This window comes from Podarcis cretensis (genome assembly GCF_951804945.1).
Source record: "Podarcis cretensis genome assembly, chromosome: 1".
NCBI lineage: Eukaryota > Metazoa > Chordata > Lepidosauria > Squamata > Lacertidae > Podarcis > Podarcis cretensis.
The window spans coordinates 48,747,943-48,819,876 of record NC_137170.1 but is presented as its reverse complement, the minus strand read 5'-3'; the positions used below and the strand labels follow the sequence as shown (position 1 = coordinate 48,819,876).

General features: G+C 42.5%; 1 protein-coding gene and 1 long non-coding RNA gene across 5 annotated transcripts in view; both read left to right on the top strand.

Moving 5' to 3' along the window:
* The window catches only part of LOC307224077, a 3,113-nt gene extending 78 nt beyond the window's left edge, over positions 1-3,035 (top strand). Inside the window, exons 1-3 of the long non-coding RNA XR_013842406.1 lie at positions 1-118; positions 728-782; positions 1,472-3,035. The exon at positions 1-118 is cut by the window's left edge and continues 78 nt beyond it. This is a non-coding gene — a long non-coding RNA (uncharacterized lncRNA). The remainder of the gene's footprint in view (positions 119-727; positions 783-1,471) is intronic.
* Positions 3,036-12,212: 9,177 nt separating this feature from the next.
* On the top strand, positions 12,213-69,386 carry SUSD6 (sushi domain containing 6). Of its 4 annotated transcripts, none has more exons than XM_079990364.1 (6): positions 12,213-12,940; positions 39,145-39,336; positions 55,683-55,880; positions 57,121-57,259; positions 61,297-61,721; positions 63,130-69,386. In XM_079990364.1, exons 2-6 carry the CDS (start codon positions 39,216-39,218, stop codon positions 63,153-63,155), a joined length of 909 nt encoding a protein of 302 aa, XP_079846490.1. In that variant the 5' UTR covers positions 12,213-12,940; positions 39,145-39,215; the 3' UTR covers positions 63,156-69,386. The 4 variants fall into 4 exon arrangements, with proteins under 4 accessions (XP_079846490.1, XP_079846488.1, XP_079846491.1 ...); XM_079990362.1 differs by having other exon boundaries at positions 12,215-12,940; positions 39,141-39,336; XM_079990365.1 differs by lacking the exon at positions 12,213-12,940 and adding an exon at positions 32,055-32,264 and having other exon boundaries at positions 39,141-39,336.
* Positions 69,387-71,934: the final 2,548 nt, after the last annotated feature.

Below are 71,934 nucleotides of genomic sequence, written 5' to 3'. Positions count from 1 at the left end.
ATTTCCCCATGTGCCTTTTGAATAACCCTCACGCCTGCCTCTACGGCTCAATGCGAGTGATAGCCAACAGTGGCTCTCTGAGTATGACTAAGGTTGGACATCACTAGGATTTCAGTAGGTAAGAACTTATACCTGAGTTTGTTTATTTCCTCCTCCCTCCCAATCTGTTTTCCTTTTGTGTCCTGTAGGCAGGGACAAGGACTGTCTTATTTGTAGCCATGCACTTTGAGAACCTTTCTTGGAGAAAAGCTATTAAAATAAATAAATGTGAAAAATCCCTTTTGTGAAAACCTTCATACGTGGTATCTCCATAATCCTTACAACAGCTTTGTAAGGTTGGCCAGCAGCACTATCCACATTGCAGATGATGGCAGGGGTGGGGAGACCGCAGCTCAGATGATAGGGCATGTAGCACGTGGACTATATCTTTGTGGCCTGGTGCTGCTGTGCACACTTAGAATTTGTGCAGGGAGCGGGGGGACTTGGTGATGGGGAAAAGTGAGAAAGGGATTGTTGTGTGTGAAACCCCAAATACCCAATACAAAACTCAATTCAAGCAACTGGGGGTTCTAGGATAGGCCACCCCATACAATTAAGCAAGGGAAGGGGCAAACATGCTGGAATATATAACTGTTGTTCTCATGTCTCACTCCCTTTCTCCATTCTCCTACATACAGCAAGACTACATCTTGTTTGACCATATTGCTGTAACATTTGCTCCCAACAGGCTCCCTCTGTTGGCAAAGGACACTCTAACCAATGTCACAACTGGATAAATGCAGGTAAGCATCTCACAGCAGTGGACAACTTTGGGCTTTAAAATTTGGTACAACACCAAAATTCAGTTCACTCCCCCTTCCCCGCCTCTTGCTTTGTTTGCCATTGTTGCTGGCAAACAACAAGGGTCCCTGCGAGACCCTTTTGGCTCTGTGCCCAGTGCAGGCTAACTGGTCGCTCTCCCCTATATCTGCCTCTGCTCACAGCTTGAATGCACAAAACAGACAACCACTTTGCACACAGTTTCACTACAACCCCAACGGGGGCGGGGGGAGGAGGACTATAATCACAGTTTCTATGATTTCTCCCCAAGCCCCAATAGTGGTACAGTGGTACCTCGGGTTACATACGCTTCAGGTTACATACGCTTCAGGTTAAGAACTTTGCTTCAAGATGAGAACAGAAATTGTGCTCTGGCGGCGCGGCAGCAGCAGGAGGCCCCATTAGCTAAAGTGGTGCTTCAGGTTAAGAACAGTTTCAGGTTAAGAACGGATCTCCGGAATGAATTAAGTACTTAACCCGAGGTACCACTGTACTGACAGAGCACCCATTTGGTACCATTCCCTCTTCCCTCTCACCTCCTCACAACACCTTCTATGTTTCTAAGTCCAGGAACCATCTGCTCCAGCTGCTGACTATTGCTCATCGCTCACTGTGAGTCTGTCTCTGCTCATCATAGACTGCTCTCCCCCAGGTACAGGATCCATCCCACCACTTGTTCTGTGATAACGTGAAGAGTGGCCCAGCAACAGTCACCTGGGTGCACCCAGCTGTTCCTCCAAGGAGTGGTTAACCTGCTTGCTCTGGGCAGTTTCCTCTATTCTTGCAAGGTTCGTGAGAGAAGGTGCAAAAGTTGATGGTGCTCCGAACATAAAGCAACAGTATCTCCCCTCTGATCACAGGCAATAAAACAGTCTGGGTTTTATCGTTATAAGATGCAGTAGAGAACATTCAGTAATAACCTCAAACTGATCAGAGAAATATTGAGCATGATATTTCCTACATACACAGGCTGCCCTTGGCTTCATGAAGATCTGCCCTGCAACATGCCCACTCTCTGTGCTGCCAGAAACGCCTGGGCAACACAAGTTGGGGCAACGCAACTTTGAGCCATTTTGATGTTGCAAATGGATGCTAAGATTTATTTCTTGTTCTCAACTGGATCTACATAACTGCCCCTTAACATAAGTTCTCTGGGCAGCCTGCAAAACACATATAACAATTAAAATGCAATATGAAACAGCATTGGGAAAGCTTTGGCCCTCCAGATTTTGTTGGAAAAGAAATCCTGACATCCCTGACCATCGGTCGTACTGCCTGGGGCTGATGGGAGTTGGAGTCCAACAACTTTTCAGGACCTTGGGTCTGATGATGGGCCCCATAACATCGCAGCCGAAAAATGTGGTTCCAATTAGGGAACTGGCCATGTGTCTCCTTGAGATGAGTGAAATGTATCTGGTTGGCCCCTGTGAGAACAGCATGCTAGATTAGATGGGCTATTGGCCTGATCCAGCAGGTGGTTCTTGTGTTCTTATCCCCAGCTCTCTTCATTCACACATGATGAAATCCTAAGCATATTTACTATGAATAAGTCTCAGTGAGCACAGCTGCACTTTCAAGGAAACGTAAGTAGGATCTGGCTGTTAGTTAAAGAAGTGGTTCCCAATTAGGGGTCCAGAAAACACACCCAGGGGGTCCGCGGCCCCATCCCTTGCCTCCCCACAACTAATTTTTTTGTCATTTTTGCATGGTAACATCACAGATTCAATTGTCTTGTTTCAGCACTGTGCAATTTTTTCAATATATTGACCAAACTCGCTTTTTAAATCACACTGTGATAATGATTTTGACCTGGCAATATGCGGCAATATATTGCTCCTTGTGTGAGGTAGAGCAGGGCAGCCGATTTCAAGGCACCTCTGATCTCGGCTGATAAACACTGCTGATCTGAGCTGCCTTCCTTCAAGCTGAGGGAAAACAGAGCTGATTACCCTCACTTCAAGACTCCATGGCACTACCTTCGATCTCTGAGGCTACTTCTTCCCTCATCCCCACACCTGATCTCAAATTTAAGACATCGTGATATATCAGATCATCGCAATGTTTAGCTGCTGATATCTGTTTTCCAACATCATGATATATCACTCAGCCCTAGTCTGTTTTTTAGTATGCCTAAAATCCCTTGCTCATTAGGGGCTACCCCACATTTTTTTCAAAAAAATTGCTTTGCACAGGTAACCACCATAGAGTTATCAAAATTTTCAAAGGTAGGGGGTCTGTGGATTGGCTTTTGAAAAATCGAGGATAAAACAAAATTGCCTGCTGCTGATTTTGTCATTCACATGCTAAGAACAAGAGGCACATACTGAGCTTGCCATGGGGAAGCTTCCAAAATCTAATATTTTCCTGAAATGTTAGATATTTTAAAGTCACAAGAAAGTCAATTTTGACTTGTCAGCATTTGCATAGAACAGGCTTCTTCAACTTTGGCCCTCCAGATGTTTTTGAGACTACAATTCCCATCATCCCTGACCACTGGTCCTGCTAGCTAGGGATCATGGGAGTTGTAGGCCAAAAACATCTGGAGGGCCGAGGCTGAGGAAGCCTGGCATAGAATCTATTAGTCCAGTGTGGTTTGTGTAGGACGGTTTGTAGGATCACTTACTTTGGCTGGCATGCTTGTCTGTGTGCACACGCATGCGTATACCACATCGATGCTTCATTTTCATGCCACATATCTGGGATTGTTGCCAGCATTGGAGATTGCTAGAAGAAAAGCTTTTGAACTATGATAATGTTTGGAACAAGCCTCGGTGCCAGATGTTGAAGAGTTAATCCTGTAGAAATACAGAAATCAGCTGACCGTGGTTTAAATGAGCTGCCCTTGAAATTAGCATGCATTAAGGTTTGCATTGATGTTAATTGGAGATTTCCTCTTTCCTGGGTCCTTTCAATTGCTATATGTGGGTTAACCAGACCAAAAAAACAAAAACAGCCCCACAGCAAACCCCTGGACACAGAGAATATAGTTTATACCAACAGAAAAAAATGTTGTCTTGACACATACTTTTAAAGCGTTCTCTTCTAATTACAAGGCAAAGTAAACAAACAGAAACATCTGCCTTATTAACATAATTTCAAAAATGGCTGGAAGTGAAAGACTTTACAGTTCGAATTGAAACTGACAGTTTCTGCAGCAGTGTGTAAAATCATAGAGCACAGAAAATATAGTTGCCATGTGAAGAAAGGAGTGTCACAGTTTAGGAGCTGGAGGGCCACACATTCCCCATTCTTGGATTAGACAACAATAAAAGCTACTCTGAAAGCTCACGTTCAATGTTGACAGGAAGGAAGTAATTTGCAGAGCAACTCATAACTATAATTATGCTTTGAGAGAAGATAGTGCTGTTGGCTGAATGGCCACAATATCCTGGACAAGCTTATAGGAAGGAAGGGCAAAGTACACAACCAGAAAATACAAAAATGGTATAAAAGGGGCAGACATGACCCTGGCAACCCACGATACACCACTAGTGGCAACCCACCATGGACTCAAATGATGATAATGCTCATATGTTGTCCATAGAGAAAGAGCCTATGAACTCAGGGTGATGAGGACACTGTCAGGGACTGGCTGAATGGTGAGGAAGACCCGAAGACCCCAGGGAAGCCTCAGAAGAGAAGAGCTCTGAGCTGGGAGAGTGGTAGTGGGACAATGAAGACAGAGGAGGAATGGGGGGATGCTGAACAAGAAACAGGCTTGAGTGAGAGAGAGAAGGAGAACACTGCAGACATAGAACAGGAAGCTGAGGAGGAGGTGGGGGGTAAAGCTGAGACAGATTCACAGGAGCAGGCAGGGCCTACTGTGTTTAGCTCTCCTCCCCGCTTGTCTCTGAGGAGGACTCAGAGGGTGTTGCATGCTACAGAGCAGAGAGCTCAGAGAGCCCCTCTCCAGCGGAGTTTAAGACTGCTGGGAAGACACACGGGTGGGGAGGAGGCTTAGGAGGAAGTGGGAGATCCAGAACTCTAGTTCTGTGAATGTCTTCACTAGGGCCAGTCATACCCTAGTAGCATACCCTCCAACATCCCTCCAAATAGGGATGTCCATCATAATCATAATTTTACTATTTATATCCCACCCATCTGACTGGGTTGCCCAGCCACTCTGGGTGGCTTCCAACATATATAATAATAATAATAATAATAATAATAATAATAATAATTACATATTAAACATTTTATAAAAACCTTTCCTATACAGGGCTGCCTTCAGGTGGCTTGAGGTCAGATAACTCCTTACTCTCCAACATTTTTCTGATGAAAATCCTACCATACCCTCCAATATTTCTCGGATGAGAATACGGACATTCTAAGGAAAAGCGGGACATTTCAGGATCAAATCAGAAATTGGGATGGCTTCTGTAAATCTGGGAATGTCCCTGCAAAATAGAGACACTTGGAGGGTCTGCCGTAAGTTTGTGTGTGTTCTATTGCCTTGAATAAAGAATTAACTTTATTATTCATCCCTGAGTCTTCATGCTGAACCAACCCTGACAGACTCCAGCACCTCAGCACATGCAACAGCCACTAGTCATGCTATGTTCTTATTGTCATGAGTTCATTGTCTGTCCCTGCATAGGCAGCTTGTGGGCATTATTGCCAGTATAGTTCCTGATTGGCTTCTGCATTTTCTGCTAGGGTGTTTTCCTCTTGCCCTGGACTGAGCATGGATTGGATATAGCGGCCGTTCTACCAGTGCAGTGGTGGCATATCTCCTGTGCTGGGTTAATATGAATATAAGATTGCTCAGCCCAGCTTGCATTGTGCTTAATTTTGGAGGAAGAAACACAGATTTTACACTGATTCAGATCCAGATAAGATTTCACATTTGGGTTTAAAGGGCGGTGCTTAGAAACTGTAAACAGGCAGACGTCATAGGGGATTTCCAATCTATAGGCAGAGGATTTAAATATTTTTCATCACTAGAGGGCACTCACTGATCAGATATTAGTTTCTTTATTTTTAATTTTTCAATCAACCAACTTTCAAACAATTGAACAAGGGCTGAAAGGCGAATAGGTTTGCCACCTGAGGAGCTCCAAAATAAGAAACTCATGGTGAGACCTTGAACAAATGGCATTACTGTGTGTGTCACCACATTAGTACTTTGTTAGAACGCACTGTCATTGTCATGCATTGCATTAAAGTTTCTTTTGGTTGTAATGAATGGCAATACCATTCATCTAGGAGGAAAGCTCAAGAGCCAACTATAGCAATTACTTCCAAGGCTTTGAGAACACTCCGCAAGCAGTGTGCCTTTTCCCACACCAAGATCTGAAAAGGCTAAATGTTTATATTAGTCTATATTTGCTAAAAATAGAAGGTGTATTGACAAAGCGGGATTGGCATGGTTGGTAGAACTTTTGCACAGTTGACGCCCATGAAATTGCTTCCTGGATCAGGTTAAGCAGTTGGGGGTGGGGGGAAACCTCAGATTTTAATCTGATTTCCATCTGAAACACTGACTACAATTTCAGGGATGTCTCTGAATACCAGTTTCTGGGAGGAGTGCTGTTGCATTCAGTTCCTGTTTGTGGGATTCCCTGAGGCCACAGGGAGAATGGCATGCTGGATTCAATAGACCTTTGGCCTGACTCAGCAAGGCTCTTCTTAAAGGTAAAGGTAAAGGTACCCCTGCCCGTACGGGCCAGTCTTGACAGACTCTGGGGTTGTGCGCCCATCTCACTTAAGAGGCCAGGGGCCAGCGCTGTCCGGAGACACTTCCGGGTCACGTGGCCAGCGTGACATCGCTGCTCTGGCGAGCCAGAGCCGCACACGGAAACGCCGTTTACCTTCCCGCTGGTAAGCGGTCCCTATTTATCTACTTGCACCCGGAGGTGCTTTCGAACTGCTAGGTTGGCAGGCGCTGGGACCGAGCAGCGGGAGCGCACCCCGCCGCAGGGATTCGAACCGGCGACCTTTCGATCGGCAAGCCCTAGGCGCTGAGGCTTTAACCCACAGCGCCACCTGCATCCCCTCAAGGCTCTTCTTATTTTCTCATATTCTTCTGTACATATAGCATGTGTTTAGCCTTTTGCCATTTTTTTTTTTTTAAATCTTGCCACTGCTTATGGGAATGGGCAGAGAATATAGGAGTGGTGAGTTACTCAGAATCCATCAGAGCCAAAGGCTCTCTTTTGTTCCTCAGAAGGCCTTGGGGCATTGTGAAAACTTTCAGGAACCTTTTGGGTAGGGTGGGCCAGATCATGGGCCAACTTTGTCAGGTGGCCAGGACAACACACCTGCCAATCAACTGGTAAAAAGGTAAAGGTAAAGGACCCCTGAACGGTTGTTATTATTATCAAAAGCATCTATGGGGTGCAGTGCTCATCTTGCTTTTCAGGCCAAGGGAGTCAGTGTTTGTCCACAGAGAGTTTTCTGGGTCATGTGGCCAGCATGACTAAACCATTTCTGGCACAAAGGGACACTGTGACAAGTGCCAGAGAACACAGAAATGCCATTTACCTTCCCGTCGCAGCAGCACCTGTTTATCTACTTGCACTAGTGTGCTTTCAAACTGCTAGGTTGGCAGAAGCTGGAACAGAGCAACAGGAGCTGACTCTGTCATGCAGATTTGAACTGCTGACCTTCCAATCAGCAAGCCTAAGAGGCTCAGTGGTTTAGACCACATCACCACTCGCATCTTGCCAATCAACTGACATCATTATTGACAGGTTGTTCTGAATGTGAATCTTCAAGCAGGCCCTCCATGACCAATTTCCCCACCCCCACTGCACCTCACCACACACCCCATGAACCTTTAAACTCTAAAATGGCAGGCCTCATTTCACAGCTTAATGCATTGGTCTCCGGCAGGTGTGTTGCGAGCCAGTACAGGGTTGTGGCCTGAGCTAAGGTGGGTCAAAACAGCAGCACTACCACCATTCAAATATATGGTACACACACACACAACACACACACACACAGAGAGAGAGAGAGAGAGAGAGAGAGAGAGAGAGAGAGAGAAAGAGAAATGGGCCCCCAAATGTATGTTTGAATTACAGTTGGGTTCCAGGTCTGAAAACATTGATGAACATTAAAGGGTCTGTTTGGGTGGGAATTTAGGCTTGCAAGATAGGAAGCTGTTTATTTTCCACAGCCAGGTCCTTTTTTCCCCATTAGGCCCCAAGCTAGAGGGAAGCAAGTGCTTGTCTGCTTCATTGCTTTCCTTCAGCCTAACTCCCAGTGCCAGCTGGCTGACAGCTTCTGCCTGTGCATCTCTCCGCTGCCATGGTTCCCTTCCTGGCAGCATGAGGGCGGCGTGCACATCCAGCTGTCAGCCTTGGATGGTTTTGGATGTGAGGCAGGAGGTAGTTTTGACACCCCCGTTTTCCCTGCAAAACCTAGGGAGTCTCTACATGTGGTAGAGAGACCCCCTGCAGTCCTCTCCTCTGCGTTTTTGCTTCTTGTTGCAGAAAGAAGACACAAATCAAACTAAAGCATATACAGTGGTACCTCGGGTTAAGTACTTAATTCGTTCCAGAGGTCCGTTCTTAACCTGAAACTGTTCTTAACCTCAGTGGCGTAGCGTGGGTTATCAGCACCCGGGGCAAGGCAAGTAATTTGCGCCCCCTAACGCATGGATTTGCGCCCCCTAACCCGTGGATTTCCCTAACCCCCAGATGTTGCGCCCGGTGTGGCCGGCCCCCCCTGCACCCCCCACGCTACGCCACTGCTTAACCTGAAGCACCACTTTAGCTAATGGGGCCTCCCGCTGCTGCCACGCCGTCGGCGCACTAGTTCTGTTCTCATCCTGAAGCAAAGTTCTCAACCTGAGGTAATATTTCTGGGTTAGTGGAGTCTGTACCCTGAAGCGTATGTAACTTGAAGCATATGTAACCCGAGGTACCACTGTACTGCTTACAACAGACCCTCCAAGTGTCCCTATTTTCCAAGGACGTCCCTGATTTAGAGAAGCTGCCCCGATTTCTGATTTGATTCCAGAATGTCCTACTTTTCCTTAAAGGTAAAAGGTAAAGGTACCCCTGCCCGTACGGGCCAGTCTTGACAGACTCTGGGGTTGTGCGCCCATCTCACTTAAGAGGCCAGGGGCCAGCGCTGTCCGGAGACACTTCCGGGTCACGTGGCCAGCGTGACATCGCTGCTCTGGCGAGCCAGAGCCGCACACGGAAACGCCGTTTACCTTCCCGCTGGTAAGCGGTCCCTATTTATCTACTTGCACCCGGAGGTGCTTTCGAACTGCTAGGTTGGCAGGCGCTGGGACCGAGCAGCGGGAGCGCACCCCGCCGCAGGGATTCGAACCGCCGACCTTTCGATCGGCAAGTCCTAGGCTCTGAGGCTTTAACCCACAGCGCCACCTGCGTCCCTGCGTCACTTTTCCTTAGGATGTCCCTATTTTCATTGGAGAAATGTTGGAGGGTATGGAGTTATCTTACCCCCCCCCCAGCCGTCTGAAGGCAATCCTGTATAGCAGGGATGTCCAACCAGTCAACCGCGATCAACAGGTCGACCCCCAGGTGATTGTGATAGATCGCGGTGGATCGCTGGCTCACGGTGGAAAGAGAGCATCCGTGTGCGTGCCGTCCTGACCTGGTGTGAGTCGGTCGTTGCTAGGCCACTGGCACCCTGGTAAATTGGTGTTTAGGAACTTGCTGCTGCAAGTTCACTCCATTAGGAGGCTTCTTGGATCCCCAGCAGTGCAGGTCTACTCATGGCATCGGCCATCATTAGACTGTTCTTGGCATCCGTCCCCTGCTTCCCTGCGAAGCCGTGTCATAGGTGAGAGCTGTGGAGTGTCTATTGGTTTGTGAGCGATTTATGGCGTGCCCCCCCCCAAAAGCAGGAAAACTATGTGTTGCTCCCCCTTTTTTAAAAAAGCAACTTTGGCCTGCCCCCCTAAAAAAAGATCAACAACTTCGGATCCCCCACCCAAAAAATGGGTAGATCACTGCCACTTTTTTTATTCCAGGAGTAGATTGAAATCTCTTGGGAGTTGGACATCCCTGCTGTATAGGGAAGTGGGTTTTGGCTGGGACAACCCAGTGAGATGTGTGGGGTATAAATAGTAAAATTATCATTATGGAATGGGACTTCCTTATTTTCATTGGAGAAATGCTGGAGGGTATGCTACAAAGAGCAGGGGAAATCTTGTGCAGTTCTTTCACCTTTTGCTTTCCTGTCTTAGTAGAAATCATCTAGTAAGTGGATAATACAGCTGTTTCCTGCCTCTGAATAGATGCTGTTTATACACAGAGCATTTTGAATAGGTAATGTGTTGTTGACAGCTAGCATGTAGTCATGTCCTTGGACCAAATTCAAGCAAGTTTTCTTTTTTTATATAATCTTTTTTAAATTAAAGATTTTATTGGTTTACAAAAGTATGTGCATTGTTTCTTTTTTCAGACAAGCAAGCTTCCTGTGTGTTACATTAGTCATTGCTAGTTATACTTCAGTCAGGAATAATAATAATAATAATAATAATAGTAGTAATAATAATAATAATAATAATACCCTGCCCATCTGGCTCACTTGCCCCAGCCACTCTGGACGACATACACAACCAAAATGTTTCCTGCCATTTTGTGCATACTTATACATTGTGTGTTTTCTACACACACACACTTTTTCATTTTATTTCTAAAGGCTCAGGGTGTTTTTTAAGCAGGAACCTGTGAATTTAACGCTATCCTAGAAGGTGCACAGGCTGACATTGTGTCATCAAGGCTGCTAAAAGGGCAGCACTTACAGGCAACCTGTCCTCTCCCTCCCTGACCCTGGTCATTTTTAGCATATGTTTTAATGTTTGCAATACACGTGTAAAATGCAGGAAATGACTGGTTTCTAAAGGGCTGCTGAATTGCATTTGGAGTGTGTTTATTATTAAGGGACAAGCAAAGTGCCAATGGGAGGAGTCCTCTTAGCTTTCACTGAGCCATATGAATCAAACTTGCACTTTGTGTGTGCCTACTGTTCTTGAAAGTTTGAAATACATGAAATACAGGTGTATGTTCTTTATGGGTATTCTTGCATAGTCTGCTTAATACAAACAACCCTGAGTATGCTTAGTTGTTAGGATGTAAAATATTGGCCTCATGCACACCATACATTTAAAGCACTATGATACCACTTTAAACAGTCGTAGCGTCTCCCCAATTTCCCCCCAGAGCTGTAGTTTATTAAGGATGCTGAAGGTCCCTGGGTTCATTCCTAGCATCTCCTGGTTGAGCTAGGAAAAACTCCTGCCTGCAACTCTGGAGAGCTGCTGGCAACCATTATAGACAAATAGTGAGCCAGATGATGCAGTCATCTGACTCTCATCTAACACTTCCCATCTTCCTTAAGAGATCGATGCAGCAGGACTTGAAGGATTTCATGGCCTTTTGGGGTATATTTGGCATGTGGTATCACATGTTTCCTTTGTGCTGTCTATGTATTTGTTTTTCCTTGCTGTTATTTTCCATTTCTTTGGAATCGTTTCTTTTTTACACTGTCATTCTTAGCTCATTAAAAACTATGCTGTATGAAAAGCGCCTCAGAGGGCCTCTTGCTGCACCTCTTTGGGAAATTAGTGACAAAAGCAGGAATTATTAGTGTTGGCGGTTTCTCTCACAAAAGTGTGTTTCTGGATGCTAAAAAGTGTTTATTTAGATAGGGGAGGGGCTGCAAGACTCGGAATTTTCATTTGATAAAGCGGGGAAATAATTTAACCAGAGATTTGGCTTTCTACAGCTTAAGTCCAGTCAGGCACTGGGTGAGGATGGGTTTTGAGCAAAGAATGGGGGGAAATGGGTGTGGAATGGATATGCAGGTTGATCCGATAAAAGGGACGAATACCAAGTGGCAAAAGAGAAAATGTTACAGATAGGTAGCCCTGTTGGTCTGCCATAGTCAAGACAAAATAAAAAAATTCCTTCCAGTAGCACCTTAGGTGCTACTGGAAGGAATTTTTTTATTTTGTCTTGAAAAGAGAAAATGGAGAGGACAGAAAGGATAGGGCAATATTGTGGAAAGGGTGGGGCTGGCGACAGAAACCGCAACTGCCAACTTGTTCTCTAGCGTATATAACATTTTGCATTCGGAAGCTTGTCTCCTCTGACAACCTGGCCCATTTAACGCTGAAGAGGAGAAATAAATAAAACGAGGGCGGGGGGCGGGGGGAGAGAGAGAGAAGTCCAGTACCCGGGCTGCGCTCAGAGTTAAGGCACAATATGAGAAGAGACGAAAATACCCGAAAGCCACAGGGCGCAAAGTGGGCAACCTCGCGCATGGGAAGAGAACGGAGCCTGCCCGCTTCCTCCTGCCTGTTTCTCTTCCTCCCATATTCCCCGCCCCGGAGGAGGGAGCTGCTCTTCCTCCTCTTCCCACAGCCGCCGAGGCCGCGCCAGGAGAGCGGGGAGGCGGCAGTCCACGTGCGGGAAGGCGCTGGCTGATCTCCCGCGTTGTTAAGGCCGGCCGACGAGGCTCCTCCCCTTCCTTGTATTCCTCCGGCCTGGGGAGCCTCGCCCGGATCAATCCTTTCCCTCCCGCGGGTTCTAACTTCAACCCTGCAGGCGGCAGGAGCAGCTGCTCTGCCTCTGCCCCTTTAAGCCCTCGCCGAGGGAGGGCAGGCCGCCCTCGTTCCCCCGCCTCCCTCCCCTCCCACTCGCCAGGCCCGGCGCGTGAGGCGAGCTCGCGCTAGAGCGCAGGCGGAGCAACGACTGAGAGCGGCTGTTGCTTGTGGCGGCGGCGGCGGCGGCGAAGGAGGAAGCGGGACTCGGCGGAGTCGGAGCGAAGAAGAAGAAGGGTCGGACTGAGGAGACGAGAGGAAGAAGGGGGGAGCAGGGAAAGTGCCCTCGCCTTCGCCGCCGCCCTCGCGACGTTACCCCGGAGCTACTTTAGCCTTGGCATTTCTGTCTATTTAAACCCCCTCGCAGCTTGTTTATTTCCCCTGGCGGCCGCGAATGTTGCATTGGCCGAGCCCTGCGCCAAGAGGAGACGGGTCCCTCCCCTGCCGTAACCAGGGCCAGGCAGACAAGGGCACGCGGGCCTTGCGGCGGCAGCAGCCCAGCCTCTCAGTGCCTTGGAGCGAAGAGGAGGAGGAGGAGGTAGCAGGAGAAGAAGAAGAAGAAGGGGCCGCCTTCTTTCCGGAACCAGCCGCGGCTGGGTGAGCGAGCCGCTGCCGGGAAAGGGGGTGGGGAGGGCAGGGCGGGCGAGGAAAGTGTGGGGGGTGTGGAGGGGGCTGGCGGTGGGGCTGAAGGCGCGTCCTTCTCTCCACCCCTCCCCACCTCCTTTGGTTCTTTGTTAGCCAAGCGCGGAAGGCAGGCAGGCAGGCAGGCAGGCATGGGGGGGGGGCTGTCAAGAGTTCCTGGGCTTTCCCCTTCCCAGACACGCACACCTGCTCTGCGGAGCCCGGGGGGTGGGTGGGGTGGGGGACGGCTTCTGGAAAATAATAAAAGAGCCGCCGAGTACAGACGGCGACGGTTTGGGTGGATTTGGGGCAAAAGGGTGGAGGGCGAAGATGCTTGAGCCCTTTTTTTCTGCGGGAGCATCTGTGGATGGAGACTGACAGCCACTCTCTTCGTCTCTCTCCCCCACCCCGAAAAAAATTCCTTCAGAGGATTAGATTCCCAAGGGTGACGGTGGGGGGAGAAATCCTGGGAAGAAACCCCATCATCGCCTGGGAAACTTGTCAGGACAAAGCTGTGGTGGAGATGCCAGAACGCTCAAAGTTGCTGGAGGATGGGCTAGTTAGATGCAGCAGTTTTTGGTGATCTGTGACCCTCTTTTAAGCCACACAAACATTCAGCGAACGTATTATTATTATTTTACCTTCTGTTCCTGTAATCATTGCACTGCTGTGCTAACCTGTCTTAGTCCAGGCCATGTCCCAAACCACTAGTTGAAGACCAGTGGGGAACATGGATTCTCAAATGCACATGTGCCTGTCCTGTGTCTGCATTGGGGGCAGCTACTAAAGAGAATTCTGGGGCTTGATGACATAACGGAACACAATCTTTATTTATGCCATGTCTCTGAAACCTCCTTTTAGCGGGTGGTGTGGGTGGTGAAATGACTCTTAGGCTCTGGTAATGTCTAGTTTCTTTGTGTCTGAATCTGTACTTTGGGTGCTGCTCTACGAATGCTGAATTTCCTGGGGAAAGTTGTGTGGCTGTAAGTAACTACCTCACTCTTTTAAAAAAGAGGAATAGGGGAAGAAAGAAGACTCTCTTTAAAAAAAATAATAAAATTCTGTATCTCTTTAGAAAGTTGTGCTATTTTACAAAAGCCTTTTGGGCTTTAGAAGATGAAATATTGCATTCATATGCTTATCTCTGTTTTGAAATAAGTTTTGAGGTGTAATGAGAAAACAGTTGTGCCTATGAATAAGAATAAAAGTCCATTATTGGATTTAAGAGAGAGTGAATGCTTTGCTTTCCAGTAATGTGCTCCTCTTCCACGAAACTTTACGTAAGAATTGCTAATCGTATATAATCGTGGCTGGTGTGCTGATCCTGTTTGATCCTAATGTTAGCTGCTAGGATGTGTTCTATAATAAACTTAAAGTAGAAAAAACCAGCACAGCCTTCTGCTGACAAACGGTCTTCTCATGTATTAGTTCTCCTTTCCTATAAAATGTATATGCAAGATCAGCTTGAGTGGTACACTGACACTTTCTATTGACTATTTCATTCTAAGTGGTGGTTTCCACCTGAATATCAGTATATTAGTGCTGAGGAGCTGAATTTTTATACAAGGCCTCTGTCTGGTTTAACTTTTGTTCAATATTTGGATATACTTCAAAAAAAAATCCTTATATTAAAGGGTGGAGGATTGATGAGATTCTCAGTTTTTAATTGTTGTCTTATGCTGAAGAATTCCATCATAGAGTTGACATTCACTTTTTGGGTACATGTGTGTGAATGTACACCTGTCCATGTCAGATCTGCCCCCCATTGGCTTTGTAGAATTTTGTAAGCTCTGCTACTATACAGATAACACAAACAATTGAATCTATTTAGTACATAGCTTTTTTGTTTACTAAATCTCACTTTTCAGTATCAGTATACCTATACCTATTTGTTATTTGAAATAACATTTTGATTCTAGGCCTGTAAGCAAGAGTCACCACTCTAGTATCAAAAGTCCAGGGGCTGAAAAAAGCAAAAATGGTTGAGATATGTTGGTCTTTAGATTCTTCCTGAATGGCTATACTCAACTTACAGTACACGGTAATTTAAAATGTGATAGTGTTTGATGAGCAGAGCTCCACACATTTGGATCCCCAAATTTGCAAGCCTTAGCTGACCAAAAACTTTTTGAAACTGCTAGGATTCTTTTTGTGTGTTGTACAATCATAACCTCCTGCTCCTTTCCCCAGCTCAGTGTAGAAGTAGGGAAGGGATCAGTCTTCCCTTCAACCATAGCTGCCTTCTCCACCTTGGAGCTAGAGAGTGGAGTGAAGATCTTCCCTGAATTCGGCTGCATTTCTGAGGCACTCTGGTGTCCTGAAAGTATAGTGCATCCACAGGAAGAATCACTGCCCCATCTGACAGGTTCAGAGGAAGACACCAGCTGATGGTCTCATCAGCAAGTGTGGTAGACGAATTTGTGGGTCCCTGCTGAGGAGTAATTTAAGAGACACTAGTTTGGCAAGCTTCAGTTCTTAGGAAATGTGGGGGTTTTTTTTGAAGTTTTTGAATGTCATCACAATTTATTGTAACCTTGTGTCATACATTTGTCTGAACTGGGAAGGAAGTGAAGATGTTGAAATGTCTTGATGATGCTTGAAGTTGTTTGTATCTCAAGTACTGTCAATTTATTTTATTGTGCTTTCTTTATGTTCCTGTAAATGCTATTGTGTAGCAAGGCTTCACTTGGCAGGCTCTCTTCTATCATGGTAGATATTCAGGGTTTTTCTTTCTTTCTTTTTTTAAATAAAGTGATTTTCTTAAGGAAAGTGAAGAAGTGTTTTTAACAAAAGAGAATGTTGTTTTCCTAATACAAGTTTTCTAAACTCTGCTCAGGGTTGTTGAAATAGTCTTGGAACTATAGTATCTAAAGCCTGATGCTTGGGTGCGGAAGCAGGAGGAGGATGCCACTGTGTCTCCTTCTGTAATAAAATGTACTTGCCTGTCCCAGAACTACGGCAAGAGAGAAACGGAATTGCTTGCATAGGCCTAAGAAATTTTTCAGACAGGGTACTGTCCCCACCAGAGAAAGACAAAACAGTGTTGTGAGTGATGTTCTTTTTTGAATGCTAAACATTGAAGCCAATTTATGTGGATTTATGGACAATGTGTGGATAACTTATACCTGGCAACTAGGGCTACAATGGCACATCCACCCCCCACCCACCCCTGTACTTCTTCACAACATATAAAAACATTAGTTCCCTTTCAAGCTATGCCTGCACGTGAAATTCAAGAGATGGTAGCAACTGAAATTTCTTAAATTCTTCTTACCTTTACCTTAAAAACAGAGTATATTTTCCCTTTTTTGTTAACTAATGGTTTGGCTTTGTTTATACAAGTTTGTGTAAAATAACATGGATATTTGTATTTAGCGTTATCTGAATTATTGGCTAGGACTTGTGCTTGCAGGAACAAAAGAGAGCGTACTTTGCAGTCATACTTGGGGCACCCTCTTAGCTGGCTTCACTACATGGGAACTGCTGCAAACTGTGCAGCTTCTTCCCATGCCACTTGCATAATATAAGAAGTCTAGACTTGAACTGCAGTGTTCTTGCTCCCACTCTACAAAGATAACATCCGGAGGAGCCCTCTGACTCAGTGAATGTAATTTGATTGACTTACAAAATCAAACATGCATTGGATTAAACTACATGCCCACAGTGCCATATAGGTAACTGGGCAGTTTTCTCTCTCTTGCAGGTAGCAGCAGCAAGTGCAAAGCAGCAGCTCCATAAGTGGCCTCTGTAGCAAAAGCTGGAGCCTGCTTAGTCTGTGTGCCTGTCTGCAAGGAGGAAAATCTATGTCATTGCATATGTTTTATTTACAATGTCTTCTGGGGAACTTTGATGCTTAGAATCTTATGAGGGGTTTTCAGTGAGAAATCAGAAAGAGCAAAGAAACTTAGAAGATCGCTACCTAGCATTCCTTCTCTTCACAAACAGTGAGAACAGTCATACTTCGGGTTGAGCGTTTCCAGGTTGCACTCTGTGGCGACCTGGAAGTAATGGAACCCGTTACTTCCAGGTTTCGATGCTCGTGCATGCGCAGACGCTCAAAATGACATCATGCGCGGAAGCGGTGAATCGCGACCCATGCAGACGCGGGTTGCGTTCGCTTCAGGATTCGAACAGGGCTCCAGAACGGTTCCCGTTCGCATCCAAAGGTACCACAGTAGTTGAAGGAGAGTGTTGGGTGTGTCCTGAGTCACATTATGTTCGGGGGGGGGGGGGCAAGAGTGAAGCCCAACAGGGCTGGTGTATGCCTCTTATGAATGGTACCCAAGAACATGTTCCAGAATCCTTTGCATAGTACAGTGGTTTTTGATTGGCAGTTGAAAGTTATGAAAACCAGTTTCCCCCCTCATAAATAACTGAGTTGTCAGGGCTAAGTTTGGTTTAATTTTCAGTTTGTGGTTAAGGCTCAGAAATACATTTGTTGTCAGGTAAGCTAAACTCTACTGCATGTGTGCCGTTGTTGTTGTTGTTGTTGTTGTTGTTGTTTATGAATCACCCTTCCTTTAGTATCACCCCAGGCGGTGTCCAACAAATGATAATAAAATTACTTTAATGGGTAAAGCAAATAGAGAACTAAAATAATATGGTCAGGCTTGTGGCTGGGTTAGTAGTATTATTAGTAGTAGAATTTATTAAATTTGTATACTGACCTTCATCCATAGATCTCAGGGTGGTTCACAGCATAAAAATACAAGATAAAAACACAACATGCATAATAAAAACAATTCAAAGATACAGTATAATATGCAATAAAAGTCCTTATGTTTTGGGCACAGTCAGCATAAAGACCCACAAATATGAAAATTACTTTTTGTGCACTCCAAAGCATAAAAAGAACAATGGACAATGAACAGTAACACAATTAGGACAATAATACTTTGGAACAAACAGTTATAGATATATTTTGACAATTACCAGTAAGTCTTTTTCAAATTTGTCCTAATCAATCCTAAGTGTGGGTGTCAGGGGAGCCTCTCTAAGAAGACATTGTACAGCTAGGGTGCCACCACTGAAAAGTCTTATTATTGATACTATTACTATTAATAAGGGGCTTTCCATTCAAAAGTGACCCAGGCACAATATAAACACTAAATCTAATCATAGCAAACAACCAATAAAAACTTCAGTCGGTAGCTGCCTGCTGGATCTCGTTTGGTGGAACACCTGAAAAAGGTCCTTGATGTCCTTAATGTGGCAGGTGTTATGTGAAAGGAGACTATTGTTCAGATAACATGTCTGCAACCTTTTAGGGCTTTAAAAGCTTAATATTGGAACTTTGAGTTGGGCCCAGAACAATACTTGAAGTAGTGCAAAAGAAAGAAAGAGCGGGATGGAGGGAAGCAAGCAAGTACTGGTGTATTATGGTCATGAGGTCCAGTCCTAGTTGACCATCTTATTTTGGATCAACTGAAATTTCTGCAAGGTTTTCAAAGACTCCCCCATGTATTGTGTGTTTCAGTAATACAAAGAAGAGGTTACCAGAGCATGAATCACTGCAGCTGCTTCCCTGTGCTGTTGCTGTTCTAGCTACCCAATGACTTTGATGTTAAAATTGCTCAAGGCTTTGGCTTCTAATCTAGACAGTATTAAGTAAACTGCAGAAGAAAAAAATGTTTTCTTTCCATTACCTTTTCCAAGTGCTTCTAGTGAAGCAATTAAAGGAAGAGTTTTAAACATGTATAAACCCCAGCAAAGGTTAAGAATGGCCCGCATGCAAATCTGATCAGACTAAAAAATTAGCCCCCTTTACTTAAGCTACTCTGTCAAGACTAATTTGACATCTGCTTTACTACCAGGGGAGCATACAAAAAAAGTGACAAAATGTTTCCTAATTTGTTAGCAGGTCAGGGATTGTCATGAGTTAGATTAGACATGAGAAAGTTGAAGTAAGGAGTGTTGGTTATGCTTTTGTGCACTTTCCAGTTTCCTTGAATATCCCTTGTTTTCTAGTAGTATAATGATATCAGAACATTTATGAGTGTCAATACTCTGCTTTGTTAATTCATTAGATCCAGGGCTGAAAAAATCCCAGGTGCCTAACATTTAAGTATCAGCATTAACTCTTTCGCTTGAATGTTCTCCATACTGAGATGAGGACTGACATTTGCAGGGGGTGGGGGCACTGGTGGAGGTCACAATGCTTCTGCTGCAGTGGTTTAATGATTTGCATAAATTACTATTTTAAGGTGATTTCACTGTGTTAGGGGAAAGTTTCAAAGAAGTGGTAAACATGGGTGTGATTATTTGGCAGTGACTATGGAGAACACTGCCCTTTTGAAGTCTATAACATTTAATTTGATATCAAGATTCTTGCCACCTGACTATGTATTTTGTTAATGTCAGTTTTCGGAGAGAGGAAGGAAAATGTAACTGTTACTACATTGAGTTTTTTTAAATTATTGATGAAGATCTGTGCACAAATCAAATGGAATATAGCCATAGTGACTACAGTTCCAACTTAGAAACTATACTGAATGTCTAATTCTTCCTGAAGTGAATTCATATCAAAAAATAGAAGGACGGCATTTAACTTTCAACATTGATTGCAGCACAAAGAGAGAGTGCAAACAGGAAACTTGTTCTGTGGTGAAGTTTGCAAACAGGAAATTTTCACAGAACAAACATAGCTCAAGTATAACCTAAGAAAGATAATAAAAAATGTTTTTCTGTAATGTCATGATATTTTTACCAAGTATTACTTGTAATTCCTCATGTCAAATTTTATTGAATTTTTTGTGGTACTTGCCCTGCTTTTACTGGAAAGGGGCAGAGGAGTGCTTCTCTTTCCTTATTTGAATTGAGTCAGTTCAACATTCACCAACAGAGCTAGGGATGAGGGACAAAACTGAACAATGGAAGGGTGTCAATTGCAATACCTACATTAATATCACAATGGGACCTTAAAGGTTCACAAAAATGGAAGATTGGAGTAGGAGGCAGATATACTCTAAAATCAGATGTACATATTGAGATCCATCTTCACTGAAGAAAGGATCGTTTTGTCTCCTGTCACGTAAATACCTGCAAGGAATTAGCAGTCTTGGAAACAACCCAACCTTCCTTTAAATCTGCTTCACACACCCAGAGTGGAATGTAGTGGTATTCTTTCTTGGCAGTCTTAAGTGACTTCAATGTTTCTGTTGTTTTAGCTTTATTGTAATGCTTCAGTAGCTAATGAAGCACAAGAGGAAGCAAAATCGGTTTCTACAAATACTCAAGCATGAAAATTCTCTTGTTTAACTCTCTGCCTGTACTGCTTTTTAAACTGATGAATGGCACACAGGCTGAAAGCTATTTTAATATATAGAAAATCCTCTTTTCAAAACTTATTAATCAGGGTGGTGCAACTTTTTTTTCTTAGTAACTAAATGTATACTTACAGATATTGTATGTGTCTTGGATGTCTGATCCTAAATACCATTATCTAAAACTAAGCTAGCATTAGAAAAATCAGGAAGCTTGATGGCTGAATCGGAATTTTGAACCTGTGTTTGCAACATTCAGTCTTGCACTTCTGGCACTGCACTGGATCTTGGGAACAGGGAAATTGTACAGGAGACCTAAAATAATTATGCAACTGGCTACTGAAGATCCATGGGGCTTTTGCCTGGAATACTGAAGCACAGCTCAGTGCATATGATTACAATATATAAAGACAAACTGGACACATAATTCTGAAACTTTGGTGCCTCTAGCATGCTGCAGCATGTAACCATGAAGAATGTGTGTAAGGTGATAGAACAAAACAAAGGCAACTTCCTCCTTTCTTTTTCCTAGCCATAAAGAACAGCAATGTGGCTGTTCAGATTTATTTGTTATCTTTCACTAGCCTTAGTTCTTTTGGCACATTCAAGATAGTTCTTTGGACAGTGGACGCCACAGAAGGGATTTAGAAGTTCCTGCTGTGCTTGAATGACAAAAATCAATGAGGACAGAGAAACCTACAGGCAAAAAGTGTAATGAGGAAAATCTTAATTACAAGGTTTTGGTTTTCAAGTTAGTTCCCTAAAGCAAATCTCTTGGGGGCTAACTACACAGATGCATAAAACAGAGCTGTGATTCTGAAAAGCAGCTTCAGAAGAAAGCAAAGTGGCAGGGAAGGAGGTACATAATCCTCTTCCTACTTGCTGTTTCTTGGCTTCACATGGCACCCCAAGCATTTTCTCCCCTACATGGGGTTCCAGATGCATGAATCCTGCTTAAAATGAAGAAAGAAGATAAACTTGAGCAGCGAGAGGTGATATTTCAAAGGAAGTCTGAGATTCCCTTTAAGCATTGCTTTTTCTGATAGCTGTTTCAAATTTTGAGTATTATTAGCAAGCATATTCTATATGCTATGTGTACCTTTCAGAGTTTACCATAGCAGATATGGAGTAAGTTATTTTCTCATTATCTGAATTACGGAGGGGATCTGGGCTCTGTTTTCCAAGCTTTCTTGTGGGGTGTAAGGGATGATGAATTTGTCTTGGGCATTACAGGGAGCACTGCTCACAACTTCAGTAGACAGATGAGTACTCAGTTTTCTTGTGAAGTTATGTAAGTTGTTGAGCTAATGGAAACCAAAAGGAGCGCAGTGGCTTGAAGTACAAAGGTGGATGTAGGGATTAATGTGCGCATGTTATCCCAGTGCTAATGCAATGTAATGAGCTGCTTGACACACAAATGTAATCTTTGGTCATATTGGTGGAATATGGATGTGACTGCAGGTGAATGAGCAGTTTGGAAGCAGAGGAGCAGGCTAATTTCCCATCTGCTAATATTTTTATTATCAAGATTTGCTGTTACTCATTGTATTTGAGATCCAACACATTGCTTCAGCTAAAATTCACTCCTGTCTTTGTGAAATAGTCGTGCAATAATTTTATTTTAAATGAAGCACAACGTGAAAGGCTGATGTAGATTATATTTAAAACTGCTTCTGTTAGTTCACAATATAATAAATGCAAGAGCAAAGATTGGAGGGAGTTAAGCAGCAATAATTTGTGTTTGTTTCCCGAGTGTCTAATGGTATTTCAGTATGTGCATTTGGTTACTTGTTCCTGAATAATTTGGTCAGAGTGCCTCTTCCTGTGCTATGTTTGTAAGTGAGCTTGTGTACCCTGGAAAGGTTTCCTAATATGGTTCAGCCAACAAAGCTAGCTTATGGTGAGGAGGTGGGAACTTAAGAGCAATGCTAAAAAGAGCATGTTAACTCACATTTATTTTCATCTTGTCCTCGGTTGACACCTCACTAGCTCCTGTTTGTTACTCTGTTGCTAATCACAGAAGACCATTGCATTTAATATTGATTAATTGTAGACTACATTTTACAGCCTTCACCTCAGATCATCAACTTGGGTGGTGATTAACAAATGCCTATACCAGGGGTCAGCAAACTTTTTCAGCAAGGGGCCGGTCCACTGTCCCTCAGACCTTGTGGGGGGGCTGGACTATATATATTTTTTGTGGGGGGGGGCAGAAAAAAGAACAAATTCCTATGCCCCACAAATAACCCAGAGATGCATTTTAAATAAAAGGACACATTCTACTCATGTAAAAACATGCTGATTCCTGGACCGTCCATGGGCCGAATTTAGAAGGCGATTGGGCCGGATCCGGCCCCTGGGCCTTAGTTTGCCTACCCATGGCCTATACTAAGAGAAGTCATTGTTCCTGATCACAGAAACTAAGAGTATTCTAGGTATAGCAATGAATTATCTTTTCAGATGTCAACTGGGAATTATGCAGCATGCCGCTACTAGTAAATTAATGTCCTTGAATCCAGGTGTTTCAGTGTAAGCTTCTCAATATTACTGTATGCTTTTATAATTGGAAACTGTTCTTTCACTTGGCTTTTCTGTATATAATTATGAGGTAGGCTTAAATAAGATACAATAGGCAGAGACATGTGGGGAGGAAGACTTCTTCACCAGAAATCCTATGGCATAAAAGCCTGAATTCTTCAGGTAGAAATAATAGTCTGAATTTTTTTGGGGGGGAGGAAGAGACTATATATGATCTTTCAGATGACGCTCTTACACATTCTGTAGTCACATTCAGTAGTGTGTTATTTGTCAGTCTTCTGTAACCACATCTGCTTAAATTAGAAAAAGACAGACTTTATTTTAGGGCAAAATCTGTTACTCTTCTTAAATGTATAGGCCTTTTGTTTTTCTTGGCACTATAAGATGCTTTAAGATAGAAGTGCTGATGCAGGCTGTGGATAAGAAATGGCCAGGGCTGCTTTCAATGCAAGGCAGTGTTTTCATATGGGCTGCTTTTAAATAGTGTGCTTTTAAGCCTCAGTATTTGCGGTTTTTGAAGTGGCTTCTGAGCATTGAAATGGTTTTGTATTGCACAGGCTATCAGTTTGATAAAAATATAGCCCCAAATTAGGTAAAATAAAGCCCCTCCCTCCTTGCAACATTACTTTTGTTTTTGGAGTGTGTTTGTTTAATTAATGTAAAGAATGGGCAATTGGGAATGGAGAAATGGTGTGGGTGAGAGAGAAAGAAAGAAACCCTTTCCATACCTGTTGTTTTCTGCTTTAAATTACTCAATCCCCCATCCCCACTTTCTGGAGTTATAGAGACATGTTGAAGAACAAGCATCCATTTGGAAATTTGTGGGAGGATACTTTGAATGGGAGGCTGTTCAACCTTTTCCTTGCTGATAGGTGTAAAACATTCTAATTGCATTCTGCCAAATCAGCATTCTGAGGAGCAGGTGATAGTGCACATTTTCTCATGCAGCATTTATGGTAGTTTAGTTCTAAGTAGGCTGTGCCTAGTGAGACTGTTTCTGCTTTTTCATCAGCAAAAAGAGCTATCAGTGTTGTGTCTATAATTTATAGGGCCATTACTTATCAGATATGTGTAAAGACATAGTATAGTCATAGTTATTTATCTTCAGGTTCCTGATAATGTTTTTAAAAGGATTATCAGTTGGGATCCACTGAAAACGAGATTGTGTGTATTTCTGCAGTTAATGTTTGTGTAACTCTTCTACAATGTTTGGAATGCAGGTTTCAGAAACATGTTGCTAATAAGGACAGTGCCCTTAAAATTCAGCGTTGCTGCAATTGGCTACGTTGGATATCTCTAAAGCAAGCTCTGTACAAACCTGGGTTGAGGGATGCTTTCTGGGAAAACCTTAATTTTGTAGCTGTAACACAAGGGCAGTGAAAACTGACTCTGTAGACTTCAGTCATCATTTTCTTTTAGACGTTATCACTGTGTAGGAATAAAAATTTCACAATTCTAAGAGGCAGCATAAGAATTTCAGGCGACTGGAATTTTTCCAGTTTACCTTTCATGCACTGTTCCATAATTTTGCAGTAGATGCCAGGCAGTAGAATAGGAGAAGGCTGAGTGCAGAATATAGGCTGTGAGCCATGCTTTCAGTTCAGTTAGAAGCTTGAGAATCCAAACTGAAAAATAAGCGTATTGCTGATAAATTTCTGCAAACGCGTAGGTCAGGGGATTAAAAAGGGGGCAGGGGGAAAAGAAAACAAGAGTATGGGTTCCATTGATCAGAAACTAGGACCTTCTCACTCTGTAGCAGTGTTAGAAATTCCCCAAGTGCCAGGCACATTTTGCAACTGGTGTGAGTCCAGTTGTGACCACGTGGAGATCTCTGGATACCAGGTTGACAATTGACATCTCCATCTGACTGCCCCCCCAGCTTTTTAAAGCCAGTATGCAGAAAGCTTATTTGTTGTATTTATATCCCACCTTTTTCTTCAAGGAGTTTGCCTCCCCCCCCCACCCCCAGTTAATCCCTACAATGACCTTGTGAGGTAGACTAAGAGGCTGTTACTGGCCCAAGCTCACCCAATGAGCTTCATGACTGAGTGGGAATTTGAACCATGATTTCCCAGGTCCTAATGCAACACACTAACCACTACACCACACTGGCTTCCTAGAGTACTTCTGTTATGGGGCAGCTATATAAATTAAGTAGGTAACTAAATGTGAGGAAAGCAAAATGTCACTTAGAGAAGGATCTGAAATATTTTCCATGAAGATTGAATTTGTCTTATTCTGGATTGTTTTATTTGACGTTTTAATGTGCTGTAAACTGCTTTGAGAATTTTTTCCTTTAAATATAAAGAAGTGTAGAAATGAAAATAATAATGAATTCCATTGCAAAAAAAACCCCCCACCTCTGTTGTGTGCCTAGAAATTCCGTTGTGGCAACTGTAACCTAGGTTTAAGGTGCCACTTGGCAATTAGCTTATATATCTGAGTTTCTAACACTGCTCTGCAGACTTGTGTAACTTGTTTAGGGATTTCAAATGATACTCTTAGAAGCATTCTGTAAAAGTGTCCCATCCTGTTCTATCCTAGCCCCAAACAAATCCCCAAATTTGCAGGAATTATGTTAATAACCTCTCTCACACACACCCAAATATCTGTGTAGTTCCCATATTTGGAGTTTCTGGCCATTCAGTGTTTTACATTAAGTGTAGACTTCTAGATTCAGTTGTATCATGTTTAGGCCCAATTTTCTTCTTTGTTTGTGATTTAGGAGGCCTGCTGTCCTTGAAAAGCTGAGTTTGACTGAGGTGTGTAAGCCAGGAGTCTAATTCATAAAAACTGTATATGTAACAACAGGGTCTTAAACATAACAGTAGTTTCATTTTTGCTTGAATTGAGTTTTTGCATTCAACATTTCCACTTCTTGTTTGTGATAGTTGACTCAGCATTTAAATCTTGGGTTAGTTTTGATCTCTGGCCAACTCTGTTGGTTAATTTGATTTAACTGTTTTGTGTAGCAAACTGTAACAATTCAGCACTGTTGAGCTTGATTTCTCCTTCTCTGAAATATCTTAAAATTTGAACTTTTGGCAGTTTGTCTTGTGTTGCTGAATCATTTTTTAAAACCACTGCAGAAGGAGGGACAAATAGACTCTTTTGTTTATATTTAAAGGATTAAAATGCTGCATTCAAGCCAGGCCCACAACCTTAGTTGGCATTTGTCTGTCTCAGGAGACAATGGAAGAGGGCGTCATTGGAGGTAAAGTCTGTTGGTAAACTGTTGAAGAGTTACAGTGTTGTTGGACCTCAACACTTTTCATCTATCCTCTCTAAAGACCCAAATCGTCCTATGTCAGCTCACTCGTTCCTCCCGTTCCTTCAAGGAGTAGCACTTCTCTCCCTGTCTGTGCGACATAAATTCCCCACCTGGAATCTGCATACTATCTTATCATCTCTATAATGTCCTCCTTTTGAGCTACTCAAGTTGGTCCCTCCTACTATCCTTTAAAGTCCTGTGCCTCATAGCCACTACCTCCACCAGAGGCATTTCAGAACCAAATGCATTGTCAGTTGAGAGACATCGTTGTGTTTTCCACAGAGAGAGATAGTAATTCCTTCCAAAGGTACTTTCACAATTCCACTGCCAACAAGACCTGATTCTTCCATCATTCTGCCATTTTCTGGTGCATCTGTCAGAAAAGGCAGGGCACTCCCTTGATGTTCGTTGAGAAGTGAAGGTATACATTCATCGTACACGGTCCATACAACAGACCAGCTTTCTCTTCAGCTCCTTTCATCCTCTCCTGATGAGGAAAAGAGTCGAATTCACTACTCTAGCTGGATGGCAGAAACAATGCATTTTGTTGGCTTGCGTTTCTCTTAACCTGCCTCCACCTACTCGACTAGGACAGCAGCACCCTTGCGGCCTTCTCCCTAAATGCCCATCTACATACAAGAGTTTTGCAAAGTGGTCACATCGTCAACATCTTCCATATTCCTTTAGCATTACAAAACTGACACTTTGGCTTCAGCTTCAGCTGCCTTTGGAAGGAGGGTGTTGCAACATCTTCTTCCATTCACTGTTTGTCCCTCCCTTCATGGGTCTGTAGGCTTTTGTACATCCCAATCTCACCACATTTGTTTCTGTGAAAGGTTTTTCTGAATCCCATAAAAGCTGCCGCCAGAGCCCACCCAGGCTGTCAGCAGCTGTTTATTCCATTGCACCTCATCACTTGTCTCCCCCTTCCCCCAATTGTTCCTCCATCATACTTCTCTACCTTTCCTACCAGAGTCTCAGTGAATTTTAAAGGCAACCTTTCTGTTAAAGCTGTCTTCCATGCTATACTGGTACCAAATCTTCTTGCTTTCTGGCTTGTTATTTAAAAACTGAAGAAGGAAGGGGAGGGGAGGAGCTAAAACAGCAACTTCCTGTTTGAATTCTTTATTTTTTGCAAGCTTGCAATGTTACCTACTGACTGCTTGGTGGTGCCTATCCTAAATCCCAATTCTGGCAACAGTTTTTACAGGATCCAGAAATACCTTTCATAGTAAGTATAATGGATTTGCTTTTTCCCTTGAAGAAATATGCAGAATCCTGATAGTTATGTGATTTGGGCTAGGCTATCTCCCTGCTTTCTAGAGGGGAAAGGCATGAAACTGTTCTGAAAGGTTGAGTCAATGGCCCTCCATGGTTTTCCATGGGCCCTCAAAATATGAAGAGATAGGAGGCAAAGGTAGATCTGGTGAGCTGATTAGAAGGTAGATAATAATCCCAGGGGCATATGTGCGCTGTGCTACAGACCACCTCTGATTTCTGTTGCTGTCTCTCTCTTGGTGCAGCTGCTATAGAGTAACCTTTGTTAGCCCCCTCTGCCTTGCATGTGTATGTAGAGGTGTTCTAACATAATCTTGTATTGTTTTGCGGAACTGAAAACTCAAATTGGTGTGACTGAAATTTGTTGATTGTTGTCCCTTTTGATTTGCAAGCTGTCAGTTGCCAGGTTTTCTCTTCCACAGCTACCTGTACAGCCCTATGCTCTTCAGCATCCTGTTGCTAATACATCATGTTTTTAACCTAAGGGCATGATGTCCAGCTGCACCATGATGATGTTTTTGGACAATTCCTTCAAAGCAGTGCCCTTATCATGTCAGGGTTTGCAGAAAGCAGAAATGTCTTATAAGAAACATGAGTGGTGATCATGATCTGCTGGTATTTTATTACAGCTCAGTGGACACTTGAGACTGCCTTGGCCTTATCCACTTGGTGCTTCCTTGACTAGCAATGATCTTTGTGATAGATTCCCTATTCTCCCTTCTTCCTTCCAAAGTGGAAAATCTATATGTCTCTGGGTACAGGGCACAATACTTCCTTGCCAGCTTTGTTGTCTGGCTCAAGTAACAAGGCATTCCATATTCATGTTGCTGTGCTACTTTTTCCTAGACATCAGTTAACTGAGTGATTTCAAGTCGGCCTTCTCAAAAGCACAAGTATTATTTTCCTGAGGGTGCTTGGTTTATGTGTACTGTTCTCTTAAAAGTCTGGCCATTGGGTGGATGTGACTGTAAGGAATGAATGCCTCTGTTGTCTTCTAGAACATAAAGGCTACTACTGTCAGTAACAATCTGAAGATTCATGGAGATTGTTGGGTTTATAGCATTAGTCCCTTTCTCTTTGGCCCTTAGTATTCATTTCTGCTTCAATTAATAGTATATTCAGAAAGAAGTTACACTCTTGCTTAGTTCCCAACCCACTGTTTATTTTAGAATGTAATGTTGAAGGCACTTCATTGGATAGTTCATACACTGATACTATCAAAGACAGTGCCATTTCTAGGTCTGGAAGAGACTGGTTCACTTTAAACTATTGGTGCAGATGCACGTGTATGAGACTAGTGGTGGACTTCTGGTTTTAGACCTGGTTGCCCAGTGTCTTTAGTTTTGTATGGGCCATTTGCAGAAGAGTAAATTGTTTAAAAGGCATGCCAATAGCAGGTGAATCAAGATTTGGAGAATCCCAAAGAATCTGATACTGGCACTATCAATCAACTTTTATTGTATATAACCAAAGGCCTTTACAATGGATGACAGAGAATTAAATGAAACTTTAATCTAAAATATGTACATAACCTGTAGCAGTTTACAACATAAAAGGAATTTACAACATTAAGACTTAAGATGGGAATGCATTCACATAGCTGGAACAGAGCTTCTTGGCTGCCAGCGCAAATTTGACAACCTGGTATGTAATATATAGATGTTTATCTGCTAGGTGTTCAGCTGTCACTTCCTGTATGGATCAACCTGGAAGCCAATTAAGAATTGGTGATATAAATTTTCCTCTGGGCGTTGTATACAGGGGAACAAGTCAGCAGGTAGTGTGTGATGTCTTCTACCTGATTGTATCCATTTGCGATCCATATGGGGAATTCCCTGGTATCTCCCCTCTAAATATGCCAAGGGCATGTGTTCAAATCTTAGTTCTACAAAGACCCTGCATACTTGTGGGAAGGTCAGAGTCTCAAGGTAATGTGGCCTTGAGTGATTGGTCTTAATTCGGGGGAACCAAGTAGAGTAGCATGCAGCAAAGATGGATGCTCTGTCTTGGTTGGCATCCTGATCAAAAATCCAATTTCTAAGGTCATGTGGGCTAAGTAATTCTCCATTTGGAGATTATAAGCCCTAAACTTATCTTTGCACTATTGTGCCCAGCCCCTGTCCGTAGTTGCTCTAACCAGCAGAGCTTAGTAAGAGTATGATCTTCAAAGGCATTTAGCCTGCACCAATATCTCAGATAGGCTAGATCAATTCTGGCTGCTAGCGAGGAAAGGCCCAACTCGGCTCTGAGGTGGCTGCCAGTGTCCCACACGGAAACCCCAAAATCTGCCTCATAAATTTGTTTTGTAGGACCTCTATTCCAGATTTGACATGAGTTCCCCATATCTTAGCCCCCATAGAGCATTTGTCCAATGATTTTATTTATTTATTTATTTATTTATTTATTTATTTATTTTTTGGGGAAAAGCAACCTCTGTCTTGGGTCATAGCTCACTTGCTGCTGCTGACATTGATTGATTCCCACCTAACGTAAGTTCACCTAATTTAGCCTGGGTCCAGCCCATTGCAAAATGGCAAAAAGAGATTAACTACTTTTTTAATGTGTTTGCTGCAGGTCTACATTAGTAAGAAAGAGGTTGCTTTTCCCAAGCAAGCTGTATTTAGTAATGGGTCCATTTTTTAAAATGCAGCTGTTTAAAGTGCAGGCTTCAGGGGTGGTCTGGTGTTCCAAATTTGGATGCACAACACTGCAAACTCAAATCATTGAACTCTACTGCACAGCTGCTAGATTTCTGAATTTCTATAGGAACCACAGTGATTTGAAAGAGGAAAAATAGCTTTGTTTTTCTTGAGTCATCTCTCTAGCTTATTCTGAATAACTGCATGGCATCTAATTGTGCTGCTGACGCAGATGATAAGCTTCCAGTCTGTACTGAAGGTTTGTATGAGTGGTTTAAAAAAAGGATAGAGAAGGGTATTATAGTTAGTAGTAACAAGAGAGCCTGTGAAGCCAATCTCAAAAATTTATGGGCCCTTAGCATACTTTAAGGGCCCCCAAGGAATGTTGGTAATGAACTGCAAACTGATTGGCCCTGTGTGCCATCAATCAATCCAACAAGTTAAAAAGCTTGTAAAGAGGCTAAATGCACTTGCCACAACTGCAGTAAAGCTCACAGTTTCTGGCATAGTAGATGAAAGGCAAGGTGGTGGGTGGGAGAGAAGAGCTCATTGCAAACACAAAGATGGACATTATTGGGTGGTGGGACAGCAGATACAGTGTTATAAACTGGGATAGAAAAGCTAGGAACCAAATGGCTCCTGGGATCTGGGTTGTGGGTGCCAAAACATAATGTCTAATCGCCATTTAGTCGGCAACAGTTTTTATTTATTATTTTGATGCGCATGAACTAATATGCAATTCACAAAAGTGATTCATTGTTAATATGTGTGTTTTTTTAAAAATTGTTAATACTTTTTTAATTTGATGTTTACAATAAAAATATTGGTACCATACTTCAATTTTCAAAACACTCTACTCTTTATTGTTAAACTCCTTAACATACTATCTGTCCTTGACATATACTTTGAGGCTTCAAAGACATAAAAAGGTAAAGGTAAAGGGACCCCTGAATGTTAGGTCTGGTTGTGGATGACTCTGGGGTTGCGGCGCTCATCTCACTTTACTGGCCGAGGGAGCCAGCGTACAGCTTCTGGGTCATGTGGCCAGTATGACTAAGCCGCTTCTGGCAAACCAGAGCAGCGCATGGAAACGCCGTTTACCTTCCCGTCGGAGCGGTACCTATTTATCTACTTGCACTTTGACATGCTTTCAAACTGCTAGGTTGACAGGAGCAGGGACTGAGCAACGGGAGCTCACCCTGTCGCGGGGATTCGAACCGCCGACCTTCTGATTGGCAAGCCCTAGGCTTTGTGGTTTAGACCACAGCACCACCCGCATCAAAGCACATACATTTTAGCAATTCTTGAGTGTCAGCCAGGCGCAAAAAATGGCACCCAGAGGGGCTCGCAAATGGAGAATATTTAGGTGCGAAATGCGCCTGGTGCCATGCTAATTTTGAACTCTGAGTATATATGCTTCTCCCTTTGGAAGACCTTCCTTCTTCGCAAAGGACAAGAACTCAAAATTCTTGTTGTTACTCCCTAAAGAGTGGACTAGTTTGGAATATACATTGTCACATGAAAATGGTGGCTTTATTTCTTCATTTTAGCAAATGGGGAAAATCTTGGATGTTTCAAATTCTGCCCAAGTTTGGTAACACTTTCTGCTCTGAACTGTTCTCTTGACCTCTTAAAGAATTTGCAACTGTGGAAAGAGTTGCTTCCTGGCTGGGTCTGGCCAGTCAATCCCATACTTGTTTGCCAAAGTGGAGCCAACAGAATGAGTCTGCCTTTATAGAGAAAAGTATTTTTAGATACCACAGTCTTGGTTCTGAGCAGCATTTCTCATTTCTGACAGCTACTTCGCATACTTTCAGACACCATGACGTCATATGGTCAGCGTGAGTTGAGGAAAGAACTGATTTTTTAAATTTCTAAATAAAAGATGGGGTTTGTGTTTGCTCTAAATGAGTTAAGGCAGGCTCTCAGTATTCTGTATCTGATACAGGCCATATGACATTTCTAGTGAAACCAACAGATGTTTCTCTCACTGTGTCCTTTTCCTCGGTTGCTGCCTGATCTCTTCTTTTGTTCCCACATGTCCTGTCTGCAGAGGGCCGTCAGCAGTAACGCAGGCAGCAATTGTTGCTGTGTGTCAAGTTATTGGTGTGGATTTTATAATACAAAAATTCATGGACAAAGGAGCTGCTCACCATGTAGAAATAAAGCCTGTCTTTTCAAAGAGTTCAGTAACTGGATCCTGGCTTCTCGGTCATCATCTTTACTGAATATCCTCTCCTTTGTGTTGTGCCTGCTGCTGTTCAGAGCCAATTTAATATAAAGCTGAATTTGCTCAGTGGCTTGCATTTGTGGTGAGTGAGCCTACCCTCTATACAGCTTTTCACTGCTTTTGTTTCTGTTTGTGTGTGTGTGTGTGTGTGTGTGAGAGAGAGAGAGAGAGAGAGAGAGAGAGAGAAGAATCTATGTAAGAATAAATTGTGTGGGGTTTTTTCTGCCAGTCCCACTGACTGACTTGTATGTACTGAAGAGGTGCTGTTGGGTTCCTGTTCTAAGTGTAGAAGAAAAAAGCTTGGCATACAATAGGCTGTTCTGAAGAAGTATTTGCAGATATCCATATATATGGAGCAGCTTCTCCCACAACTAACACAGAGGGAATAAATGATAGAGGCTAAGAGAGCCATTGTTCTCAGAAATGGGTTTCTTGAATAGCTGTTATGTTCTTAAGCTGATTATGTACTAACTGAAATTCATACAATATTTAAACTGTTGTGAACAAAGGGAACTCTAGACATTTTTAGATGCTTGCAAATTCACATACCATGTGTTGCATTTGGACATACCATATCAAATATCTGGTTTTAGTTTCTGTCATTTTTGCAGGGCAAAACAGTATCCTTCAATGTTGTCATCTGCCCCTATACTGTAATAGAGGCGGGCTGCAATTACCTCCCTGCATAGATTCTCACATGTAGAAAATTAACATCCCCCCCCCAAAAAAAAAAAGTGTGCTCAAAGCTTCCTAGAAATAAACACAACAGCAAAATAGGGTAAAATAGCAGTGTGGTGCTGAGCCCCAAAGACTGAGCAGATGCTGGAAACTGAGACTTACAACATTTTGGGGAACTTGTATCCTTCTCCAAAACTTTCCCCACCCACAGGTAGTTAAAACAGAGTATTAATGTTTATTTGCTCTTGGATGCCAGTTTACTGAAACATCTATAATTTGCAGCATTATATTATATTTAAATGGTTAGCTTTGTTGTGGACTTCCTTTGTTTTGATGCAACTACCAACTTCATTGTTTTATTTATATGCACAGAGTTTCTGCTTCTTGGCTCACAGCGCTTTAATATACAGTGTAACTGCTGCATTTGACCAATAAGAAGTCATTATGTAAAAAGCCTAGTAATTATAGTATTGGGCACAATTCTGTGGGTACAAATAAATGAATATAAGGAGCAGTCATACAGGAAGTTCAGAGAATCAACAAAGTATCTTCATTCAATAAGCGTAGAATACTGTGCTATAGATCAGGGGTCCCCAACCCTTTTTGGCCTGGATGGTTCATTTGGAAAACTAAAACTGCTGTGGGCAGCACAAGATAATAAGAAAAACTGGTGATGCTGAGACCTCCAAAGAACAATAGGCAAACCACGTGCACACACCAAATCAAAAAAGCAGATACCATCAATTCCAAAGCAGGCAATCTCCCACCAGCAAAACATCCCCCCAAAGTCAAAGAACATCATTTTAAAAATTAATAAGCGAAAGGTGGGTACTCTTGGCAGGTACCACTGGCAGGTGCTATGGAGGGTGTCTGAGGGTGCCATGAGCCCCGCATCTGCATCATTAAGAACCCCAGCTACAGATTGTTCACATAAATTAACAGAATGATACAGTCAGATGCACAGTTTGCAGCTATTGGTATCTCAAGGACCATGTAGTTGGTTTGAATCAAGGGGCGTACATGCTCATAGTCCGGACTTCAGTTTCACATCAGATCACTTGATGAGAGGGAAATCAATGGGGAGGAATTCAGTGCCATGCTCCTCTGATTAGTTTATTTCAATGATTAAAACTGATTAAAACTGATTATCCATGGCAAACAAAAGTTACTCTTTAAAATCTTTACTTGTTGGTACACTGATTCTCAGATTGTCACTTCTTTATTCCTCTTCCTTGTTCCAGGGTCCCCTTTCCTTCCCAAGAAAAGCAATTTGTAAACTCAGGATTTTTCTCTTACACACAGAAAAATGATATTTTGGCCCCAATTCCCCTTGCTCAGCAAATTAGTGGAAGTCAACGCAAGGGCTTCCACTAGTGCCCCTGCCCCACGTCACCACCAAATCCACTCTGGATGGCCAGGAAAACCCCCAGAACAATGCACAGAGGGAGGATAAGGAAGCTTATTCTTTCTGGCAAGCAGGGACAAAATAAAGGACAAAGGCTACAATTATAATGGCTCCCCCAGAAAAGGTGTCAATTGAACACACAGTCATATATTTGATTGTTTTCCGGATGCTTGGTATGTATGAAAATAGGGTATTTCTTAGCTTGCATCCTTTTGCTTGGACTGTTTTATTGGGGCCAGGAGGTTTCCTGATATTTTATAGAGAAGAACATTTGGGTGTTTGAGTTAGTGGTGCGTACTTCTCTCTCTCTGTGTGTGTTTGTTCTTTCCCATTCCTGTTAATAGCTAAACTCAGGTTTGTTTCAAGCTAGTTTTCTGCTGTGGTTTATAAGTATCTATGTGTTCATTCAGAAATCTTCCACCCACTGACATGGCAATTACATTTCCCACAGAATGTTGTCTGCAGGGGTTTCCTTTATAAAATCTGTATAATGTGATCCTTTTAAGCAGATGAAGGGCGGGGAATCCAGCATAAAATTGTTGAGTTTTTCTTTCAAATGTAGATTAGAGGTCTTGTTAAAGATGGGCTTTTACCTTTTGAACTTGGTCTCCTGCTGCTCTCCTCTTCCTCCCCTTTTATGGCCTGTGCCCCTCTTGGCTTTAGAGTGACAAAAAACCCTTGGTGCACACATGTTTGGCCAGAGCTTCATGTCTATTGAAACTGATTTCAATTGAAACTATTGAAGCCTTACTAAAAAAGGGTGCTTCCTGGTAGGTGCTTAGATTTTGGGAAGCAGTCCGCTTTTGTAGATAAACTGTTGACTAATTCAAAATGCATTCTGTTGGAGAATTAGTGCAAGCAAAGAAGTTATGCAGTAGTGAGAGTGAGCAGTAATTATGTGGAATCCAGTTGCTGAGCACTTTACAAGCTTCTGACACCTTGGGTTGAGAGAGGTGAAGAATTAAAGAGAAAAAACAGGAGTATCAGCCCTTTAGGTCAAAGGCAATTAAATACAGGCAATTAAATACAGCCTATCTTGTGACTTGTTGATCAAAGGTAGGCTTCCACCCTAGCTTTTGAAATCAGCCCAGGTAGAATTTGCCTTCAAGCTGCTGCTGAGATTTATGCAGCTGGTGGCTGAATGTTTGACACTTGAGATTGTTCCCGGCAGCTTTTTCAAACCTAGACCTGCTTTGACTCTGTTCAGCAGAATTTTATTGCCTGTAGGTAGGAAACGTGTGAGCCTTAAATTTAATTTGAATAGACCCTTTTCTTTCCCTCTCCCCCCTAAAAATACAGCCTAGGTAAACATTATCCAGCAAAGTAAAGGTGCTTTTGTAAACAATTTATCTCTGTATAATTCTGATGAGTGTGCATCTACCAGGGTTATTTACTGTCAAGAAACTGAGATAGATCATTGAGTAAGAAGGAAAATTTGAGTAACAATAGCTGCTTAAGGAGACATGCTCACATGAATTTGAGAGTAGAAAGCTTCAGTATTTTCAAACAAAGGAATGTGTTGATCTCTTGCTACTTCAAAAGGCAATGATGGAATGACTGGAGTGGTCTGTGGATTAATTCACAAAGGCAGCAGCTTCAAAGTAACTTTTCCTGGCTGCATATTAAGAGAGAACAACAATAAAAGCTTCGAATAATGCCTGTCTTATGTGTATTGGTTTGATAGGAGGTAAATATTGAAATACTTAGAACCTGAAACTCCTGGGACTAGGAAACATCTCCCCATAAACAACCCACCCTAGCTGCTTGGCTTTTGTTGCTTAGTGGCCGTTAGAGGATCAGGGTAAGGATTGGGAATTGTCCGCAGGAGGTGTAGACCTAGACATAGCATTAAAGTGTCATGTGCCTAGTGCTTCATAGGACTAGGAAATAGACACGCTTCTGTTCCATTGTTATAGTGTTTTGGGTGTGTAAAGGCTTTCACCTTCCTTAAACTATTCATCCTTGCAGCAGCCAATAGTCACACTTGTCCCCACTTAATGGTTGATGAATGCTGGCTGAGTTGAGATGTTTAAGCAGACCCTTTTACATTGGTTCTCTTTCATTTTCTCATTTCCCCTGTAACTTCTTCCAGTGGTTTTGAGGTACTGCCCTCTGTAGGAGCTCTGTGCTGGAGGATTATTTTTTTTTTAAAAAAAAAAAAACAACTATGAGAGGAGAGAAATAGCTACAGTGGTACCTCGGTTTACGAACTTAATCCGTTCCGGAAGTCCGTTCTTAAACTGAAACCGTTCTTAAACCGAAGCGCGCTTTCCCTAATGAGGCCTCCCGCCGCCGATGCCCTTCCACCGTTCGGCTTCCGTTCTTAGACCAATGTAAAGTTTGCAAACCGGGACACTACTTCCAGTTTTGCGGAGTTCGTAAACCGAATAGTTCATAAACAGGGCTGTTATTAAACCGAGGTACCACTGTATTTCAAAGGCATTTCTTAAATTATCCACATAATTTAAAGAGTTAACAATTAAAACTATAAGTTCTGAAACAACCGTGTTCTCAAAAAGCTTTGAACTTAACTTAAAACCACAATAAAATAATAAAATAAAATAAACCACAAAAAAGCAGATAGAATTTTTGCAGACTAGACTTTAAACCAGTCTTTCTCCTATTGGTTTACAAAGAGATTTTTAAAAAAGACTTTCCCCCTTGAGATTACTGGGGGTTTTTTATCCTGTTTGGGATGAGTTCTTTTTAAATTAATTTGACTAAGTTCACACAAGTTTGGCATTAATTTTATTAAAATATTTATTGAATGCCCTCCTGGACAAATAAGGGTTGCCAACCTTTTTAGTCCCAGGGAGACATTTGCATTTTTGATCAAGTACCATGGACCAGTAGCGTAGCGTGGGTTGTCAGCACCCGGGGCAAGGCAAGTAATTTGCGCCCCCTAACCCGTGGATTTTAGCAGGGGCAGAGAGCTGCGAGTGTGAGTGCCCCCCAGATGTTGCACCCAGTGCGGCCGGCCCCCCCTGCACCCCCCACGCTACGCCACTGCCATGGACACCAACCTCTCTGGTCGCTTCCCTCCTTCCCCAAGACAGAAAAAGAGAGTGTGTGCATACAAACACAAACTTTGCTTTTCCAAGGGATCTAGGTAAAAATCAGGTACAATACAATAAATATGAGCCTGGAAATGTGTGTCATTCTTCCAAATTCAGTTAACGTAAGAGTTTGAGTGCTGTGTGAAGCCTTTTCTGACATGGAAATGAATACTATAGTCTTTGGAATTATTGTTTGCATACAGTGACTAAATTGTAAATACAGTGGTACCTCATGTTAAGTACTTAATTCATTATTGAGGTCTTTTCTTAACCCGAAACTGTTCTTAACCTGAAGCACCACTTTAGCTAATGGGGCCACCTGCTGCCGCTGCACCGCCAGAGCACGATTTCTGTTCTCACCCTGAAGCAAAGTTCTTAACCTGAAGCACTATTTCTGGGTTAGCGGAGTCTGTAACCTGAAGTTTATGTAACCTGAAGCGTATGTAACCCGAGGAACCACTGTATCTGTGTACAGAATTCTCACAAATGCCTAAGATCTGGGAGGTTCTTCTTGACTGGAATCTTGGAGTTTGGCTTATGTGAGCTGCTGAGGTGAATAAATGAGAAGTCAGTGGGAAAAGGAGCCCTTTTGGGAGGGAACTTCAAAAGGTGGAGGCATGCTATATTTTTTATTACAGTTATTTATACTTCTCCCCCCCTTTCAGGATATAAATTCTGCCAATATGACTCACAAGTAACTTTTCAGTTACATATTTCACCCCGTGAACTTGGGGTGGGGTTGAGAATCAAGTACTTCAGCTCCAGCTGATAACTTGGTTTAATTGGCAAATAGTGTTGATTTGAAGGCCATGAGATCCCTGGTACTGAATAGCAAAGGTGCGTGTTCTTCCTCCTCCCACTCTGATGAATAAATAGCATAGATTTAGTTGTTCCTGTATGCAAGTGCATGTTCATTGAAGGGTTTCATAGAATCAGAGAATTGTAGAGTTGGAAGGGACCCCGAGAGTCATCTTGTCCAACCCCCTGCAGTGCAGATACAGTATTTTGAAATCCAGTTCCAGGAAGTTTTTGTACTGATTTGGGATTGAATGTTTGAGAGTTATAACAGCTGTAAACTGCGTTTGAATACATTATTAACCCCCAGAAGCTACTTGCCAGAGGACAGGTTTTTGTTTATTCATTTGGCTTCCGTTCTGAATATAGAAGGTGACATACACCATTGGCTTGAATCTAATAGTCCACAGGTAGGAATGATGTCACTTCCCTGAATTTAAATAGCTGCACTCTTTTGTAATTCAGAGGTCTGACATTTCTGCTCAGCAGCTTGTTTTTCTCGCTGGCTTCCACTTATACGGCAGTTCCTTTCAGGTAGTGTATATATTCTGACTATTTTTCTCCCTTGGGGGTTTGGTTTCTGTCTCCTTCCAGGTGGCTAATGAAGGATTTTGGTTTATTTATCGTAGCTGTCTAGTCATTTCTGTGTGAGTGGTTCCTTTTAAAGACCGATGCCTCTGTCTAGTAAAACTGGTTTACCTGAGGTCTCTTGAGTGATATCTTCAGATGAGGCAGTTTGCCAGGTGCCTTGTATCTTTAAAACAAAAACAAGTCACCCTCGTAACATATATCATCTTCCTTAACAACAGTCAAGAAAGGTGTCCCTTTTTATAGACTCCTGGCATCTTTATATTTCCTGGATTTTTTCAAAAGGCTTCTTGAATTTTGTTTCATACACACACATACATGTGCCCATATGGAAGTCAATTTAGTCAGGAGTGTATTTATTTGGAGATGTCTAATATTCTTTTTCCATTTTAGAAGTTTAGCTGACCTTCTCTCTCTCTCCTCCCCTTTTTTGTAGATAGAATTGACCTCTGCCAAGAAAACATTAAACATTGGAGGGGGGAAATAATCAAAAGCAGTTGGCGTCTAAAAGATGTGCCATGGAATGGTATCAACAACGAGCACCACCACATCGCTGCTTACCTTGATCAGTCATGGGATATTTTTTCCATTGGCTCTCTTCAGTACCCTCACGGTGGAAGGACTGGACTCAGGTAAGTAAAGCTCTCCCTGCTTAACTTTTGTTAGGTTTCTAGCTCTCTCTGCGATGGCTCAAAGCAAGTAACAATAAATGCATTAAAAAATGGCCTCTTGTCACCTAAAAATTCAGAAACAGAACAGAGAACAAAAATGGCTTAAGGCAGCTTCCTTATCCTTTAAGGATCTTGGTAGGAGCTAGGTAGGGGGTTATATTGCCTGCAGTGCATGCTTGTGAATGAAGTGGAGATTCTAATCTCACCGCATGAAGTATGGAACTGATACACAGAGAACTATTTTGACTGGTTAGTGCAGATACAAGGGTGTAATCTTGTGAGAGTTGCATTAGTTACGTCCTGTTGTCTAAATGACAGGTTACTCTATATTTTAAAGGCATATTGTGGTTTTCTCCGTTGTACTTTTTAGTTTAACCATGAGTTAAAACCTAGCGCTGACTTGTGTAGATAGAACCAGTGGACTGCAGTTGTGTGGTGCAGTGGTTAGAGTGTCGGACTAGGACCTGGGGGACCCCACTCAGCATAAACAAAGCTCACTGGGTGACTTTAGGCCAGTCACTGCCTCTCAGCCTAACCTACCCCACAGGGTTGTTGTGGGGATTAATTGAGGACAGGGGAGAACCATGTAGACCACCTTGAGTCCTTGGAGAAAAATGGTGGGGAATAAAAATAATAAATAATAATTGTGGAGAGTTAATACTTACCCTCCCCCTGCCTTGGATAGCACCGTGCACTGAAACCCCTCTTTGGAGGAGCACACTTTATCATTGGTATAATCACACTGAGACACTGAGTATGGAAAATAAGCAAGCAAATTTTATTATAGGAAATACATGTTAGACAGGAAATATTCTATTTCTCGCCATGTCTCTGGGGGACAATTTCTTATATGAATTGCTAACATTCAGTAAAGGTAATCACTGTTGTTGAGGACACTGGCTTGGTCTTTATTTTGAGTTTACACCCCTTTATTCTAGCTCCCATTGAGAAGGGAACCCTGATAGGGCAAGTGCATCCATGCAATATACAGTACTTGTAATAAAAACTTAGCAAAATATTAAGTGTGTTTCTGGAGGGCAGAAGAGAGGTTGGAACAGAGAGACTCACTAGCTGCTGTCCAGGTGTGGCTAATGGGCAATATTAGTCTCTGCCCCTCTCCCCGGTGTGGATAGTCAGGTAGAATATGGCTGAATTTTAACTTTTAGAAGACATCTGAAGGCAGCCCTGTTTAGGGAAGCTTTTAATGTTTAATAGACTATTGTATTTTAATATTTTTTGGAAGCCGCCCAGAGTGGCTGGGAAAGCCCAGCCAGATGGGTGGGGTTAAACAAACAAACAAACAAACAAACAAACAAACATAAGAAGAAGAAGAAGAAGAAGAAGAAGAAGAAGAAGAAGAAGATTATAATAGCTAGAGAATGGGGAAGGCCTGTTTTTAAAATGCATGCATCCTTATTTTTGAATTCTCCATAGCTTCTTTGGCCATAAGCCTATGGGATGCTTGATTGTAATGTCTCATTCCAGAAACTCTCAATTATTTTCTGAAATATCTATTTATTTTCAATATTTGTAAGGGCAACTCATCTGGCTATAGATATGGAATTTAAGATGCTGTTTAGAGCTCTTCAGTATAGTTTTCCAAGTATGTCTGAGAAAGTTGCCTGAAGCAGCTGTAGCTTGCCTTGGTTCAGAGGTTTGTGCCTTGTGTTAGAAATGGGCTGCTTGTCTCCTACAGTACATCACATTCTTTCCTTTCTTTGGGGTTTGAAATGGGTAAAGAGATTGTATCATACAAGCAGGTGGCTGGACCACAGCATTTAAAAGTACCGTATTTTTCGCTCTATAAGACGCACCAGACCACAAGACGCACCTAGTTTTTGGAGGAGGAAAACAAGAAAAAAATATTCTGAATCTCAGAAGCCAGAACAGCAAGAGGGATCGCTGCGCAGTGAAAGCAGCAATCCCTCTTGGTGTTCTGGCTTCTGGGATAGCTGCGCAGCCTGCATTTGCTCCATAAGACGCACACACATTTCCCCTTACTTTTAGGAGGGGAAAAGTGAGTCTTATAGAGCAAAAATACGGTATTTTTGGGGAAGAAAGGTTTTAGTTTAGGAGTGTTCCTTGACACACTAGAGCAGGCATAGGCAAACTTGGCCCTTCAGATGTTTTGGGACTACAACTCCCACCATCCCTGACCACTGGTCCTCTTAGAATCATAGAATCATAGAGTTGGAAGAGACCACAAGGGCCATCGAGTCCAACCCCCTGCCAAGCAGGAAACACCATCAGAGCACTCCTGACATATGGTTGTCAAGCCTCTGCTTAAAGACCTCCAAAGAAGGAGACTCCACCACACTCCTTGGCAGCAAATTCCACTGTCGAACAGCTCTTACTGTCAGGAAGTTCTTCTTAATGTTTAGGTGGAATCTTCTTTCTTGTAGTTTGGAACCATTGCTCCGTGTCCGCTTCTCTGGAGCAGCAGAAAACAACCTTTCTCCCTCTTAGCTAGGGATGATGGGAGTTGTAGTCCCAAAACATCTGGAGGGCCGAGTTTGCCTACGCCTGTACTAGAGCCTTCTCCTTAAGGATGTGACTGTTTCCAGATACAGCTATTTTGTGTTAGTTGCAAGTTAACTGATAGCTTCAGGGAGATGTGGAAGACGGTAGACATGCAACAAAGTTCACTTGCAGCAGAGTTAGGTCTTTTGTGTACTGTAACCTAAAGTCCGCTAAGGATTTGATATATTGATAAGTACCCAGCTCTGCTTTCAGTAGGCATACCTACCTATTTTTGAGCAGTTTAGTCCTCTCCTTGCTTTCTGGGATTCCTTGCTATTTAGACATTTATACAAAAGAATGCAAAAGTCATAACACAAGTGCACTTGGTACTGGAAAAGGTAAAGTTCGTTAATTGCCTTCATTCCTAAAATTTGATACTGATGCAAAGTGATGTGGAAACGCTAAAAGTTTGACAGCAGATGTCCCCCAGATAAAGCTGACACACAGCAATTTAAATTATTCCTACCCCACACTGAGTATGCTCCTCTGTGAGGGCTAAAGTCTCATAAAGCAGGCACGAATATTGTAAAAGGAGAATTTCCTCTAATTTTACCATCCACGGTAAAGCAGATGTAGCTCCTGAAGAGAGGGGGAAACTATATAATATGTGAGGAAATAGAAATATATGTACAGTGGTACCTCGGGTTAAGTACTTAATTCGTTCCGGAGATCCGTACTTAACCTGAAACTGTTCTTAACCTGAAGCACCACTTTAGCTAATGGGGCCTCCTGCTGCTGCCGCGCTGCCAGAGCACGATTTCTGTTCTCATCCTGAAGCAAAGTTCTTAACCTGAAGCACTATTTCTGGGTTAGCGGAGTCTGTAACCTGAAGTGTATGTAACCTGAAGCGTATGTAACCCGAGGTACCACTGTACTGGTTAGTTGCCTACAGCACCAAATTCATTCTGTGATAGCCAAGTAAAGGTGTACAGTGATACTGACAGATTTTTATAAGAAATGAAGTAAGTATAATGGAACAGAATCTGAAGCATATGGCATATATATCTTGAATGACAATATTAACTGTAATTGTATATAACGGTCCTAAATGATGTGCATCTAGGTTCAAAGCTTAGGATTTTAGATATTGCCAAAAGATCCCCATGGCCCATTTCTTGGCAGCAGTATCCAGCAAAAAATAAAGGTGACATGAGAAATTTTAATTAAATCTGCTTCTGGCTAACTCTACCACTTACTAGAATTTCAGAACTTATCAAGACCACTGTCGTGATAAGCGAAACTGATTTGTTTGAATATGATTTGGAAGATGACTAATAGTTCTTTCTTTCTTAGTAGAACGTTTTAAGTGACTATGTGTCCTTTAAATGGGTAAGAGAAAGGTAGAGGGTCCTTGTTCAGGAGAGCCAGACAAAGGAAGTGTAACTGAGCACTTCATGTGAGCACTTCTAACATTGCACATTTTAGGGATGGTCACCACACCAAACAACTTTATAAATCACAACGTTTGACAAGACTCGGTTGTAGGTAAGATTTTCTGTATGCAAAAGGTCCTGGGTTCACTCTTTAGTAATCTCCAGTTTAAAAGGATCAGGTAGTAGTTTGTGTGAAAGCCCTCTGCCAGGGTCTAGGATAGCTGCTGCCAGGCAAACTAGACAATACTTTGCTATATGCGCAAGCAGCCTGACCTGGCATAAGGCAGCTTACTAATAATTTTAGGCCCTCGCTCTGACCCAGAAGATCTTTGCATGCATGAGTTCTGGTGCAGTTTCCAGCTCAGTTTTAAGGATTTCACTATCAACTGCTGTCGGTTACACATCTTCGGTGCAGGTATGGAGGTGCCCCTGATGTAGCACTAGATGAGGGTGGTCGTTGTGCTCTAGCAGCTTTGAGAGCTCATGGTGTGGAAGGGCCCTGCATTGAGCTGACATCCATTCAGCAGAGAGCACACTGGTTTAAACTGCTGATGCTATCAAACCTTATTCCTGCTGAACTGTAGCAAGCAAATCACTGACTTTGTGCTTGTAATAGTATATTCATTCAGAATGCAGATCTGTTCTCGTAACAGCAAGCGTTGACATGTTCCAGTGTCTGCTGTTTAATTAATACAGGGTTGTTCAGAGAAAGGGCTGTGGGGGAAAGCTTTGGTAAGAACTTGAGGTATTTCTTCTCCACTCTTACCTCCCAAGTTTCTTGTTGGAAGACACTTGTGTATGACCACTTTCTTTTCCATTGCTCTAGTGGGGTATTTCATTCGAAAGCACATCAAAGTGCAAGTAGATAAATAGGTACTGCTCCGGCGGGAAGGTAAATGGCGTTTCTGTTGCTCTGCTCTGGTTTGCTAGAAGCGGCTTAGTCATGCTGGCCACATGACCTAGAAGCTGTACGCCGGCTCCCTTGGCCAATAAAGCGAGATGAACGCCGCAACCCCAGAGTCATCCATGACTGTACCTAATGGTCAGAGGGTCAGGGGTCCCTTTGCCTTTACCTAGGACTTCTTTCTAGAAAAAGAGGTGTCAAAACTTGTTGACCTTTTTTGGGAGGGAGCACCCAAACTTCAACTTTCACCACCCACCTCTGCCACTGCAATCACCCTACCACCTCCCGCCTCTGCAGCGCAACAAAGAGATGCCGCAACTCAGTTGCCATGAGTTCTGGCTGGGGGGAAAAACTTTTCCTTGAAGGCTTGCCCATGCATTCATGCTACAACGTATAGTACCCAGTAATTTTAAAACATGGGCAATGTTTGAGTTACTCAAAATGCAAGCCACTGGATTTGCTTGTTTCTGCGTTAAAAAAAGGATGTACATTTACATGCAAAAGGATTTCTAAACACTTAAATGGTTCAAAAGATCCCATGTCCTACAGATGAAACAGAATTGGAATGCAATCCTTCAGATTTTGTGTTTCTCCAAAACTTAGGATATAGTCCTCTGCTTAGAAAAAGTACCAAAATAAAATTTAAACACATGTTTTAAAAAGAAATGCATTTAGAAATGCACATATTTTGATAAAATAAATACTTAAAAATGAATTTTCATTCAGATATTTTTCACAGATTAATGCCAGAAACAGGATGGGACAGAATTATTTAATTTGCCAGATTTCTGTACTGCTCAATCAAAAATAATCAAAAAAATAAACTCCAAGTGGTTTGCATAAAAATGAACTATCTTACAAACACATATGAAATTGATACAGACTGGAAATGGACTGATCTGTCCATCCCTACAGAGCAGCTTATTTGATCCCAATATGTGAATATGACATTGCATTTGCATTTCTGTCTGTTAGTTCATCCAGCTGAGGATTTGTGGATGCTTCCTTGGTTTGGAATTGCAGGAGGCTGAATGTTCTGCTTGGTAAATTCATCTCTTACATTTTGGGAAAGAAAAAGCACAGTGTCTCAGCTGTCTTCTGGGAGACTGCATTGGACATTTATGATGCTTTGTGTTTGAAGTCAATATTTTGTCAAGTTGTGACTTTCTTTTATTGACTTGAGCAAATAAAATTCATTCTTGCATATGGATCGTTGGAAGAAACAGCACTTTCCCAGATATGTCTGTGTAATATAAATAATGAATACTTATAGATAGAGGAAATTTGGCTAATTTGGTTTTTCTGCACCTTTTAGACAATTGATTTTTTTATAAAATGGGATGACTTTTGTAGTGTCTTGAATTACCCACACAAAACATGCATTTTATAAAGATGTTCAGAACCAGCAAAGCTTGAAATACCCCCAAAACTCCCAACCCTATCTCATAAACTTTAGCTATAAAAAATATAATATCGGCCAGAGCTATGAAAGGTGCCTATGCATTGACAATGAGAATGTACACACTTTTACAGGACTGCAGACATACACTTTAATCAGTAGATAGTTCTGAGGAACATTTAGACAAAGGGAAACTAGCTTACTGATTGCAGGAGGAAAGCTTGTTGCCATCCATCTGTCTCAGGAGACAATGGAGGAGTGCACCTTTAGGGATGAAATCAAACCGTTGGGAGAGTTACAGGGCCGGCCTGCCGATATGGGAGAGGCATGTTTTGTTGTAGCTGGGGCAGATGAAGGCATCTGGTCGTGCTGCTTCAGATGCACCATGGCATTTCTTCTCTCTGCACTCATCCCAGTGGTCATTACTCCTCTAGTCACTGCTGTAGATACACAACCTGTCTCCAGGCACTATGGTTTTCTGCGAGGGATTCCCACACAGCAGGGTTGATGTTCTCAGTCTTCATGTCTTGTTTGCAGACAAGTACACACAGTTTTCAGTTGAGCTGAAGGTGTCTGAGCATGAGCCATCACACTGGGTGGTGCTGAGCATGTTCTCGTGGAGTTGCATAGTAATCTTGTGGAGCTTAGGTGGGCATCCTGTCTTGTTGATCACTGTGTAGTTCTTTTTGGCAAAATACTAATACTAATTCTATTACTAATACTAATATTACTACTACTACTACTAATAATAATAATAATAAATGACTCACCTCCAGGCAAAAGTGAATGGATTTTAGGCGTGGGCACAGCAAAGAAGAGACAAAACTTGGAGCAGCTCAAGAGCAATGTTGACATCATTAGTGTGGGATGGCATGGCATAGAGTGGTGTATTGTCATTCCTTCCAGGAGCTGAGAACAGTATTAGCTTTACAACAGCCCTGAGGAATGATGTGCGTGGGCTAGGCTGAGCAATTGGCATGCTCAAGGCAAGGGTGATCTTTGCAGGCGAGTGGGAATTTGAACTTGAAATTCCCACATCCATACATTCCTGTCAGTTGGCTGGTAAACACTTACCTGGCTGGTAAACACTTCACATAGCTAGTCTCTCCATGGTTCATAACCATGCTTCCCTTGGAATACTGTAATGTATCAGAGGTAAATGAATTGCTGGAAATTCTTTGTATATTGGGGAATTAATGGCCACACTCACTGGCATGGGTCCATTGTGTGCCTGCAGATCCGTATTTCCTTCTTGAAATATTACTGTACTCGCCAGTGGGCCTAGTATGATGAAGCTTGTCTGTCATTTAAGGTTAGAATTGTCCCATTCTGGCATACACGTTATATATGAAGCTGAACAAGATGGTAATTCTTAACACACTTTCACACAAATGCACTATTGAAATAATCCCAACAGGTTGGTTACCATGTACTGCTAGCAGTTTCTACTTAACACTTTACTTGAATGTTTTTTTATTCCCTCTTTACCTTTCCCGCCCCCCTCCCTTGCTGTGGCAGTTTGTGAGCTAGTATTCCTATAATGTTGACTTGTGATAAAATGGTTTCTTTATATGAATCTTCAGCTTACTGCTTCTGCTTTTGGCAAGATGTCTTAAAAACAATCATCTCTAAATCTAGCCAGGGAACAAGCAGTGGAATGGAAACAACTTTTGAACACTGGAATATTCATTCACTGGATACAGTAGCTTGATCAGCAGTGTACTCTGCCAGTTAATGTGTTTTTTCACCTGTTTAAATGTTAGCCTAGTTTCCACTTGACTGAAGGCTCAGCTTGAAGCTCTGTGTGTGGTCTGCTTAGAGACTCATTGAAATCCCTACAAATTGGAGGTGGGAAAACAGCAACATATGAAGAGTTCTTGCTTCATGTCAATGTAAATATTATCTTCCGGTAGTCCTGGGTTGGTTGGTGACAGTTCTGCCTATTGCAGGTTTTTGGGTGGTCAGCTAAAATTCTAACTTGCCTTGTATGTAAATAATTCCGTCCATTTGAAAATGTGGTTCCTGTTTATGTTTGGTCAGGGAAAAGGTTACAACCTGAAGCATGTCTTCTCTGAAATTTCTCTAATGTAAGAATTCATGGCTTTGGGATATGTAAAAAATAATAATCATATTCTTCTGTCCTACATTTTGAAGGAAGGAAAATGGCAATGAGTACTTTCATAATGTTGCACATGCAACTGCATCCTAAGCTCCATCTTGATTTGAGAGTAGACTTTTGAAGAACAATTTGTGATGTAGTGGTTTGAGCGAAATTCTCATTTCAAATGTTGCCTCCACTGAATGTAAGGTAGCCTTAGGCAAGTTGTAAGCATGGCTGAGAATGAAGCTTCACACTGCAGACGGTTGGCACATTTATTCCTCATTGCACTGTTCCCCATTACTTGTTACCAAAACTTTATTTATCTGGACCACAGCTGTCAAATATTCCACAGAGGAGGGGAAGAGCTGTTGAGAGTGGGAGGTTAGGTAGCTTACAATAGACCCTGATTAAACCATCTGTAAAAGGGCACAGCCAGAACGGCTTGTCACCCAGGCTCTGCCACTTGTCTTCTGGTGCTGTGCTTGTAATAATATTAGCATTTCAAAAGGGGAATTACCATAACCCCCAGGTTCTAAGAGGTAGATGGTTTGCCTCCTAATTGAAAAGCTGCTTTGTAGCTATTGTACTCCTGATTGACATGCATAGCAGATAATAAAAGTGAGACTTGGAGAGGCTTTAAAAGTGAAGGTTGTCACAAACCTTAACATTTCAAGGGTCTACAAATGGCACTACTCGTATCCTTTTTAACGGGTCCGAGGGATTTTAAAAGTAGTTCATGTAACTGCAGGAATGATCTGCTATAGAGGATCATTGGAGAGACTGAGAAAAACTAATCATGATCACAGTGTTCTAAAGAATATTAAGTGTGCTCTTCCTTTGCCTTTATTTTTTACTATTTGGATTATATTTATAATACACTGAAATAATGGATGTTTTCTATATATTAAAAGAAATTCTAAAAACTTCACAACGAAGCCTTTTGCTTTCATGACAATACTTGGTACTGTCAAGAGCACCATTAAATAGAAGAAGAGTTTCCAATAACTATTTTAAAGGAGATTCAGGTAGAGCATAAGATCACAACTTTCAAGGAGTTGGAGATGGCGTTTATAAGTGGTCCATGTTTCACAAGTGTACAGTAAGGTTGTACTACAATACACCATGATCAACTCATGATCAACCCTATGTCCCCACTGTGGAAGGACGTGTGGATCCAGAATGGGCCTCCACAGTCACATACGGACTCACTGTTAAGACCGTGTTCATGGAAGACACTTGGCTACGAGTGATCACCAAAGAAGAAGAAGGTGGTCACAACTATTAAAATATACCTGTTCTTAAGAATTGGGCTTTCATTAAGAGTAACAAACTCTTCTCCCTTAAATTGGCTTGCATTTATCTTGCTTTCAGACAAATTCCAGATATACATGGATGTTATGATTTATTTGCATATTCCATGTTATCTAAACACTTGCTCAAATTGATGGATTCTAAGGATACTATAATAAACTCGCTTATAAAAATTATAAAATGATCCAGTAATAAAATGTTCCCAAATAATAAACACAAAATAAGCCAAATGTTAAATGTAGTTTAATACAATAAAATACTCCTAGCATTAATTTTTTAATTACTCCCTTCAAAGGTTCCTAATCTGTAAAAAGGGGCTCGGGCCACTCTAGCATTGCATAGTGTTGGGAAGCCACAGCTACCTCATTTCAAAAGAGCAATTTTAAATAATAAATTCTCTATTTTAGTAGTCTGGATTCATATGGAGAAATGGGAATTTCCTGTGCTCACAGGTTTTATGAGGAGGAGAAGGAACCCCAGTCTCTAGCTATGTTTAGTTTGGACTGACTTAAACCACCTTTCCAAAATATCTGAGCTACACTACACAGCAGACCATAGCATTATTTCCAACACTTATAAAGAAACTTCCCCAGAGTCATACCAGTGAATCTGAGTCACTCTGTTGTGCTCTGGGTTTTTTTTAAATGGGTTGGTTTAATTGTGTATATCCTGTGCTCTGACACATGAGGGGTCAGAAAAGTAGGTTCTGAGAGGTGTGCAGTTTGTAAGACCTTTGCTAATGTACATGTGTTGTACACATGCATGGACAAAGAATGGTAGAGCTTCTATTTCCTGTGATCTCCATGATTCATGTAGGTTTGACTAAACTTTCATGTGGCATTGATTTTTAGGAGCCTAAAATAACGAGCACAGAGAACCACACATAGTCAAATGTACTTTTATTTTAAAGCAATTTTCTATAGCTCTTGTGGATGTAGAGGGAGGATGAAATATGGACTGCATCTGTTTAATAAACCAAAGAGATTCAAACATGGTCAAATGAACTCTGAAAACCTAATGCTCAATATTTTTTTCCATTGGAGAAGATGGATTTCCATGGATGTTTATGGCTAGTCAGAGCAAACCAGGATCAATCAAACCGTGGCTTCGGATCTTGGCTTTTGTTCTCAAATGGTGGTTTTAAACAATTTACAGTTCAGTGTGTGCAAGGTGATCTACCAGGTTGTGTATACTGTTATCTTGCAAGATGCAGCAATTTTGGCATGTTTCATCATGTAATGGAATAGGTTAAGCTCTGGAGTTCATAGGACTCGTCTTGGGACATGAACCTTGAAAGCCTCTGTGTTTCTATTGTGCCAACGGTCTATGGGATCCCTTAATGAATAAATATGATCTAAAATTGCTCCTGTGGAATCTTGAGAATCTGAGGTATGATTTAAGTTAGAAAAGCATCCAGTTCTTATGCCTGCGAAGAGCAGCATAAAATAAAGTGTGAAGAAGTTCACTGAATCTTAAACAAGAATGCTCTAAGTTAGATTTCTATTGATTGGGGAAACTATGATTTAATTTGATGGATCTGAGAGTTCAACAGTGCTTTGCATCATAAGGAATCCATTCAAAGCTCTGTCAAGACTAAAACTTCAGTATAACCATTACTCATAAATGTCAGAAGTTACACAAAGGTTGTATAAACCTTCCATTTCTACAGTGTCTCAGCATCGATCCGGTTACTTAAAGTTATTTCTTGTGTCATCTGGAGAAATGGAACACAATATGCTTTGTCTTTTCGTTCAGTGGCTTAGCTCACTTTGGGGACAGGTTTCAGGGGGAAATCACAGATTTTGAGGAAGATATTCTGATGTTAGTGTTGCATAAATTGGTAATATACAGTGGTACCTCGGGTTAAGAACTTAATTCATTCTGGAGGTCCATTCTTAACCTGAAACTGTTCTTAACCTGAAGCACCACTTTAGCTAATGGGGCTGCTGTGCTGCCGCCGCACAATTTCTGTTCTCATCTTGAAGCAAAGTTCTTAACCTGAGGTACTATTTCTGGGTTAGCGGAGTCTGTAACCTGAAGTGTCTGTAAACCGAGGTACCACTGTACCTTAAAATGATTTCAAAGTGGAAGGCAGGCGGGGGTTTCTGTGCAGTCTGTTATTGGGAATGTACCTGCATCCAGCCATAGAGCGTTGGGGAAATTTTTGAAACCCCCACCCCCAGGTTCAGTTGGCTTTGAACACATGGGGCAAGAAGGTTGAACCAGTGCTATTTTGTTCAGCTTATTTCTGACTGGCATCTAGCAGAACCAGAAATGAAAGTGGCCTCTCTTTAAGAACTCTCTGAGGGGTTTCCCCCCTGAGAACTTTCTTCTTTGCACTTTCACTCTATTTTGGTGAGTAGAGCACTTTCCGAGAATTGTTACAGTGTACTGTTGCAGCAAAACCCCTGAATATGACTGTCATAATCTTGGCCTCATTTGTCTTTGTGAAGGTTGTTGAGACCTGCAAACGTTGCCCAAGGCTTACAGAGAAAGCCAGGGAACCTCAGGTGCAACAGTTCCCATCTATTAATGTGCAAATGTGCTTTGAAAGCTATTTGACATAATATTTCAGGGTGTGCACCCTTTATTCGCCTCTCTGTCTGAGGGATCCCATGTCTATTGGGGCGCCACCTGTGACTCATCACTTCATTCTGTTCTTTCAGCTGTCTCCATGGAGAAATTCCATATCTCCTCCAGCTTCTCCACTGAGCTTATTCTCCTTCTGCTACCTCATCGATTTATTAGATCACGACTTCATTGTAATCATCAGCATTTAAATCTCTCACTTCTGAGTCTTCAGTTTCAGAGGTTGTGATATCCAGCTTGCTTCATGACCCCTTCAGTAGCTCTAGTCATTGTTTGCCTCATTAAAGATAAAGTAAAGGGACCCCTGACCATTAGGTCCAGTCACGACCGACTCTGGGGTTGCAGCGCTCATCTCACTTTATTGGCCAAGGGAGCCGGCATACAGCTTCCGGGTCATGTGGCCAGCATGACTAATCCGCTTCTGGTGAACCAGAGCAGCACATGGAAACACCGTTTACCTTCCTATTTATCTACTTGCACTTTGACATGCTTTCGAACTGCTAGGTTGGCAGGAGCAGGGACCGAGCAATGGGAGCTCACCCCGTCGTGGGGATTCGAACCGCCACCCTTCTGATCGGCAAGTCCTAGGCTCTGTGGTTTAACCCACAGCGCCACCCGCGTCCCTTTGCCTTATTAAGAGAACCATTAAAACATTTGGCTACCTATCGCTTCTGGTTAGAGTTCTATTTTAGTGATGCTTATCTCGCCTTGTGCGTGATTGAAATTGAAGCCTTCATACCATCTGCTAGTGACTTTTCAGTTTGTGTTTGATTTGGAACACTGAAGCTTTTAGGTGTCCTAGTAGTGGACACAAATGTATTAATTGTGACAAGTACTTGGAGAGCCAGCAGACACTTAGTATACAGACTGCATACAATGTTGGTTTTGTTGTTGTTCTGTTGAAGGAAAGCAGATTAATGATAAATGGCCTTTGTTTGCTTGCTTCTGGAATGCTGTAATGAATTATGCTAACCCTGGGAATGGATTGTCTTTTTCTATGCAATTTTCCCCTGTTACATTTGTTGCTGTTTTTGTTAGAAATATATTACAAATTAGAATATAGATTTGACATGTTTTGTGTCACAAAAATAAAGTACACCTTTTCCCCAGTGAAATGTCTGGAAAACTATGGGATATGTGTGTTTTTGAAGGTCTGTCAACATAAGCAAACACACTCTAAATCTGGTTCATAAGTAATACTTTTGCTGGTGTGTAATATTTTTAAAGCCCAATTTTATATTAATACAGAAACCAAATTAAGGCAGCTTATGGGATACAAATAGTTACTACGTTCCATAATCATCAGCTAAGATTTGATACACCATTATTTGACTCTTTAAATTTCTCAAAGCGTTCTTAGGAATGTGGCCTACTGATGAGATGGTTTTAACTGCAAAGTTAGAGCACGCTACAGGACATAGGGCAGGATTAACCAAATGAGTCCCATCAGCGTGAACCCTCAAAATTGGCTTGGGGAGGTGTCCAGAGAACCCCCAGAATAGTGTGCAAAGGGGGGATCATTCCATCTGGGAAGCGGAAATGCTTTTGCGGATGGAGCGTTTGTCATGGCACGGCATTAAAGTCCACCCAATATTTTTAATAGAAAGCTGTACTCTGGCAGGTTTCCTCCCTGGTTTGCTAATCATGGTAGAGGGTTAATGAGGATGCAGTATTTCTAGTGTTGCCGCATGTTAATTAAGAATTCAACTCTGCTGCTTGTGAATCACCAGCTGGTGACTGCATTGGTATAAGACTGTAATTAGTCTTTATTTCTCTTTTGGGGATCTTTTATTAAAAAGCTTTGGGGAAGTCTGAAATGACTGGGCATATTTTACACTGTATAAGTGTTTGTGTCTAATTACATAAATGCACAGCTATGATTACACAGACAAATCCCTTCTCTTGAGCGTGCTCTCATTTATCAACATTAGCTTACAAAAGTAGACTCTTCTTCAAAATACAGGGTTGACAGGGAAACAGTAATTTCCCAATAATGATTTGATATGAAGAAACCAGGAGAACAAACGTTGAAGTTTTTTCTGCTGTGAATTCAGTAAAGTTCATAGTGAAATAAACGGTTGGGTGGGAGTAAGAAGTACACTAAAATGTTCATTTTAAAAATCTTGTACTGTGTTCCTATTGCATTATACATTACATCTTACGTGGTATAGAGACAGGTTTTTGAACAGCCATCAACATAGTCTGAGCTTGATGTCAGCTGCAACCCCCAACTATTGTGGCAGATTTTGAGAGAAGCTCCTTCTGGAACTTGCCCTTCTCTTGACATAACCATCTGCTCTCATGCTGAAGATGCCTGATCTGCAACACTACAAAGACAAAAAATGAAGATGTCTAGTCAGTAAAAGTCCATGTTGTTCAAGGTTTGGACTGTTGAACTTGCATTCCTGTGCTGAACTTCAGCTTCAGCTAACGTTTTACATATTGTGGGAAATGAAACGAGAGCTCACTAATTTATAACAGATGGTTTTGAACATGGAGTGGCACAATCTATTTTCTACACTCCAGTACCAAGTTACCTTGATGAGCACATTTACAAGAGAAATAATGAGAAAAGCCTAGACAGAAGACTAGTGCATGTATCTTTTATTTATTTGAGGCTGTTGTTTCTGCACTTCTGGAAGAGTGAAAGATCTGACACTCATAAATTAATCTATTCATGAATAATTATTGCATGTTTTTATAGACCTAGTCCCGCCCCCCTGCTGCCGAAAGTAATCAGTAGTGCAATTGTACCATTGTGTGAATGGATTATCCACAGTCAGAGTCATCAGTGCTTCTGAACACCAGTTGCTGGAAGCCACAGTGCTCTTGTTTGGCTCCTGCTTGCGGGTTTCCCACAGGTATCTGGTTGACCACTGAGAACAGGAAGCTGGACTAGATGGGCCATTGGCCTGATCCAGCAGGCTTTTTTGTTCTTATTCCAGTGCTTTTCTAAGTTAAATTGTTTTTCCAAGTCCTTAAACTGAAAAGGTGTAATTGGAACAAATGATTTGATTTGATTTATTATATCTCTATGCCGCTTTTCATTCAAATGAATCCCAAAACCGTTTGCAAACAATAAATAAAAATAACATGATGGAATATAATAGAACATCACAAATAGTACATAATTTGTTGTTGTTGGCATCTATCTGTCTCGGGAGACAATGGAGGAGTGCACTTTTGGGGCTGAAGTCAAAAGAACATAATGGAACATCACAAATGCAGCATACATAATATAGGATAATTAACAAATCATCAGTGAAACAGCTACAATTTATAAAACACTGTTAACAAAACAACTAAAAAATAAGCTAAAAATCACCATTAAAGCAAAAGGCATATTATATGATTAGCAAAACAATACAACATTTATCATACATAAAACAAAATAAACAACATCAGTTCATATATACTCTCTCCACACCCTCATGACTCATATTCTTTCACTCTATACAGCTCATTAAAATACACAGTCTTATAATGCCCATGGCAGGAACTCACTTGGGCTGAAGGTGGGGCAGCACAGGTGAGACCAACCACCCTCTGATGGCAAACAGGTCTCTCTCCCTCTCCCCTCCCCTTCTCCTCACAGTTCTTCTTCTGGAAACCCTTATGAGGGCTCCTACGGCTGGGGCGGGTGAGGCAAGGCAGGTGGAAAAAGCCATTACCTGCTGGCCAACACAGAGTCTTTCTCCCCTTACATTGGAATTAAAATAGGTTGATATTATGGCTGTGATGATCAGAAGCAACTGAAGGACCTTTAGGGATGCCGCCTGGCTTTTCAGCTGCCAACCTAGAAGCAACAGAATATGGTGCCTGTGGCAGTGGCAGAGTGCTAGTTGGGGAGTTGAGGTGCTCAGTCAGCATCCATTGCATATGTTCCTCTCACCTGCCATGAGCAAAAAATGGATCCTGATTACTATGCAGCATTTTTCATTAATGGTTGAAATTCAGAAAATCTGTGCTATATGTCTCAATAGCACTTATAAGAATTAAGCTGGTAGAGGGAGGACATCCAGTTTATTTCCTGTTGTTTCCTGCTTCTTTTCTTGCTCTCTCCCCTTGTTCAGTTTGTTATCATAACTGCTCTTTCCCCTCCCTTTTCAGTCTGTCCACAGCCACCCGAGCCTGAGAATGGAGGCTACATATGCCACCCGTCCCCCTGCAAAGAGCCATTGACATCTGACAGTGTCATAGAGTATTTATGTGAGGAAGGCTATCTGCTGAAGGGAGACTACAAATATTTGACTTGCAAGAATGGAAAGTGGAACCCAGACATGGAAGTTACCTGTAGGCTCAGCCAAGGTCAGTAATGCTTCACTGTGAATATATTCATTCTCATTTTGTTGAATGCTTTTCAAGTACTAGCACATAAATCAGCACCTGTCTAGACCTCAGAAAATGCATTGGGTTAACCTTATTATCTAAGGGCACATTGCCACTGCAAACTTGTAATCATGTCTTTCCTGAAGTGTAAGTTGCTGTGTGAGAGACAATTCTGCCAAAAATCTCTAGCCCATTCCTACCCAAAAATTTGACATTCTCACACACCAGTTTTGGTTGGTAAAAAGGTTTCATGCATAACTCTGAATGATTCCCCTTGATCTTCTTTTAAAATAGCAAGCTTATGGTTTAAGAGCAGCCCTGTAGAGGTTGTTTGATTTCAAATCCCATCAGCTTCAGTGAACCTGGTCAAGTTGAGGGAGAGGGGTCTAATTTGGATATTGCTTGATTGTACCCTGCTGCAGCACAGAATGTTCTCTCTGCCTAGTCCTGCCTGTCTCAAAAATAAAAGAACTTTCCCAAAGTAACTTGACAGTTGTGTCTTGCAAGGTTTTTACCAGTTGGATAGGAATTCCTTTCCCATGACAGAAAGCCAAGAAGTCTGCAGGAAAATGTTTGTCATTTAATTGACCATGAGGTATTGGAGCAGAGGGAGGGAGGAGTGTGTGTAATTGAATAAAATGTTGTGGAAAGGAGAAATTCCCTGCGAGCTGGATGATGTGCTGAAAATCATGCATGTTTTTAAAGATTGTTGGGGTGAGTGGAGGAAGGATTGGTGCTTTCTGCACAACAGGAAGACAGGCTATTAAACAGATAAGATGCAGCAGTCTCACAGTTCACCAATATGCTTGATGAGAAGTTGACTTAGTCATCCAGACATAAATAAGGAGAAAATTTCAACTCCTTGTTCCCTTGATAAAAAATGCAATTCAGATGAGAGGTAGGGGTGGGTGGGTGCTAGCTAGTAGGGTTAGCTTGCATTCATGTAACCAAAAAGCCTCAACACTTGAAAGGGGCCCTGGCTGTCAAATGGTTAAGGGTCACTTGACAACCCAATGAATGCATTTTGGACAGGTCTCTCCCTAGGACAATTCCACATGGTACTGACTTGAGGACAAAGCTGGCTTTGTGAAGACCAGAGCATCTTTATAATCCTACTTTCTCTCCTAGCCCAGTTTATTAGGACTCTTATTTGGTGATGGGAAACAGCTGCTTCATAAGAAGAAACCATTAAAAAACAACCTTTTCTTTTGCTCTACAGATAAAGGTTCACCTCCAAGTGTAGGAGTGCCCACCCTGTCCATAGTGGCGTCCACAGCAAGCTCGGTAGCTCTCATCCTCCTCTTAGTTGTGTTGTTTGTTTTGCTGCAGCCAAAGCTGAAGTCCTTTCATCACAGCAGGTGAGCTTCTGGGAGTTGGTGGAGATGACCTGTAACTAGAGGGCAGATGTTTGTGCGTGCAGATGCTGTTGTCCTGCCTACAATCATGCTTATTGCCTGCTCCTTTTTATTATTCTTTTGGTGTTATTTTCACTCTTGTGGATTTCTTCTCTAGGTTGAGTTCTAGTAGGCAGAGTATCTGCATTCTTTGGCAAAAAGTTGCTATCAGGCTGCTGATCCTGCTGCAAGTCTGCACAACTAAGACTGATCACTAAGCTTAATGCAGTCTAGCAGCTCCATGTTGCGACCTGCAAAGGCTTGATAAGCCTCTTTTTCTTATTGCCTCCAGGGGATTGTAGAAAAGGGGGCGGGGGCTGTGAAGACTGCATTGGGCTTGATGGTTCTCAAGTTGTGCAGGCCTCTAAAGACTGCAGTCTCATAATCTGTAGAGAAGATTCAGCCTTGGTAGTTCCTTGGGAAGCATTCCTTAGACACAGCTTTTACTGATGAATTTTGGCAGGGGTCCAAAACAGCCTGCTAAAAGTTGTGGCTGCCAAGATCCTACAATTTCCCTTGCTGGTTTGGTCACTGCATGGCCCAAAGAGCCTTCTCACTCTTACCTGCAGGAAAAGGGAGAGTGGGGGGCTTGCACACTTGACCTTTGTGCAGCTGAGATGCTCTTGGCACTTCAGTAACACAGTAGCTAAACAACCCCTATCCAGCCTCCCACTTTTGGAGCTGTGGGGAGGGATTGCAGTGCAACTACCAGAATACTTGTCCACCACCATAGTTCAAAGGTTGGGGGCTGCTCATGCTCCCCTGATGGTGGCAATGCACTTGCTGAGTGGAAGCTTTGTTTTGGTCTTCACTTAGAGGGATAGGGTAGGGCTTAGTATAGAAGCTTAGTGAGCCTTCCAAGTCTCTGCTGCAGAGGCTGTTAAATGGCAGCAGTTAAGTAGCTATTGCTGAAATACAGGCATTAGTATGTGGGTTCTGGGTCACATAGAATCATAGAATTGTAGAGTCAGAGGGGCTCTGAGGATCATCTACTCCAACCCCCTGCAATGCAGGAATATGCAGTTGCCCCATACAGGGATTGAACTTGCAACCTTGACATTATCAGCACCATGCTCTAACCAACTGAACTATCCAGGCTTACTCACACAGAGCATATTTTGCAGCGAGGTAGAAGAAAGGCATGTTCTTTTGAGAGAGAAGGGACTTTCCATCTTACTAGTTTTTATATTGGAACAAACAGTGAGCTTCTCAGATGCAGAATGAGGCATAATTTTCCTTTCTAAGCCCAGTATCTGAAGTAGCAGGAGGCTTGGTGGTTGGGGAGAGAAAGTCTGCCTCTTAACAAGATAATGAACTCAGGGCAGCAATCACACAACACAGAAATTATTCATTGAGGAGAGCGCCAGAAACATCTGTGGTGCTCTTTTGCAATGTATGTAGGCGATGAGGCCAACAGTAACAGGCACTGCTTTGTTGCTTCATGGCTAATTTCTGCAGCAGTCCTGTCTGCTGTTCTGCTTTTACACTCTCCAATTTTGCATGGAAACAGATCTGAAGCTTAGTCTCAAACCATATAGACATGTTGTCTTTCCTATACCATTCTCTTGGATAATGGACACCCCCCTTCCCCCAAAAGAAGAAAACATTTGTGCATTCTTTTTTAAGGTATGCTGTTCTTTGCAGCAGCAGCAGTTGTGAAATGGAACACCCATTTTAGGGGTGGGCAAACAGAGACCAATAATACTTGTCCATTTCACAATTGTAAAACTCAGCAAAAGCCTATTTCACGGTAGGGAGAGTGTTGATGTTAGCTGTTTCTCTGTTAAGGGTAAGTGTAAAGGGACCCCTGACCATTAGGTCCAGTCGCAGATGACTTGGGGGTTGTGGCACTCATCTCCCTTTGCTGGCCAAGGGAGCCTGTGTACAGCTTCTGAGTCATGTGGCCAGCATGACTAAGCCGCTTTTGGCGAACCAGAGCAGCGCACAGAAACGCTGTTTACCTTCCTGCCTGAGTGGTACCTATTTATCTACTTGCACTTTGACGTGCTTTTGAACTGCTAGGTCGGCAGGAGCAGGGACCAAGCAATGGGAGCTCACCCCGTTGCGGGGATTCAAAACGCCAACCTTCCAATCAGCAAGCCCTAGGCTCAGTGGTTTAGACCACAGTGCAACCCGTGTCCCAGTTTCTCTATTAACCACCATCAATACACATTAGACCACCTCATTACGCTTAAAATAAAAACAGAAAAATGGGCTGCTGCTACTGAAGCTCAGTTATGAGGGCAAATCAGAAGCCACGGTAAGAAGGAAGAGAAGCATGCACACCTCCCTTGGCTGGCCAGAACAAGGAAGGAGACTGCCGCTGAAGCCAGGCCATGTGACTCAGTGGGGGCAAGCAAAAAGTGTGTTATAAGTGATGGAGAGCAGGGAAAGAGTGCGCTTTGGCTGGTGGATGCAAGACGGGTGCTGCTCCATCTGCCCCAATTAAAGAGCCACCTCTGATTCTTTAGATTTTGGTTTTCTACTAGGAATTTGGACATTGCTTGGGATAGCTATCAATTCCATTGTCTCATAAGCTGAAGCCCTTGCTTGAATTGGACATTCGAAATCTTTTTTTTTTTTTTTTATAATAATTTTTATTAATTTTCCACACATAAAATAAAGAACAATGTAACACAATATAACTTCATACTCATCGGTTCATAGCCTTTTTTCTTTGACTTCCCCATACCTCCCCATCCCTGCATCCTTGTTTAATAATTCTTTAGCAACCCTTGGACATTCGAAATCTTACTTAGTTCTGGAGACTTGATGAGGGTTTGTTAAAACAAACAGACACATATGTGGGAGGAACCCCAGACAGTTCCCTGGAAATGCTGAGAATTTTCCCTCCTGCTATGGTCTGACACATGCTGTTCTTAGTCACAATATTCCCAGTCATTCTAGCTGTTCTTAACCTGGATATAGGGTTCAGTGCCGAAGCATTCCTGGTTGAGGAGTCTCATTGAGCAGTTAATCCTCCTGACAGACAACTTTTGCTGCTGTATAGACCATTTCTCTGGCTTCGGATGCAGAGAGCTGTTCCATAGAAGCCCAGCAATATTGCGATACCAGCCCAGGAAGTTAAATGCCATTTTTTTATTTAAAAAAATCAGGGTGCAGATTCCAGAGCTGTGGCTCCTCGCCTTGATTATGGGGTTATGGTATAAGGTGTTTGCTAATAGTTAATAAATTCACCTCAGTTTTCTGTCTGTTGCTTAACACTCATATGATACCGTTTGCTGATGAGGTGAATTGTCCCACTATGTCCCACCACTCTTGAGTAGCTACTATAGTCATTTGTGTCCAATATTTCATGTGTGTGAGTCTTAGGTCCCCCCCTCCCCAGTGTATAACTTACAGAGTTAGTATCGCCCAGTGCTCAGTTATGAACTGGGAGTGTCCAAGTTCAAATCTCAGTTCAGCCATGAACACACAGGGTGGTCTTAACATTGTTCCTTAGTCTCTTCCCTGCCCATCTGCAATGCACAGAGGGATGGTCATATTGCCTGTCTTACCTGCTTGTAAGGGCTGAGGTGTAAAGAGCTTAGAAACCTTAAGTGTATTTCCTTTTTTAACCCAAAAGGGAAGCATGGAGTTTGGCTGCCACATGGCTGATGTGCCCTGGGTGCCATGACAGGCTAGGAAGCCCCTTGTTTCCCTTTCCTGCTCCAGCATTCCAGTTGCTAAATTGTCCCCAGCTTTCCTCCCAGGCTTGAAACTGGGATGGGGATTAGACTGCCAAACAGTTGCTGAGATGAACCTTGCCCACCCACCCCCTGCACCTCCAAGGCCAGGAATCTTGCTTCTTGCTTGCCATTGCCAGTGAAAGTGTTGAAGTCCAGTTATGCTGGCTGATTTCAAGTACAAAGTGTAATGAAACAGCATGTCAAGAAGAACTGAATCTAGGAGTTCTGCAGATACAGCATTGCACAAATGCTTTTGTATTCTTGGGCATCACAGAACATAATGTGGATTCTTTCTCTAAAATTCAAATGCAGGCGTGATCAAGGTGTTTCTGGGGACCAGGTGTCCATCGTGGTGGATGGAGTCCAGGTGGCGCTGCCATCCTATGAAGAAGCTGTCTATGGCAGTGCTGGGAACTGCATACCTCCTTCGGATTCACGGGTACAGATTGTCCTTTCGGAGGGAGCTGGGCAAAGTGGAGCGAGGGAGATGCAGCAGCCACCAGACCAAGTGGGTCACAACTGCTTTGCTGGGGAGGATGAAATCCCTGGACGTTCTGGACTGTGTGAAGCTAGCAGCTCTCACCACTCGGAGGCTGTACTAGTTCATCAGGCGACCACCTCCTCTTGGGTTGCTGGTGCATCTTGTAGCAGACCTGGGCACAAAGAAGCTCCAGACTCAGAAAGCAGTGATGTACAAAGCCTTCTATCACTTGCTTCCTCAGAGGAGTACACTGATGGTAAGCAAACTGAAAAATAAGTCTTTCACCTAAACTCTTGCTAATTGGAATTTTAAAAGTTCATACACCCTAGTATTTCCAAAGTGCCTTTCACTCTTACAGTGGAACAAGGAGAAATACTTTATTAAAAGTACTAGGATCCCCCCCCCCCTTATCTTCCCCCTTTCTCCCACATGGACACACAATCCCTAACAGCGTTCTGGTATAAGTCATTCAGTAATGGACTGAGTAATGATGTTGCTTCTGGTGTGGATCTACAATGGTGGCTATTCATTGGTCATAAAAACTGGCAGTCACAATTGTAGTGCACATTCTGGGGAAGAAAAAACCCTGCACATTACAGTTTTTTCCGTGGATCATAGCTGCTAACTAGCAGCAGCTAGAATGGTGACTGGGAGTGGCCTCTTGGACCATTTAACACCGGTCCTAAAGGATCTTCATTGCAGAGGCAGAGCTAGCTGGTCCGGCACCTGGAGCGGCGTGCAACCGGGGGGCGGGGCAAGCATCCCAGGGGGGCGCTGCCCACGGTTAGCATTCCAGGGGGTGCCCCGCCCGCCGCAAGCGTCCCGGTGCGGGCGGGGCAGCAATGTCACCCTCCCTCAGGGATGACACCCGGGGCGGGCCGCACCCACCTTGGTCTGCCTCTGCTTCATTGGTTCCCAGTGTGTTTACAAGCACAATTCAAAGTGTTGGTGTCGACCTTTAAAGTCTTAAATGGCCTCGGCCCAGTATACCTGAAGGAGCATCTATCTATCTATCTATCTATCTATCTATCTATCTATCTATTTATTTCTAACTTTCAAAAACAAGTGCCCACCAAATAGCCTTCTATGAGGCCCAATTTTTGCTTCCCATCACGAATAAAATTGTCCGCGTTTGAATCAAGCCAAGAACAACAACAAAAGCACATCCTTATCTTGTAATCTGAATAAACTCTACCAAATTAGTAAAGTGTCCTAAATGTGCATAATTGGTTCCTGCTGCTGAACTCCAGACTTTGTATTTTGATGTGGATGACAGAAAGTGCAGGATGTTGTATGTGGAGGGGAAGAGAGAAGTTGATCCTTTCTGCTGTGATTATTTTGCAGTCCTTTGACACCTGCTGAAGAAAGCAGCTTTAGTCAGTAAGCCTTAGTCTCTCATCCCAAGAAAATCCTCAATAGTTAAGAGACTTTGGGGCTTTGCTAGGGGAAAGTCCTTGAAGAAGCATGACTGACAAGGGTTTTAAAGGGTGGCTCATTTTTATAGAAGCTTGACATGGTCAAATAAGAACTTGATAAACGGAAAGGGCTTTATGAATAGCCGAGACTTATATCAAGACTGTGCTGTGTGGTATTTCAGATATGGAACGTAAACACAAAATATTGTTTAACTTGTCTTTTTTCTCTCTTCCTCTCTCCCAATCCAGATATTCCATTGTTGAAAGAAGCATGAGGCTTGCTGCATTTGTCTAGCCTTTTCTCTCCATTTTCCTTCTTCCGGGATGGTGAGCACTCCTCGCAGACTTTCCCCACCTTCATGCGCTGTGCCCTGAATACCTCCAGACACATACCCCATAGCTGAAGATCCAAAGGATGCCGCCAGGATGCCTCCTCGATGCATCAGTGGGGTGTACAGAGTGCCAGCCGTTCCTCCCCACATTTTATCTACATTGAGGGGGGGGCTTCAGTGACGTCAGTGGACTTAAGCTCCTCATACCTCTCCCCTACCCCACCAAATGTTTGAGTGTGGTCCCTGGAGAGCTGCTATTTACTTGTGCCTTGCTCTTTCTCACACTGGCTTGTTGCAGCTTCTCGTGGGCTTTACTAGCTTCTGGATTTCTGCTCAGAAAGCAGGGCCAAAAAACAACAACCAAGCTTGCTTTTCTGGGTGCAAAGAGCTTCCTTCCATTTATTCACTGTCTTATGAAGGCAAGTCAGAACACCTCTGGATGGGCTGTGAGGAGGGGTGGGTCAGAGTCCAGCTGTAGCGACATACACATACTGTTTCCCTCAGTTGTTTTCAGCAACATAGACTACTTAACGTAGCTGCACTTGAACTTGGGCAGTGTTGGCTATGTTAAAGGCCACTGCAACTTGCCAACCTTTTTTCTTTTTCTTTTAAAGAAAAACAAGATCATTAATGGCAAGCTTAGGTTGCCACTTGCTTTTCTTTGTTTCCCAAAGAGAGGGAGAAAGTGAACACTTGCCTGGGTGAAGTGTCTGTGCCTCTGCAAGTTTCCATTTAAACAAAACACAACTGTCCCCCCTCTATCTTGGTTCATCAAGGACGATTCTCTAAACTTGGTGTGAGCTGAAGTCTAGGGTTGTCTTGAGACAAACAGCTTAGAGCAATTCAATCTATGACCAGATTTAAGAGCACTTGCATTGAGAAGCCCACATGGAAAATGACTGCCCTCTTCCTAGAACAGCCAGCCTGCTAGCAATACAGCTGTACCATAGTTGATCCAAAGCCTTTCATCTTGGAGTGTGTTGAGCTCGTTTTCTGTGGAATGACTGTAGGATGTCAGTGTGTGTGCACATTGTGCTGTTCCCTGAGTAGGGTTCATCACCTATGCCTTTACTTTGACCCACCTTAATGAGAGAGCAATTTTGGCCTCACCACTTTATTTTTGTTGCTGTTGTTGGGTCCCATCCTTGCGAAAGCAATGCCAGGGCTTTTAGTGTTTAGCCTACATTGCTTATGTCTTCCTCCTGGTTCTGTTAGAACCTAGTCATTGGAAAATGGATCACCATTAGCAAGTACCTAGCTTTTTGTATCTGGCATGTCCTGTTTGCCTTGAATGAATAACAGTGATAGTCTGCCTTAAAAAAAAAATAGAATGGAAAGAGCCATGCTGCTGTCTTTACCATTTTGGAAGACCCCTTGCCCCAGTTTCTTCCTCCACCCACTCCCATTGCACACTGCTTCTTTCTATGCAGGGAATATGTTCACTTACCTCCACCTTTTTCCATATAAATATACTTACTGCTCTTGTTTATCTAGCCCACTGTGGTCAGTGCATTGCAGTTTGATGGCATCATGGAAGTATAAAATCCCAGATTTTCTCCAGTGAGCCTAACAGTTCTGTGACCTTTCCTAAAGATTCCTACAACAAAAGTGGTTGCCAGTTCTCACACTTGGCCCTGTCTCAAAGCCAGGAAGAGCACACAGAACCACAGTGTGCTTTAAAATATCAAGGGAACTAGAAAGCCCATCCTTTGAAAAATGGAAGTGGCAGAGGTCAACCCCGTTTACTGCCTCATAACAATGCACTGACGTGGGAGACAGCTGTGGGAAAAGGCAGCACTTTGCCTTTCCCCTCCAACCTGCCTACCACCAAAAAATCTGAATGGGAAGCAGCACGATTCCCTGGGCCACTGTCCGTGTTCTCCAGCATCAGATGGGCATTGCACACTGTGCACATTCCACACAAAAGCACACAGTTTGGTACTGAATATAGACCCAAGCATTCAGATAATTACAGGTTGCAGCTTTAATTCAAAGCTGTTTAGCTCCTTTGTGAAAATTGCCTTGCAAATCTGTGGGAGATGTATCTGATTGAAATCAGACCGTCGTCTTTTCATCACCGGCTTATTTGTATGCTGCTTTCTCACAGGATTTTGCTCAGATTGGTTCACAACGTATCTAGGGACTGGCAACCGCAATTAAAAGAACGTAAGAAAAAGTAATTATAATGATAATTAGAAAAACACATCATTTAAAAATCAATATGTACAATGCTGTGGAAAACAATATACACATGCTAACATAACAGTTTAAAACTAAGCAGAAGAGAGAATAAAGTCTCAGGGCTCTGCATAGTTCCTCGTGCTTCATCCTGATTAGCAGAAGCAAACTAAATTGCCCAAGAGTAATCCAATGGATGGCAATTAGTTTGCTTTTCATAATGTATACAGGGCACAGAAATGTGGATTGCCTTGATGCCCAATATTGGCTGTTATCACAGAATACATATATGGCCCTAACCTTAGGCTTTCCAGGCTTGCTCTTTGAGACCCCCAGTGGTAGAGCAGGTTCTCTCACCTTGTTCAGAGAGTGCTGCTCTTCTTCAATGTGGTGTTTAGATCAGCCTTCACTAACTGGATGCCCTCCAGATGATTTGGAGTACAGTTCCCATCAGCCCCAGCCAACACAGCCAGGCTGTGGCTTAGATTCCTCTGCTGTTTATAAAAGAAAGCCCCACCCCCACCCTGTCTGATATATTCGGGATGTTGTTGCATGGGGAGGTTATGTCAGCAATTAAAGAGCACCATTTATGCAGAAGGATTTAGCTGTGCCCATACCTATCATCTTGAGTTGCAGTGACAGAACTCCTGCTAAATGTTTTGGACGGTGTGAAAGAGTGGCAGAATTTTGGGTGACACCCAGCCCAAAGAAAAATATCTGGTTTCTTCCTTTTTTGTTTCAGTAGAATGAAGCAATAACACCACTCTTAATTTCCATTCCCCCATTCACCTGTGGATGGTTCATATTTTTTGTGCAGATACATGAAGAGTCAGATATCAACTTGGGTCTTAAATCTGGAATAGGCATTTCACCTGAGTAATTTAAACAAGGGACACAAAATAACTTTATGGTTGTAATCTTATGGGAGACAACAGAAGAGCAGTTTTTCTCTTTCATAAAATTTGGTTTTTGAAAAATGAAATACAAATGTTACGGTCTTCAGGCTAAGAATGTAGGTGCCCCCCCTTTTTAAGATTTTCTATTCTCAGGTTCTTAAATACAAATTTATGAAGGGCAAGAATAGCAATAGCTATTATCTATAATGCTCAGGGCATCTATTCTAATGCTCAGGCTGGAAATGAAGGGGGTCCTCTGTTTTAAAACCATGACACTTTTTTAAAGAATTCTGAGACATCAGTTGAAACAACCACTGGCCCAATGCTGTGTGGCTGTTAGGTGCCTAATAAGTCAACTAATTTAATTAAATTCTTCCAGTCTTGTGTACAGAATGCCAGATGCTGCAAGGACATACTTTGTGCCTGGCAAGAATAAAACTCATCTAAGGTTGTATTTGTCTGCTTTTGAAAATTGTAGGCATCTAGAATTTGATTCTGCAGGCTCACCTTTGAATGCTGGAACAAAACACCTCTGATAAATGAGTGGTTCCCATGCCATGTCACCCTCCATTTAGAATATTGGTTGATCATATGAAACTGCCTTATACTGAGTTAATGCTGGTCCAGAAAAGTCTACTCTGACTGGCAGAGGTCTTTCCCAGCTGAAGTGGGGTGTGTGTGTGTGTGTGTTTATGTGTGTGTGAAGAGCTGAGGAATTGAATGTGGTACCTCTTGTGTACACTGCATGTACTCTACCACTGAGCAATAGCTCTTCCCTTATACTTCCATGCACCTACTGCTAAAAGCAAGATAACACTTGTTTAAACTAAAATGCAGCACTTCTCCAGTGGTTAGATACCTACTGTGGTAAGCTGCCAGGATATTTGTGCATTCAGTTTATGTATGGCACATACAGCAAGTGTCTCTTAAAACAGCTGCTGCTGACATTGGAGACCTGCTGGAGAGAGGGCAGGAGTCAAGATTGTCTGTTTGAGGTATGATGAGGCCCATTAGCTACCGATGACCCAAGAAGCTTTAGCATTTACAGGAAGCCTCATGCCCTTGCCATGGTGTCACTCCTCTTGTAGGAAAATCTGAAACCTGAGAGCCCATGCAAGTTGCGGCAAATAGGATTACCATTTAGGTTGCAGTACCATACACATTTACCTGGAAATAAGTCCCACTTAACTTAGTGAGGCCTATTTTTCAGCAAACACTTGTAGGATTGTGCATTCAGGTTTTTCAAGTGCTTAGCTTTGAAACTTGCTCTCACGTAAAATTAGTTGGAGCAAGAGGTGAAGTAAGACATTGGATTGGCTTTCCATTTTTAATGGCATGAATACAGTAGGCTTTGATGCACCCTACAGATTGAGAAAAAACAGGCAGGACAATGGATGAAGGGGAACTGGAGGGGCAGGGCACTTGGGTGCAGGCTTCTCTTGCATCAACTCTTTTCTAGGGCCACTTCTGGTACACATTTTTTCTCACTGGAGCGCTTTTGTATGATAATTCCTTGCAGCATTTTTAGGCAGCGTGTTAAATGCATGTTACGAACTCTGAGAGAGAAAGGTGCCGCCCAACTCCTCATTGCCTTTTAGAAGTAAGTGGAGATTGAAAGGGCTTCTTTGTACACTCCATACTTAATTTTACCACTTTCTCGTTGAGAGATTTTCTTTTGGATACCACAGGGCTGCCAGGGGCTTTTTGCACATGAGAATGCATACTCATGTCTACCAAATAAATGAGTAAATACCACATTAGTTGGTTTCTGTGGCACATGGGGAGAGCATTTCCAAAATCAAGATGCTCGTGGTACTTGCACTAGGGTAATATAGCACATGCACAACTGAAACTGTTAGTGTACTGTTTCTTAATCCTTGTGAGGAAGTCTGTGACATCCTTGACCAAGCTGCTCCCCACCAGAGGTTTCTTACTACAGTGTTTTCAGGTGGTTTAAGCAGTACTGGATGCATTGTATTACAGCTCTACCATCATTTCCAAATATGGTCCACCCGTACACGTTCAGAAAAACAAAGTTGGGCGCGAGTTAACATCAGTTCACAATTTACACATCTATGGAGTGACTACTGTCTAGTGTCTGTAAACACGTCAATACGTGCATTTCTGTCACACTTTATTATTGGTATGGGGAAACCTGTGGACCTCCAGATGTTGTGGGACTGCACCTCCAATTATCCCTGACCATTATCCATCCTGGTTGGGGCTGATGAGTGTTCCCACCCCTGCATCTACAATAGATGTTGTGCCCACAGCAGAAAGAACTGCTGTTTTGATGTGTGTATCAGCCCTCTGTTTCCCTTACTGCTTTTATAGTAGCGTAGTGAGCATACAAACAAAGGACTGAGTATGGGGGGATTTTTTGGTAGGAAACCTTCCATTGGCTCAATTCATGTTAGGTAGTATCCTATGGAGAACTCTCTCTCTCTCTCTCTCTCTCTCTCTCTCTCTCTCTCTCATATGCTTCAGTCCTGGGCTTCTTTCCTGCAGATTTTTTAAAAATTGCTTTTGGAGTTGACCACCTCTGTCACTTTATTAAGATTTCAATGCTTGCACCAGAGGAGATGTGTGTTGAATGGTGAACACTTCTATGTTAATATATATCTTGAGATACTGGCTTCTGCTAATACTGGTTGTCCATTTCTACTGGAGATAGCACTGCTGCATTTGCTTTTACATGGAAGCTCACACAGTTCAGACCAAATGTTCCATCAGAACAAGCACTTGCACACCTTCTGTTACCCAGTGGGCAGGCTGCAGGTAGTTGGAGATGCAAACACACAGGGAGAACCTGGTTGCCTTCAGTGCTTTTTATTTGTTTGTAATCTGAGTTGCACCACTATGAAACTATTTGCAGAATGGTACTCGTATATATGTGGGATTTAAAAATACCATAACGCTGTGCAGGATGTCAATCAGTTTTTATTTTGCTTTATTTTATATATATATATTTTTCTGGTATCCTGTACATTGAAGTGGGTGTGAAGATAGTATTTTAATATTTGTACAAAGTTTAATTTAATTTCAATTATTCTATGTATATAACTGCATTTCTAAATTAAAAAAAATCTTTTGAAGTTAATTGCTTGAGGGTTTTTTTTTTGTCTGTACAAGAAGTATTTTTGCCTCCTTCATAGAATCAGAGAATTGTAGAGAAGTATTTTGATGTGATCCTCCTTCCTTCCTTCCTGATACCATACAGCTGAATAATAGCCCATTTATCAAGCTCATAGAACAGAAGGCTCATCAATTTGGAAAGCGGATTTCTCTGCTGGCAGAAAAATTGCTAGCATGCCTCCTTCATAGAATCAGAGAATTGTAGAGTTGGAAGGGACCACGAGAGTCATGTAGTCAAACCACCTGCAAAATCTTTTGCCCAATGTGGGGCTCCAACCCATAACTCTGAGATTAAGAGTCTCAATGCTATACCGAATGAGCTGTTCAGCAGCCGTTCAGCAACTGGCTCACCTGGGCAGAGGGACACCCCTATTCAGTCTCTAACCCCTTCCCCCCAAACAGCCCAGCATAAGTGCTGTTTGGATTGCTCTGTTACTAAGGATCTTTTGTGTTTCTCCAGCCTGGCATTTTTCTTATATGGCAAGCTTGAGGCAAAGTATTTCCATTTTGGGAGACATGGTGCATTTATTTTTATTTTTTTTAAATCTGAATAGTCAAAAGTGGCCAAAAAAACCCCCACTTGAGATCCTCACCAGTTCATTCTGCATCCGGGAGATCCTACTTTCGTTCTGACAAGTTCCAAATTTGTCTGAAACAGCCCCACTTTGGTTTGGGAGTCATCAGTCTCTTTTTTTACCCCCATTCTACTTGGTGATAGTTTAAAAACTGATTGTTCTTTCCATTTTGGTGGAGAGTGGGTGGCCATGGGTGAGAAGCCAGATGGCTGAGAACTGAGCTGTGAAAGGAAACATATATTTGGACACTCAGGTTTGGAGGGACCTAAACAAGAAAGTTCAGGAACTAGCCGGGGTATCCACTTTATTTGCTGAGAGGCAGAGATAAGGAAAACGGAAAGGACCCCTGCTAAGCCTTTTCTGAGAGGGAAAGGCAAGAATTAAATTCACACGCTACTCAACCTGAGATTTCCTGTGTACTTGTGGTTAATAAAGTCAAAGATTTAGTCTTACAAAACAATGTTTACTGGAAGTTTAAAATGTTGGATTGGTCTCTAGATTCAAAACATCTTTGGTTTCACAGATTACAGTAGGTGCTTATAAATTCACTACTACACCAAAAGACAAAGAGGGATTAAGTGAGGGATTCACAGCACCCTTATACTCATTCTTGCTCTCCCATCCACGCAGAAACACAAATACTTAAGTTGCTGAACATCATAGGAGTGTGCTCTTAACATAGCTTCCCATAAGCTGAAGAATTTGGTTAAGATGCACTGTTGTAACATTCTGATGCAATATTAGGTCAATGGAATATCAGTGTTCTGCTCTTAGCAGATGAAAAGGATTGGGAAACAAGACCAAGGGAAAGTATAGAATTGAGTGCCAATACTGGAGAACATGGTTGCTACCTCCATAGCACAAATGTTAAAGAACTAAGAGTCCTGCTGGATCTGACCAAAAGTCCATCTAGTTCAGCATCCTTTTCTCGTAGTAGCCAACCAGATGACAAAGGGAAGTCTGCAAAGTGGACCTGAGTGCAACAGAACCACCCCTAGCTCCAGGTCATTTATGGACAAGTTAAAAAGCACAATCATGGAGATTTTCAAGTTCTGTCACTTCCTGCTTACAAAACACTGATACAGCATTAGCCCAGGTGGTTTCTTCAGCCTGGAGGGGGATAGAGGACTACATGAAAAGATCTAGTCAAGCAGGCAATACAGCAACAGGAAAGTGAGATCCCAGGAAGAAGAACCCAAAACTGGAATGGCAAGCTACATCTATCAGCCCTTGATAAGGAGAGGTGATAAAGGTAAACTCCCCAATCCAGTTTTGGGTTCATCTTCCTGGTATCTCACTTTCCTCACCTATATCAATAAAGGTTGTGTCTGGGATTATAGTTGCTTCTTATTTATTGCTCTTCACACCTTTTATGGTTCTATAACCTCCATGTATATCTTCAATTGCCATAACTTCTTCCAAAGAATACTTTACAAAGTGGCTGTAATGGATTTGGAGTCATTCACCCTCTCTCCTCTTATTATATTTATTATAAAAGTATTTATATACGGCTATACATTTTAAAAAAAACAAAAACAGAGCGGCTGTGGGGATCACACAGGGTCCCCGGACGTTTGACGGTCTATAGATCCCTGTGCCACCACTGGGATTGCTTCCCCGCTGCCACCAACCCGTTTCTCTCAGGTACACATGGAGTCCAGACAGTTGTTAACATTAAATCAAATAAGCAAGTTTATTTTATAAGTCTTAACAAGTTTATGGTTTCAGATAATTTTTCTTGTCAGTTTCTTAATCTTAGTTTCTATACCGGCCTATACCTTTCCTAATAACTGCTAACTGATTATCCCAACTGTCTATCTGACTCCCAGTGGCGTAGCGTGGGTTGTCAGCACCCGGGGCAAGGCAAGTAATTTGCGCCCCCTAACCCCTGGATTTTAGCACTTGAGTGCGAGCGCGCCCCCCAGATGTTGCGGCCGC

Excerpts from the sequence above, each read along its gene's own strand:
- SUSD6 (XM_079990364.1), top strand. The coding sequence starts at position 39,216 with ATGTGCCATGGAATGGTATCAACAACGAGCACCACCACATCGCTGCTT. Across the intron at positions 57,260-61,296 it reads AAGTCCTTTCATCACAGCAG|GCGTGATCAAGGTGTTTCTG; the intron begins GTGAGCTTCTGG and ends ATTCAAATGCAG. Across the intron at positions 61,722-63,129 it reads CTCAGAGGAGTACACTGATG|ATATTCCATTGTTGAAAGAA; the intron begins GTAAGCAAACTG and ends CTCCCAATCCAG.